Here is a 72,089-nt window from a genome sequence, read left to right on the forward strand (position 1 = left end):
GCATTTATACTTACAGAACATGTTCTGGAAATTTTAACATCAATTGAGGAGGCTTTGCGTGAAAGGGGTATTCCATTATGTAGCTTTTTCAGAAATAACTACATTCTAGGGCATTCTAGATGCTACGACAACCACCTCTCTTTGATGTTTCTTTATGGAATCAGTCAGATACATTCACTATGGGCTGCCAAAGGATCCAGAATGCTGTAGAAGGCTGGCACCGTAGACTAAGGAGTTTATTGGGGAAGAAGGATTTATACATCACAGATGTCTTACATGCTATATGTCTGGAGCAGACCCATTTAGAAGTCTTGAAACAGAAGTTGTTATGCTGTGTTCCGTCCTCACCCAAGAAGCATAGACTTACAGACAAGAAGCATATGATTCAACGTCTACTTGCTAAACGGGATGAGTTTACACCTCTGGATTTTGTTCAATTAATGGCACGTCACTGCTCTTTTTAACCATATTTGATGGAGGATTACTACTGTGAAACATCACTGCCTAGCTGTTGTACATACTTTGATACATTATGAGTGTGGGACATGCCTTATAGCATTGATTATTGGGAGGTGGATTTCATTTCACTACTGCACTGTTGATTTACAAGTCTGTCTTTAACCTTTCATCGAGTTCTACATGTTAATTTGTGCAATTTTCATCAATTGAGTATGGAAGCATGTATTTATATTGCTGTATTTCACGTTTGGATTGGGTTTGCTGCAAATCACCGAAAAATGTTGAAATTCTATATTTTCAACATTTACGTACATATTTCAGCATTTACAGCACTCAGTTTTTAACATTTACGTACATATTTCAGCATTTACAGCACTCAGTTTTTACTTATTTTGGTTAATTAGTTTGGTATTTAGTACACTTTTTATTTTAAATTTCGACTTTTTAATAGTATACCATATATATATATATATATATATATATATATATATATATATATATATATATATATATATACAGCCACACACACACAGTGTGTGTGTGTGTGTGTATATATATATATATATATATATATATATATATATATATATATATATATTTATATGGGTCTATGTTGCTTGCTCAAAATCCCAAAAATCTCGAACAGGCCACATCGACACCCATAAGAGCGAAATTGCACTACTGCGAAAGTGCATTATCGCGAAAGCCAGTTTTCTGAACCAGCAAAAAACAAACTACTCATAAAAATCAGTACTTTGCTGGGGGGCAAGCCCCCCTTCACCCCCCATGTGGGGGGCTGTCCCCCCTACTTCAATATACCAACTCTGAGATCACACTACAGTGCAGTAACGGGAAATATTCCCATTACTGGTTGTATGCAGATCTCCATGCAGTCCGGATGAGCTTTCACAAACTTGATCATATGGGGGGTTGGCCATATGAAGTTCGAGATTGTGGAAATTCGACCATTTGCAGTAAACCTATATATATATATATATATATATATATATATATATATATATATATATACATATATACACACACACACACGCATACACACAGTATATATATATATATATATATATATATATATATATATATATATATATACACGTGTATATCTTTCTTTCTATAGATATATATATATATATATATATATATATATATATATATATATATATATCTAGTGCTCATTTAATTATTTCATTCCACTTCTCATGGGAAGAAGGATGCATAGCATTTCAACTTTTTATCGTCTGTAACCCTGAAGACCGTTCTATAGCCATTTCATGTGGATCCATTAGTAATTTATCATGTTTATATGTGTATATAATGGTTATGTACACTGTGCAGCTCTAAGTGCAGGCAGTGGCAGTTCCCAAACAGTGAATAAGGTCATTCAAAATGGTGGACGAGTGTGATATACGGAATGTTGATTATGAATGAAAAAAGTAGCTTAAAACTACTTTCAGAATCCAGTAATAGAACAACAAAATGGAACAAAACTTTCTGCTTATACAGTGTACTTTTATTTCTTCTGTCAGTAGTAAACAATAAAACAGAGTATAGAGAAAAGGCAAAAAACCAGCTGTTTCACATTACGTGGTTGAAAACCACATTTTTAAAACTGATTTACATTCACAAAATACATCACGTAGAGAAAGTGCATTCAGCTGCAATAATACAATTAAAATGTAATGACCCAGAGATCTGAGCTTAAGGAAATAACTTCAGTCTGTAAATTCAGTATGTGGTCTGCAAATTTATTTTACTTATTTCTGTAGCAAAAGTGAGTTAATGCTTAATACTAAGACAAGCAAATTTGCTGGTATGGTGAATATGTCAGTGTTAATAGCCTTTATGCATATAATACTTTATGCATATAATACTTTAGTGAATGCATTCATCAGTATAAAAGTTGAAGGAACTGGATCTTTTTTGGGGGGAAAACCCATAGAAATGCGTGCAGCACATGCAGTCTCTGCACAGAGCCACCCTAGCTGAAAACCAAATGGCAGGAGCTGTTACTGAGGCAGCAAGGCTACAAACTGGGCCACCATGCTAAGTGAATACAGTTTTGCAAATTGCTGTATTCTGAAGAGCAGTGGGGAGTTAGAATGTCTAATGGCTCTGGAGATGCTGAGGAGCTCTCTAATTCTCTTAGTTACATCAGCCTTTACAACAGGGGTTCTTGTCACTTCTTCACCCCTCTTTATATGATTATTAATAAAGCATCTCATCTCAGGCTAATATTGTGATTTGTGTTGATTTAATTTTCCAACAAATACATTTACCTGAGAAGAAAGCAGACCTATAAGCAATGTTATGTCATTCTTTAAGATGACTACTTCAGGTAGTATAGTTTGACATTTGAAAAAATATGCTCTCCAAATTCCACAATAATGACTATAACCTGTCTCACAGTTTAGTAACGGAAAATTCAAAGGCTTCATATTAATGTATTAACAGGCAGGTGGAGGAAGAGGGTATATGGTTAAGCATTGAAAGGAATAACCATTGAATGACATCATCGAATGCAAAGCATCAAAACTCCATCCATCGAAAGGTCATTTCATCGAACATGTAAGACGGGGAGATTAACAAGTCGGCCAAGGCCAACACTTCCCTGTTTCACTTTTCCCCACTGTTGTGCAATCTCAGAGTTGGTATATATTGTTAGGGGTGTTTGGGGGGGCACGGGGGGTGAAGACCCCCACATGGGTAGGTTTGAAATACTGCCGTTTGTGAGATGAGGACATTTTGGCCAAGTAGTTACTTTCCCCATCTCACAGGTTAGATGAAGTGCATTTTTGATGGATGGAGTTTCGATGATATGCTTTTTGATGGTTATTCCTTTTGATGATTTACCATAGACCTGGAAGAAGGTTGATGGTCTGTGATGGCTGCTTCAGCAGCTCCCTGTCAAGTTACTCCAATCTTTCTTCCACCCTGCCAACAGCAGGTCATGCGTAATGTTCACTGAAAGAAATAATTGTGTTGATAATGTTTACACACGTCCCTACCTTTGTATCTTTTCTTCATAGCCCTACTTCAGTACATAGGAAAGAATCACTGCATATCACGTTTTCCTGCTCTTGTCTTTCCTCTAAAATATACACCTCAGTACTGAACATAATAGCAGGCAGTCATGCTCCAGACTTTATATGGTTAACTTTTAAGTCAAAATAGCAGCATCGTTAATACAAACTATCAAATCCCTGTGTGTCTGGGAAATGACTTTCTATCATGGATTAGCAGCATACATAAACAGATGGCCATTTGCAGAGCACTATGATTTTGTTTAAATAGCTGTGTGATCAGTTCTAAGATTACTTTGGCTCTCTTTTACTGCTATGAAGCAACACTGCAATAAGATCCACTTCAAATAGCAAAAGCACCAAAGTATGTATTCTTAGCATCGACATTGACCAAGGGTTGTGCAGTCACTGACAGTCTGTCACCCTTGTGCAGTATGACAGTTGCTCCATGGAAGAAAGGCTGTAGCCATCCCATTTCATGAGGACGCCCACCACATGCATACTTTGTGGACGTGAAGAGTGGAACAACATCTGGATACAGATCAGAGGTACGGCTGCCTGTACATGTGATGATTATTCGATCATTGCCACACCCAGATGCTTGGAAGGCCACTTTGTTATACACAAAGTAAACACCATCAGATGGGATTACAAGTTCATTGTTTTCCAACTTCATTCCATCCTTCAGAAAAGCAAGGCTGCTGTCAGACACAAAGTTCAATTTATCTTCATTTATAACAGCTGAAAAATAGAAAATAAACTTGTCAAATGTAATATTTGATTGCAGAATAGCATCACTTTAAATAACACTTTCTTTTTTTTGGGGGGGGGGCAGGTTTTACACACACAGATAATGACCATGTAGCTATATTCATTTTCTGTTTGGAATTAGTGGTCAATTTGTTACCTAACACAGTGGCACTGAATCAAATAAATTAGATCACATTGCTGTTTGTTGTGCAAGTTCATCTTGTTCTGCATATCTGAATAATTTATTATGGGTAAACAACTGGGATATGATGAGACAAAAATAAAGTGAAAATAATATGTCTCCCAAGCATCCATTGTATTTTTATATACTGGCAATGGAGTCACTTTTGGTGCATGCAAACCTGCTACCTGAAACAGAAGGATCTTCCCTCTCTCACATACAGTAAAGCTGACCAACTAGTGGTAACACACACAATGCCAGACCTACTCATTACACAATATGGTAATAAATCCCCATTGACTGTCATGACAACTGACTGTAAATTCTTTATGAACATAAGTAAAATCAAAAGACGCACACTGCTTCCAACCACAAGAAAAATGTGCTAAAACATGATAAATGTTTAAGTGATTTGCTGATGAAAATAATTGCGCCTGTGCACCACGGTACATGGCACATAATCACGCCTGTGCACCATGGTACATGGTGCATAGTCGCGCCTGTGCACATGGTACATGGCGCATAGTCACACCTGTGCACCATGGTACATGGCGCATAGTCGTGCCTGTGCACCACGGTACATGGCGCATAGTCGTGCCTATACACCATGGTACATGGCGCATAGTCGCGCCTGTGCACCACGGTACATGGCGCATAGTCATGCCTGTGCACCACGGTATATGGCGCATAGTCTCGCCTGCGCACCACAGTACATGGCGCATAGTCGTACCTGTGCACCACAGTACATGGCACATAGTCATGCCTATGCACCACTGTACATGGCGCATAGTCACGACCGTGCACCACGGTACATGGCGCATAGTCGCGACTGTGCACCACGGCACATGGCGCATAGTCGCGACTGTGCACCACGGCACATGGTGCATAGTCGTGACTGTGCACCACTGTACATGGCACATAGTCACACCTGTGCACCATGGTACATGGCGCATAATTGTGCCTGTGCACCACAGTACATGGGGCATGATCATGCCTGTGCACCATGGTACATGGGGCATGATCGTGCCTGTGCACCATGGTACATGGCACATAATCGTGCCTGTGAAGCATGGTATATGGTGCATAATCGTGTCTGTGCACCATGGTACATGATCCATAAACCTAGGTCCTTAGCTAGCCCATACCTTACAACATGCACATGTCCACATACTAACTGCTTGCTCTACCACAAAGTCACTTAAAGTTGTCAACCAACCTGGAAGTCACCCAATCACTCACACACACGCACACACACACACACACACACACACACACACACACACACACACACACACACACACACACACACACACACATACCAATTTTTATGGAAATGTGTGGCTTTTTTTCCACACAGGCTCAACAAAAACCTTATTAAACCCTCTATCAATAATGTTAAACACAATATTACCATTTGGGCATGCATGTGACCTATGAGAGTCTCTAATAGCATTGATTTAAACCCATCAGCTTGAAGACTATTTTATATATAGATATAGATATATATATATAAAATCATAGGGAGAGTCGGTCTTGCATACCCAGAATGACACAGTTGACATTAACAGCAACAGAAACATGCACAACAATTCAAAAATAATATGACATTATGGAAGTAAAATCAGAAATCCACAATGGTATAGAAATAGCAAAACTGTCAAGTATAAAATGTAAGAGATGAAAGATTAAGAAACTTAATTACTTTGGCCACATCGTGCAAAGACAGGATTCACTACAGAAGATACTGAATCTGAGAAAGACCAAAGTCAAAAAATGTGAGGTAGTAGAGACAAAGATAGACAGTATTGCTGGAGTAATGAATATGAAAATTAAAAGAACTTAAGTAATTGTTGATAAACAAGCCTGGGGTACAAACAGTCAGTGAAGTCACAAATAGACTCAGCTAAAAATGAATTCAACATCAAACTGTAGAAATATTAGACAAATTTGTGCCATGAAATTGAATTTGAAACTATCTTTTGTTGCAATGGTTTTCTTTTAGTGGGCATTTTCATTCACCTACCAGTCAAATGTGCTGCTGGTTTGAAAGCTCCAAACTTTGCATCCCGTGGTTTGTGATGTTCACCTAGAATGACACAAAAATGTAAGTTGTATTGTGTTTTGTTACTTGCAGCAATGTATTTGCTAACATGTGACATAAAAACAATAATACATATGATATTCAAGGAATATAATCTAAGAAATATTCTGGATCACAGATTTTTTTTTTTTTGCTATACGTCAGTTGAGTAAGATGATAGACACTCATGTTCTTTTTTTTTCCTCTTCTTTTAACAGTGCTTCTGAAAATCCATTTACTTATTCATTAATTTGCTCTCACTGATTACCCACTTAATCCAGTGTAGGCCTGAGATAAAGCCACCGCCTATCACAGCAGTCAGTTTGTGCAAGTCATAAAAATCTCATTCCAAGTAGGGTGCAAAGCTAACAGAGTTGAAACACTCACACAGAACACACCTCTGGGCAATTTGGAGGTGTGTCAAATCATCTATAACATACCTTTGGGATATGTGAGAAAATGTAGCAGAAGCATGGGGACTACATATAGAAGGGTCTCAAGCCAAGACCTAAGAGCTGGAAGGCAGCAATCCTAATGACTGTGCCACAATAAAATTCTGCTTCTAGAGATGAAATGATACATATCTATATTTGGGATATAGATAAAAAATTACCATATTGAAACCTAGTTTCAGTAATCCATGCAAATTAAGAACCAGCTTGTGAATTCCTTTGTTTAAATTCTTCCCTTCCCTTCCCTCCTATCCTCAGCTTCAACCAATCTAGACAACCTAGCCACACCCGTCTTCCATTGCCTATATCCTTACTGCAACTCTATCCAGTACATTCACCCTAAGTACTTTCCCCTATTCTTTTCCCTTTACAATTCCTTCCTTCTAAAACTTTACCCTCTAGCATTTCTACTTCTCTCTTATCCCTGCCCAATCTCTTTTACAGTTGCACTAGCAACCTTATTGAAGCTGTACAGGTAATACTAGTAATATGCCTACAACACATAAAGCTCTCCACACCAAGTTAATTCTCATAGCCATACTTATACCAGTCCTTTCCACTGCTTATCTCCTCACTTCCTTTGAAAAGCTGAAATACTTCCACTTCACATACTCTCCAAAACAAACCGCCATTCAAATTTCTACCCTTACCCATTTTCAAATAAATATCACATCCATTCCCTGCTACCTGTTAGCCAAAGACCATCGACTCACACATATTAAATTCCATAAGTCCACTGTAAGGAAATTAAAATATCTAACTAGCTACATTTATGACCCAGTTTCTAGGCAAAACACTCCCACCTTAAAGGATGGTGACATCCACCCCAACTCCAGCCCAACCAATGTTTCTACAATAACAACTCAGAACACCACTCCCTCTACTCTACCTACCTTGTCCAGTCTCTCCAACTCCTTAGTAATAGGACATCTTAATATCCGCAGTATCAACAACAAAGTTTCCCAGCTCCATGCCCTTCTTGACATTCATTCCTTTGATATCTTCTGTCTTACAGAAACTTGGTTAAAACTAGGAACTAAAGACATTGAGATTATCCCCCCAAGTTATAATATATTCAGGGATTCCGGCGTGTAGCTCGCAAGACATTTCCCTGCGAGCTACATCACCAAAACCAAACGGCTGCAGCAGCACTTTGCCGTAGTGCAATTTGGCTGAAAAGCATAGCCGCTGCAGATGTAATCTATGAACGGGCAGATACAGCCGTACGGGATATGTAACGCATGCCTTCGTCTCATTCAAGGAATGCATTTATTTAATTATTTATTCATTTTGTTGTTGGCAACATAATAATTAAATAAATAAATCCAAAAAATCATCCAAAAACTTAAGCCATGTACCCCCTCTGCAGACCAGCTACCATCAGAATACTTGCAGAAAGCAGTTAAATCAGTTGCCTACCCTATATCCATCCTTATAAATAGAACCATAAATGAGGGAATTATTACAGACATCTGGAAAATCTCCCACATAATCCCTTTACACAAAGGTGGTAACTAATGATTATTCTAACAGACCCATAGCTCTCTTATCACCCTTAGCCAAAGTTATGGAAAAATGCATTCACCATCAGCTAATACACCACTTAACCCAACACAACATCTTAGCTAACTGCCAACACAGCTTTAGACCATTTCATAGTACCACCACAGCTCTCCTTTCTTTCACCGACTCCATCAACTGTAACCGTAATAACAATAGCCTCTCTCTTCAGCACTCTTTATTGATCTAGCAAAAGCTTTTGACATGGTAAACCACCCCCTACTCATACAGACTCTTGAAATCCCTCTCTCTAGACACCAAGGCTATCCTCTGGTTCAAGTCCTACCTTAACAATAGGCAGCCGTCAGTTCTCTGGGAAAATAAGCTATCTTCCCACCTGCCCGTCTCCCTTGGAGTCCCTCAGGACTCCATTCTAGGACCTCTTTTCTCTTTGTTCATCAATGACCTCCATGTAGCAATCCCTCAAGCCACCTGTATACAATATGCAGATAACTCTACGCTCATCTGTTCTTCCAACTCTATATCTGAACTACATTCTCTAACCCAGAAAGTATTCAGCACAGTAGAGGCTTGGTTCTTGAAATGCTGCCTACTTTTTTTTTTTTTTTTTTTTGTAAATATTTTTATTCATTTCCAAAAACAAGAAAACATGAATGCAGGTTATTTATGACAGTGAAGTATTTACAAATTATTTAAAAAGGTAGGCTAAAACCTCTAAACAGATATCAAACATTAAAACCAAAATAAAGTATTTACAAGGGTGTCTATTGTTGGCATATAATTGACTTTCTATACAATTGTTTCCTGATTATAATCTGCTACAGTCATTACTCTCCAGTATTTCAGTTACTTTTTGCCATGCTATATATAATGATGTAGTTCTTTCAGTTCTTCCTTTAATAGTGTTCATTTCCAATTGCGATACTGCTGACACCATATTCATGAATTGCTTAAAAGCTGGAGAAGCTTTGGATTTCCAGTTTGATGTAATATTCTTCCTTGCAATGGCTAGGAGAGTCAACAAGATTACATATTTTGTTCTTGGTACACAGTCAGGTACAGGTGCATTAAACAAAATAATAGATATGGAAATCTGGAATTTGTCATTGAATACCATTTGCAGAAAATAATTTATTTTATCCCAATATGGTTTAATCAAATGGCATTCATAGAGCATATGTTGCCAGTCTGCTTTTATTGATAAATCACATCTCCAGCAGCCATTATTTTTCTTAAACATAAGTTCCATTTTATGAGGGGTAATGTAAGATCTGTGTATGAATTGCCTTGTAAATAGTCTCCAATGTAATGAAAGTGATGTCTGCTTTGGAGAGAGAAGAACTAATTTTTTGTCTCTGTCATTTGGCACATGTCCATTAACTGATCTATAATAATTCCATATTTTGTCATTATTATAAGTTTTTATTTTTTTGTTTGTTTTATAAATAGATAAGTATCCCTTTCCGGAAATGGGTTGATTCATTAGTAATATTATATGTTCTATAAGATTAGAAACATTCTGTCTTATTGATGGCTGCATTGTTTCTTGTTTGCTTAATATATACTGTCTTAATTCTTGTGCATGTAGCCATGAAATATTTTCCATATTTAGTTTCTGTTTAATTTGGTCTATTGTCAGAAGTTTTCCAGAGTTTACCAATTGATGCCAATATATTAATCCCTTTTCTTTAAGCATGTTGATTACTTCTATATCAAATGTTATTATATTACCTTGTGTGTACGCTACTGGGTATAATAAAAATGACTATGCTTTAATATCAGGATTGCTATTAATAAGATTTTGGAAAATTTTTAATGTATAAGTAATGTATTTGGAACTTATATTTTTATACTTGTGTATCATCATATATTCCTTCATCAGCCATAGAAAATTGTTTGGTATGAAATTGGTATACTTATTTTCTACTACAAATCCTGATTTTAACCAGATTCTCTCATGAACTAGCTTCCATTTTTGATGTATACTTTGTATTTAGCCATAATGATATTGTTTTAAGAACAGATGAATGCAAATATACTTCTATGTCTGGTAAACCTATGCCACCCATATCCCAATCATCTAGATGATATTTCATAGCTATCCTTGTTTTTTTGGATACCATAAAAATCTTACCATTAAATCAATTAATTGTTTTAGGTGCGATTTAACTGGTGGCAAAGAACAAGCTTGTATAACATAAAGAATTTTTGGAAATACGATCATTTTAATTATACAGAGCCTTTATTCCATTGAAAAGAAGAACTTATTCCATCTTTGTATTAGATTTTTAATATTATTTAAGGTCTCTTTATAATTTGTTTCAATTGTAGTATCTAGGTTGTTAGTTATTATAATTCCCTAAGTATTTAATTGTATTATCGGTGGGGATATATTTATGGTATTTTTTATTTAGATCTTTTTTATTAGTATTTATAAGCAATACATTTGTTTTGTTCCCATTAAATTTAAGACTCAAAGTTTTGAAAGTTTTGAATTGAGTCCCATAATGCTTTTAAAGAGCTATTATTATTCTTTAAGGTAATTAAAATATTATCAGCAGAAAGTTGAATTTTAAGCTCTAGGCTGTTGTCCAATTGTATTCCTTCAATATTTTTATCCATACGTATATTATTTGCTAAGGGTTCATTGACTAGCGCAAACAATAACAGAGAAAGAGGGCAGCCTTGTTTTGTGCCCTTTGTTATTTTAATAGATTTAGACAGACAAGATCCCAGTTTTATATAAGCCAATGATTTTTCATATAAATGATTTTATTAACAAGGTGAAGTTGTTTGAGAAGCCATATTCTTCTAAAACTAACCATAAATAATCCTAGTTCACTGAATCAAATGTGCTATTTATGTCTAAACTAATAAAATTAATTTTGTTTTTTGTGACATTTATATAATCAATTAAGGAAATAATTCTTTTGATGTTGTCATAAGTGTTCCTATCTTTTATAAAACCTGTTTGATCCTCTTCTATCAAAAATGGTAGTAATTGCTTTATTCGAGCAGCATGTATTGCCATAAAATTTTTATAATCTATATTAAGAAGTGAAATGGGTCTGTATGATGAACATTCAGTGGGATCTTTACTTTGTTTCAGAATTGGTGATATTAATATGTACTTCCAAGAAGGAGGGATGTCTTTACCATTTTTAACTAATGTAAAGACATTCAATAACAGCAGCAAAGCCTCATTGGATAGTAATTTAAACATTTCTGGGGTGATATTATCTATACCTGGAGCTTTGTTTAATTTTAGCTTATTTACTTCAGCTTTAAGTTCTGTCATTGTTATTTGCTTATCTATTAGTTGTACCTGCTCTTCTAATAACCTAAGTTTAACATTGTTTTTAAGAAAAGCTTTCAATACTGAATGTGTTTCTATTCTCTCATTTTGATTATTAAGTTTATGAAAGAATAGCCTAAAAGCTTCTAGTATTCCTTCTAAATCAGACACTTTCTTTTTGGTTTCTATATTATCTATTTCCTTGATTTGATTTGTTTTAATCATTTTTTAGTCCTATTTGCTATTCTTCGTTAGTTTTTAGGGTTCATTAAATAGTAACATAGTTTAATTTTTTCTAAGTTGATCATTGTTTTGTGGTGTAGCATCTCTGAGTATTTTTTATTAGTATCTTCCAGTTCTTTTATTAAGTTGGTGTTTCCATTTTGAATATCAAGCTTTAAATTATCCACTTTTGACTGTAATTCCATTAATTCCTTATTCCACTGTTTTTGTTTATTTTTATACTATCCCACTGCTCTTCCATATAGGTATGCTTTCACTGCATCCCATATATATATTTCAGATACATCTTTCATAAGATTTATACCTAAGAATGCTTGTGTCTCTTTAATATAAAATTCCTTAAAATCTTTGAGATTTGTTATGTAAGATGGTATTCTTGTTACTGATATCCTTCTCTTGAAACACAAGTCTATCTCAAACGTTATGGTGTTATGGTCCGAAAATGGACATGAAATTGTCTTGACATTATTTAATTTAGTGGTTAAATCTTTTGTTATGTACACTCTATCTATTCTAGAGTATGTATTATGTATATGGGAAAAATGTGTGAATATGGGATAGCATACTCATTTATGTCAACTATATTAAAAGTTTCAACAAACTCAGATAACAACATTGTTAAAGGTGATCTCTTACGTGTAGTTTTAGTATTTGTGTCAGTTTCTTTTATAATGTAATTGAAATCTCCAGCTACGATTAAATTGCCTTTGGCATATTGTACAATGTCTTCTAAGTGTTGTTTGGCCACTCTAACTCCTAGTCCTGATATCCAATAAATATTCACTAATGTATATACCATTTCATTGATAGATATTGTCACTAGACAAAACATTCCTGAGTTGTCATGAAACGTGTTTATGATTTTAGGCATTAAAGTAGTGTTTTTCCACAAAATTCCTACTCCCCTTCACTTTTGACTATAGGTGGAACTTACTAGTACTGTATAATTTTTATTGTTTATTTTATTTATGTTGTTCTGTGTAAGGTGTGTTTCCTGTAAAAATACTAGTTGTGCTTCACATAGCTTTAAATATCTGTAAAGACTTCCCCTTTTGCAGCTATTATTTAAACCATTTACATTAATACATATACATTTTGCAATTGGATTTATATTAGCTATGCTTTTATCCATATTCATATACTCGTAACAATGTGTAGATGTGTGTACATGAAGAGAATGACTTGTTCTTTCTTCTTCCAACAGTATTACAATAGATTATAGACACCCAATAAAAGTACATTACAAGATTATAACTGAAAACATAAGATAAACAACCACCAAACCCCTCCATGAGAAAAAACATCTCATCCTTGAATGATCTAACCATTCAAGTGATCCCTATAGATCTGCATTTCAGCATCCTCCCCCAGCCCAGCCACATGGTAGTTTTACAATGAAAAGTATCTTATATATCTTTTAAGTATGCATGTATTTGTATTTACAAATTACTTAAATACAGTCTGTCTATTTTTAATATTTTAGAAAACACTAAGGCAACACAACTATACATAGATTTAATACTTAACTATTTGGCTTTGTTTAAATTGTAAAGGAAAATCTCTTATTTTAATATATCTTTTGTATAGCAATAATGGTTATGCATCTTAAAAGTAATATGTTTGCTGTTTATCTCCCTTAGTGTGAGTGGCATTCATAGGTATCAAACATTTGTAATGGTCTATATATAAAAAAAAAATGTTAAGCATTATATGCATTAGTTAACTATACAACAACTTAATTAAATCATGAAGTGTCCGTAACAGTGAATATATTACACTTTTATTGTCGTTTATCAGTAATCTTATAGTTTTCATTTAATTCAAAAAATCATATTTTAGTGGCATGAATGTTACTAGTTTGTTTTTGGCATTGGTATTATATAGCTTAAGACTATTTCCAGGCAGTTCCTATATATTATTAGTGCCACTGGCATATTTCACCGCTAGTGTACCACGTGTCATATGTCAAACAGCAACTCATAATCCTTATGATATTACAGGATTTATCTACAGTGTTATAACTGTAAGGTTGGAAAATATAACAAACAAAGTAAACTTTAAACATGCTATAACACAGTTGTTTGGTACTTATTACTGTCAACCCTTCTACATACATGGGAAAGGATAACCTTATATGACCACCGACCCAACCCATCTACACACACGGGAAAGGATAACCTTATATGACCACCGACCATTTTCCTTCTTTTTTCTCTTCATCCTTCTTTTCTCCGCTTTTTAATAAATATTTATTTCTATTGTGGCTTCTTTGAATTTAGTGAGGGTACTCAAATATCATATTATAGATAATATAAAACAATCAAACTGAGAACATGCCCGATACAGAGACGTATTCTCAACTCAAGTGGTCCACGCCATATATTTATAACATTGCAGTCAGAAATATACTAATGAATAAGCAATAACCAGTAGCTTTGCAGCATGTGTGTGTCTCTAACAAGTACATGCCTATAGGATATTAAAAAGAATAGATAGCAAGCTCTTGTTTCATAATCAACAAATGCATATGGCTTGGTATTTACTTTCATAGACAGAAAATAGACCTGTTATTTATATGCATATCATGTACCAACAGCAATATATTAGTAAATGCCTATGCTATTCAATTCATATTTTAATACTTGTCATATTTTAAAAAACATGAGATATATAGATACTATAAAAGTGATTAATATGAGATATAGCTGACAATGGCTTCAGCGTTTGTGATGATATATAATATATATTCAGTATTATAAGTAAAAGTACATTGCATGTCTGTTTGTAATCTAAGGTTCAAGGTTGATCAATTTAGACATACAAGACAATCTCTTCAGCCTTGGTCATATAATGGGAGTTACTGTCTTCTCTACACAACCATTAATTTTCACTGAGGATGTTCAATATTAGTATAACTTGCCTTTAATAAAAGCATACTTTTAATTCAGCAGTTCTTTTTTATGTATATTTAACAATATCATAAGCAAGTCTATGAGATTTTTTCTTGCTCATTACTGCTTAATGATTGTGCTACTCAACCAATTTAATATTTGCAGAGTATCTTAATAATTAAACAGCAAGTCCTTTTTACCTTTAAAATGCCTAATAACAAATAGCTACATTCATGAACCATAATTGACTTACTGTCCTTAAGGTTGAGTACACTAGCTGCAATGTGTTTACAAATATGTTATATAGTTCCAGTCAAGGACTTAAATATATTAAATTTTCATAAATTTAAGTTAAATTATAGTAATTTGCTTGAGTGATGTTATCGGAAAAGATTGTAGTAAAGTCTATATGTGTTAACTATTCATACAGTTTCTTCCAAGTGATATACTTCTTTTTAAGCCGTGTGTGCTGTTTATGTGTACAATTCAAAATGAATAACAAATGTTACAATATGATAAAACATCATGCATGTGTTGATACCTTCTAAATTTGTTAGGTACTTCAGTGTACTTTTAATATTTGTTAAACTGTAAAAGCACTTTGCCACCTCATAAATAGTGTGCTTGTTACTTTAAGTAGCTTAAGAGCTTAAACCACACCCATACTGCTTTGTTTCAGTGCTGACATCACTCAGACTGTTTACTTTCATTTTGTTCTGTTCGTACATTTGTAGAGGATTTAACACACACTAACGGATTCTAACTGAAGAACCTCCACTCTAGGGATGGTAAAATAAGAGTTCCCATGACCATGGCGGGAAGCCAAAAACAAAGTAAGTGAAGCTTTTAGAGCTTTTTAAACTGAACACAAGCTGATTAAACTGCTATTAGTTTTCTTAACATTAAGGGCAGATATACAAGCCAAACAGTTGTTTGTTAGTCAAAAAGGCACTTTTAACATCAAAGAATAGATAACTACTTTTCAAGACACTTTTTGACAGTTATTACTATCAGCTTTTATATATTATTATGTGAATTAAATGCAACAGTTTAGATATTTCATGCAGCTTAGTGTAAATAATATAAAAAGAATCATGTTCATTTAAGCACACCACATTAATATGTCAGTGTAAATGCATCATATTCTATACTAGCAGTAAAAGGCAGGTAATTTATAAATGTTATCTAAATATCATTTAGAGTTAGAGAAATCATGACTAAGTATTTACACTGTAATAAAGAAAGATATGTTACCTTGCTTTCTTTAGGGGTGTTTCCTTTAGTTATAAAATGTCCTGCTTATCCTGTATTTATATTGCTTCAAAGACTGACACATATGTAAAGCATGAATGCTTTTAAAGAAGAACTTTTTACCTTACAGAGCAAATAGAAAACAATACTGTTTGTGCTTTTCATGTGTCTCTTAGTTTCTTCTTCTTCTTGTCAGCAGTGCTCCATTCATTTTTTTCTGCATGTCTCTTTACCCCAAAGGAGCTCCAATCCATTTCTTCCACTTTATGCAAGGTTTTATTAGCTGAAAGATAAGAGACTGCTGCTTGTAGAGAGTCAAACGTTTTAGGACCTTCAGTAAAAAAATATTTTTTATTCTTGCAGGGAACAGCATGTGCACTTTAAGTTACCTTTTTTTCAATTCCTTTATCGGAGGGAGACATTCTTTTCTTGCAGTTATAACTACAGCAGAATAATCATCATCAAATCTGATTATGTTGTCTTTGTATTTAACTGGAAAAGTTGACCATGCTGTCTTTAAAATAAGTTCCTTGTCCTGTGATGAAAAAAACTTCACTATTATTGATCTCGGGTGATTTTTTGATTTGGTGGTTGATGAAGCAGCTCTTAAGGATCTATGGGCTCTTTCAATTCCATAAGAAAGAGCTTCAGGCAATTTTAAAACTTCTGGTAACCAGGTAGTAAGGAAAGTCACCATGTTATCTCCCTCTGTTTTCTCTGGTATCCCATAGATGCGAATGTTATTTCTTCTGGACCTGTTCTCTAGATCCTCTAATTTATTTTGTAATGAAGCATTTTGTTTTGATAAAAAATGTAGCTGAAGATCTTGTTCTGAGAGTCTGCCCTCAGTATCATTTAGGGATCTCTCTATGTCAGCTATTTGAGACTTCTGTTGCATCATTATTTCTTGTAGTTGCTGTATTTATTTTGTAGATCTCTCTTCAAAAGTGTCCAGTTTGGTATTCATTTTGTCAAATTTCACTTGATAAGTCTTGTACAGCATTTAATAAAGACTGTATATCCTTTCTCATCGTCTGGTCCTGTGTGGTATTCTTAGAAAAGCTCATTTTCAGTAGATTCAGATACCTTCCTTCTTATTTTTTGACAGGAATAATAATGATTAAAGCCAAATTTTTTGCAATGTAGACTTCTAGTGATATTAGTAGAAGTAATTCAGCAAAATAGGTTTGTCTACAATATCTAGTTTTTAAAATTTCCTGTCAGAAATCTCTTTTGAGTGCAGAGCTAAGAAAAGATGCTGCCAAGCAGTCTACATCCTAGCCACGCCCATTCGCTGCCTCCTTTTGAACACCAAAAAGACTAAGCTCTTACTCTTTAGACCAAACAGCAAGTCCCCTCCCTATAGATTTCTCACTCGTATCCAATAACGACACCTTATATCCTCAGACTCTACCACCAAACTGCTAGGAATCACTATTGACAATAACCTCTCCTTCGATAGCCATATTAATAACTCCATTAAAACAGTAAATAGAAAAATGGGCTCCTTATACAGAATAAAACCCTTCTTAACTCCAACATCCAGAACTACAATTGCCCACTCCCATTTAATCTCAGCTCTTCTTTATGCTTCCCCCATATATACAAACCTAAAAAAAGTAATCTCATCAAACTAGCTAACTCCTATAATAAATTGCCACTGGGAACCCATTTAGAACTCACCATTGTCAGAACCTACAGCAACTAGACTGGCTCGAACTAAAAAACATTTTGATAGTCTCCTAACTTACCATTGTTCATAAGATATTTTACCAACCAAACAACACCCCAATACTTTCCAACCTTATTACCCCCTATAGGAATCTCAATTCCTTATGCTCCTCTAGCAAACTTCTTGCTAGCATAAGCAAGTCTAATAACTTGGCTGGTGACTCCTTGTTCTCCAATAATGCTGGAAAACACTGGAACCTTCTGCCACCTGATCTAACTTTACAACCCTCCCTGCCGCTATTTAAGCAAAGGCTCAAGAAACATCTCAAAACATACTGGTTATGCCCCTATTGCAACCCTGACTAATTCTCTGCTTTCTCTACCGCTACTTCTATACTGCCTCCTCTCTCCAATTAATACTTCTATACCCCACTGGAAGTAGTAACTATTACTAGTAAATTAATTAATTTATGTCCTGAATGTAAATTTGAATGTTCTGTATATTACCTCAGATTTCATACTGTAAAGTGACTTACCCTATCCTGTTAGATTAGAAGTAACAAATGTTATTGTCCTCTCATTAATACTCTGTATTTAATATTTTAACATCCTTTCTTTGTATAATACTGCATGACATATTTGTGTGTTACTATATTTCTGTGTTACTATTGGAGCTTTTCTCTCCGGGCCTCTACTGAAAATGGAAATATATCCAGCTGGACTAGCCCGGTTAACAAATGTAAAATAAAAATTAAATAAAATTTTACATTCAAGGTACCATTAATTGCCTATATGCTGTGGTCACTTTCAGGCTCATACATCTCTGCTTCTTTACTCAAGTATTTTGGACAAAGATTAAAATATGGGGGTGGGGTAACATTTATCAAAAAATCAATGATTTTTACATATTACTCTAATTTATTTAAAAAGTTAATAGACCAGCACATCAGGGACACCAACATGCATTTTCTATAGGGAAGACTGTCATACCACCACACTCCTCTAGACTAATTTGCAAATCCTGCAACACTGGGGAGGGTGCCAATCATGAGAGATCTCTATACTGTGACTTAAAAGCACTGAAAAATTAAAAGAACAAAGTTTTGTAGCATGAAAGACATGAGTGAGGGGAACACTAGACACCAGGAATACTATATACAGCACGCCCAAAACTGCATTTAAAAAAATTCAGATCTTGTACATTTAGAAGTCTCTCATTTATACTCACACATACCCACATGCTCCGACAGTCACCTGCACACACTTCTTATTGGGAGAATTAACGAGGGAGAGTGCTTGTGCCAGTGTGATGTATGGGCCACCAGTTCAACACAACATAGTAGCCTGTGCACCACCAAAAGGCACCAAGGATGTGTCTATCAAATTATACAAGTCTTAACAAAGTGAAAATAAAAGGGGAAAGGTTAAACTCTGCAGCCTTGACAAAGAAAGCAGCAGTCTTAACAGATCAGTTAGTGTAGCAGGTTTTTTTTCTCTTTTTAGTTTGTGATGTAATATGAGCAATACGAAGTGTGAAACCCTAATGTCTGGCATTAATGAATGACTGTAATCATCATATGAGTGGCAGGAAAAAATAAGAAACACCAGGGACATCCTATCAACTCATGGACAAGCAAGGTATATGATGGTGTGTGTGTGTGTGTGTGTGTGTGTGTGTGTGTGTGTGTGTGTGTGTGTGTGTGTGTGTGTGTGTGTGTGTGTGTGTGTGTGCAGACAGCTGAGTGGTTCATTAGCCTCAACAAAAGTCAGACATGTAAGAACCAACACGTGTATTACAAGTGTTTCCATATAAGTGTTTACTTCTTGGTTGATGAAGAAAAGTAACATCAGTACACTAATGCCACAAACTATTATGCAGAAAATGGCAAGGCAGAGGAGTGAGCAAACTTAGAAGGCATCAAGTATAACATGATACTGCCTTGGAAGCAAAGCAAGTATTTTGATGACCTTCACTGTCAGAAATTCCTAAGATACTTAACTAAAGTTGTGCTACTGTACAAGGAGCAGTTGAGGTTAACACAAACACACCTGCTAGCCATTTCTTCACATAAGAATGTAAAATTCAAATGCCTTATTCTGATCCCTTACATCTTGGCAATTCTTTGCTGCCTGAGAGAGTCAGCTTTGATTTTTTTTTTATTTTCATTTTATTTATTTGTTAAGTTTGACAACCAGAGTAGTGGAATGATCTGGAAAAAAGTCACTTTTGGGGCACAACTAGCCAGGGTACAAGACAAAATATAGCATCTTAATGCTAATCAATGATAAAATAAAAATGGAATTATTCACAAGATGGAGCACATTAGTTTGCATGGATTACTGAAACTAGGTTTCAATTTGGTAACAAAAACATAAATGAGTATGTCTAATAAAAGTCCAGAGCAGTATGTGTCCAGTATATTAAGTAGTCTTGGTGCTAATGTTTATCATATTACAGCCAGACAAGTGAGGGTTGGCAACAAACCAATTTGTCCAACGACATCTTTAGAGGCGGGTTAGACAGATATATTAATGGGAGTTAAGATGGTGGGGGGATGAAAGGGTTAAATGAGAATGAGGGATGACTGGAAGAAAGTGAGGTAAGGGTAGGGAGGGGCTTAAGGGATTTAATCCAAGTCTATCTGGGTAAGGAATCACATTTTGGTGTGAACTTGCTATGGCAGATTCTACATCCCAGATGACCTGTAGGTACTGGTGTGGTCAAGTAGGCCTTGGAATAGTTGTATATGGAAGAGGTGGGTGATGCTTGCTAACAGGGGTTTAGGGTATTCTTGGCTGTGTCTGTGTGGCTGATTTATTTATTTTATTTTTCCCACTTGCAGGAAGGGGGTTGGGTGGGTCATTAGGGAGGCTTGCAGCACAGGGTTTATGGATGGTGGGTGAGCTTGGCTTTGGGACTGTCGTCAGATGCTCTGCCTTAGATCGGGGGTAGGGTGGCATTTGGTGCGAAACACCAAGCTTATTGTTCGGTGTGATTTGTTGGGGGATGCATTCTATTGCTTGGAGGTTTTCTGTTCTGGGGCTTTAATGGGACTCATCTTTATAGCCTTGTACAGTGATTTTGTTGTGCAGATGTCTGGACCTATACTCTTCCATGCTGCACTGCTACGTTATAGGGTTGGAAGTGATGTTGAAGGGGGGGGGTCTCATGCAGTTGGTCTGTGGCAGTTGTGTGGTTTTGCTCCACTCCTGCTTGTGTTTTCATTTTAGTTTGGTGATGGTGGTGATTGGGTGAGTTTTGCTACTTGCTTTGGTTTCTTGAGGAGTGTGTGTGCCTGTTTCATGGGTTGAGAGTTCCCCAAGAAGAATGGTTGTCAGTCGCTCATGCATGTGTGGTGTTTACGGCCGTTGGGGAGGGTTAAATCAGGGTCTGGCTTAGTTTACTAATTTTGCTCTGCCCCCCTTAGAAACAGGCAGCCACAGTAGCACAGCAGGTAGCAGATTTGCCTTCTGTGCAGTTGGTCTTTGGCTGTATTCCCACACATCAGACAAACTGACTGCCGATAATAAAGTGTAGCATGAGAGGTGAGCTACACTCTTCACTGTGCCATTAAGGAGGCTCAAGCAATATATAGTTGGAGTGAACACGGTAAGACAAGGGGTGGCAGATATTAGTTGCTGTTCTTCTTCTTCAAAAAATATTATGTCTGCAGATGAATGGCTCAGTCAGTGTGGCAGACATTCGGGCAGAGAGTTGGGGGAGGTGGACTAATTTTCTGTTGCTTATTCCCAGCTAATGATGCATTAGAAATAAAGCATTGGGGATTGTAATTTTCAGGCATTGAGTGTTGTGCTCTGACGGTGCGAGTTCATTGGTTCAGTGGTGTGTGTGTGTGTGTGTGTGTGTGTGTGTGTGTGTGTGTGTGTGTGTGTGTGTGTGTGTGTGTGTGTGTGTGTGTGTGTTTTCTGAGGAGTGAGTTGGTGGGAGTGTGCAAAAAGCATGAGTGGCGTACCTCCTAACTGCAGAGATCTTGGAGTGGTCTCGGTTTTGCTTCAGGTTTTGGTCACTTTCTCATTAAATTATTGGTCTTCTGGCACATTGTTGGTGAATCATTGAGGGCAGATGGCAGAACTCACTGCTATACATTTGAGTTTCAGGCTTCTTGCTGCTTTAAGAGGCGAGAGGCATGAGGAGTAGTTGTGTCTTACGTGTGTGGTGAAGTCAGGAGCCATCCAGGAATAGTAGCTGTTTCTTCGGCATGTGCAGTGAGGCTGTAAAGGTCGTGGAGGTGTTGGCACACTTTGGGAGTGATACAGGGTCACCTCCCCATTTCATGCCTGGATGCTAGGTAAAGACATACCTCTCTACTGCCCAGATTTTCACAAAATGTCCAGATTTTGCCTCAGGGTTTTGGTCTGTTCCTCATAAAATTTATTGTTTTCTGGCTAATCACTGGGAGGGTGTGAGGAATGCCATCATTAGATACAGCATACATTGCAGTTTCAGGACTTTATTCCTTTAGAAAATGCAGTTTGATAAGAACCTGGTTACTCTTGCCATTTTTAAGTTTATAGGAGCATTATTTAAACCTACCCTTTTTTAGGTCTGGCTTTGTTGGCCCACAAAAGCAGTTAGTCTAATATGAACCTACTTGTGGTACAGTAACTCCTGCTGAAGAATTCTCAAGTCATTATCACAGTTTGTTTCATTTCTACTGAATTTCATGAAATTCATATTTTACAAATGGATCTGAATAAAACTGCTGAATGGGGAGCAATTAAGTATATAAACAGAACAGGACAAAAATAAAATGTGGCAGTGACTGTTGATGAGGCAGGTACCCATGTCTCACAATCATACTGATTTCACAGAATGTCCAGATTTAGTAAGAAATGTGGTAAAAATAGTAAAAAAAAAAAAAAGTCAATTCCATCAGTACACTTTGTGGTTGAGGGACGTATTTTATTGAGGGGAGGTTTGAGAGTATGTGTGTTTTTGCAGGTTATCAGTTTGACTGCCTGGGAGAGTGAGCTCAGTGGGAGGAGTTATTTGTGGTGAAGCTGACCTAGATTTTGTGGAGGTAGAAGAGTGCCAGCCATTATTTCATGCCATTTTGGTGCTTAATGGCAGTTATAGCCCTGCTTCTCAGTGCAGACGTGAAGTATGCAAATGATTACTCACTGCTCATACGTATATCTCTATACTGCAGCTGGTGAGCACACATAAGGCCGTGCAATTTAAGATGAGGTAATATTTAGTCCTACAAGAATGAGAGTTTTTTGAGCCAAAGTAGTAATAGGGCCTTGGATGTGGCAAGGAAAGGTGGATTTATTGATGGCATTCAGAGAGGGGCAGGTTGTCTTCAAATGTGTTTGTATTTCAGGCGATTTACATTTTTCTTTTCTTTGCAGATGGTGATGCTATGATGGGTATTTTCAGCTCTTGGAGTGCTATGCAATGCGGTCACAGATAGTGTCAGCGCAGAAGTCGTACCAGCTGGTGGTTTGAAGGATGTGGTCTCATCAGGTGATGGATGTTGCTACAAAGGGGGTTTTGATTGCTGGAGCTGCATGGAGGGAGGTCACAGGTAGTGATACAATTTTATTTACTCATTTCGGCGTTTGAGAGTTTGTGCAGTATGTGAGTACTGTGGGGAGTAGTAAGGATGACTTATGTCAGGGGCTCGGTGAAGTAGGTATATAGGTTTAATTATGGTGAGTTTGGGCCATTCACAGATGGGATAGTGTCATAACGACTGAGGTTGTGTTGGAGTTTGGGATCCTGATGACCATTTGATTAGTTAGGCAAGTCCCGTGGGCAATGAAGGAGGGGTCTTTTGACCTTTTGCTTTTACTGTGGAGAAGGTTATGAGTGAGGGAGAACAAGGATATGTGAATTCATTGAGGGGGATGGGGTTGGTTTGATGGTATCAGGAATTTCAAACAGTAAGTAAGGTTTGAGGCTTCAGTGGTTTAGTGCCTACATGTGAGGGACCTCTGGGTGTTAAGTTTCCTTAGGTGTCAGGTTTCATGTAGTGCATGGAAGTTTGGTTGCAGTAGGATAAGATCTTTGCCTTGTCAATATCGCTTAGTTACAGGGGGCACAGTGTTGTGTATGTTTGTGGGTGGTGTGTGGGCTTTGCACATTGAAGTGTGTGGGTAGGTATTCAGCTGTACTGGTGACAGACAGGGAGGGCATGTTGGGTAATTGAGTTTGCAGCAGCCTTAATTTGTTATGTGGGTAATAGATGGGCTTTTCTTCAAGATTTTCTATTGAATCGAGTGCAGAGGTCAATTTGTAGGACTATTTGTCTCAAACAAAGGAAGGTAGTGATTGTGAAGCTGGTGGGGTTGGAATGGGAGATCGATAGGTTATTCATTTTGTCTGATATTCTTTTCCTGAGCTGATAGGAGATGGTATGTTATATGTACAACTTGAGAGTAGGTAGGGGTGTCGGAGCATTGCAGGTATGAGAGTGTCGGGAATAGGAACTAGGTGCTCCAGTAGCTAGGCTGAACTTGTACAGATTAAGCAGGGCATGGTTTTGGTCTCTTAGCAGATGTTTAGGGTTTGTTTTGCTATTGGATGCAAAGGTGACACACTGTAAGGAAAGCTTTAAAGGGAAAATCCAAGGGTAAGTGGTGGATTCAGGATACTGAGCTTTTGGTAGATGCATTGGAATGTCGTGTGGATTTGCATTGGTTTAACAATGTGGCAGGAGGATTGGGTAGAGCCATACTTTTGGGGGTGAATTGGTTTGTGGCTTGTCCGTCAGCAGGGTAGGACAACTGGAGGAGAGATGTGGGGCTTTGAAGTTTTAATCTAGCAGGCATCATAGTTTTAGCCGGAAACGCTGGGGGGTGGGTGGACAGGGTCCATTTTCACTTGCTTAATATGGCAGTGGTATGAGTTGCTGGTGCTGCTAGCCAAGGCATGTCAGGTTAGGGTAGAAGGATTAGATGCATGTTGCAGGGGTCTAGGGCAGCATTATAAAGTAAAGCATATGGTAGGGCTGTTGCTAACTGGGTCAAATTGTGGTGCAGCTGCCAGGGGGAGGGAGACTGATGGGATGGATAGTTGACTGATTTGGTTCAGGCTTGTGGACAAGGTGGGGCATTTCATTTGGTGAAGGAGGAGTTAGCTGAGATTACTGTAGTTGTATGAATGTTAGGGTTACGTTACTTGACTAAATCTTACACCCTGGTCATATGCTTGAAGGGTTAGGGTAGGGTTTGATAGTGTGAAGATTAGCAGACACTGCCTATTGTCAAAGTAAGTTGGTTGCAAGGGTTGGCGTTTGATACATGGAGGATCATTGTACTACAGGTTGTGCAACTGTTGTTTCATGGATTTATTTAAGTCATTAACTGGGTGTTTTTTGGAATCCCAAATGTTTTCTTGCCTTATAAGGCTAGTGAGTAGGACTGCAGGATTACTATGCAGTTGATCCATTAGAAAATAAAATCTCATTTTGGTCATTAGTATATCCATTGGGCAGAAAAGGGGTTGCAGTTATGTATGACAGATAGCATGTCATTGACATTATTTTGTTTCAGGCAACATTGGGCTTCTTACAGCTCTGGTGGTTCATTTGGTAGGTATCGATCATTCAGAGAGTGGTTTGTTGGGCAGCAATTGCTATGATGTCATTAAATGTTTTCTTGTTTATATCAGGTAGTTGGTGATGGTGGAATTAGTATTACATTGATTTGAAAGAAAATTTTATTTTGGACATTAATAGGTACATTGGGCAGTAAAATGGGGCTGCATTTAGGCATGTTGGTGTGCAATTGTTTCTTGGGTGGTTTTGCATGGTGTGAATTTAGTGTTTTGGAGGTGCATTTGGCAGGTAATGACCTCGTAATCATTGTGAAGCTGCTATTGATAGTTAGGCAAGTGGGAGTTTAGCCAATATACAGAGATTATATGCTAGGTTATAGTTGTCACTGTAGCATTTGAGAGGGATAGGGGGGTTCACTTCTGACATTTAGGCAATTGGCTACTTTGACTATTTATGCGATAGGGCTTTGGGAGGTGATGTCACGGATCCATTTTGGTTAGAGAGGATGCTGTACACTGAATGACATTTGGCTTAATGCCTTTTAATGAGCGGTTAGGTTGGAAGTTTGGTAGGAAAGAGGGGGAACAGCCTGGTCAGGCTAGTGGCTGGAGAGGAGGGACAGGCATACCCTCTTTTGTTCCGCCTCCGGCATTGGATGTTCATTTCAATGAGCTGGAGGCTACTTGATAAATAAATGAGTGGAGGTGAGGAAGCTGCTTATTTGGTTGGATGTGTAATTCAATAAATGGTAAATGAAGTGAGTGGTGGGATGCTGCTTCATAAGTAAAGTGAGGGAGTGGAGGTATGGACGCTGCTTACTGGGTCAGGATGAGTGCGGTCACACTATCCTGATTAACATTACATGGATGTTTATGCCATGATTAAAATCAGCTATACTATGTTCAGCTGTAATTAACAAACATTGGTTAATAAAGTTATGTTTATAGAAGTTTAATAAAGGTCATCAAATGTCATTCAGTGTGATGTGTTTATAGAAGGTGACAGTGATAAGTACATTTGTTTAATAAGGGGAGTGATGACACTTATAAGCAAAGCAGTAACTGCCAGTGTAAATACCACTACCTGCTACATATTTAAAATGAAGGTTGATTTATGTGCCTAGATGTGTGGTAAAAATAAAAATGTAAATTTGTTTGGAGCTGGCAATTAGAAAAGCAGAAACACGTTGATCAAATGTTATCGTCAAGCTGTGCTAAATATGTTGACAGTCTGTCCACTTGGAGGATGTCATCAGAAATGTAATCGAACATGGAAGGAAAACATGAAGAGAATGCTCTGTTTTAGGCTCTGATATGAATGGTGACCTTTGCATGTTATTTGCTCTATGGTGATAGGACCTGGCAGAATAGGCATCCTTCCAATATGTAGCATTTGCACAAATGTTATTGTCAAGCTGTGCTAAATATGTTGACAGTCTGTCCACTTGGAGGATGTCATCAGAAATGTAATCGAACATGGAAGGAAAACATGAAGAGAATGCTCTGTTTTAGGCTCTGATATGAATGGTGACCTTTGCATGTTATTTGCTCTATGGTGATAGGACCTGGCAGAATAGGCATCCTTCCAATATGTAGCATTTGCACTAAGGAAAAGGGAGGCAACATTTGAAGAACAGCAACTTAAAAAGTAATGTGCCTATCAGTAAGTCAGTTTGGATTGTATGAAGTGATGGCTCTATGTCTAAGCTGGTGCTGTGGACCAGCATGTTTTAATGCTAGGATTCTGTAGGCAGTTAATGCCAGAGGCAGAAACAAGCAATGACTGTTGGTTAAGATCAGGCCTAAGACAACACACAGATTTTTCAGTACAGAGGAAGCAAATGCAAAAATCTACCTGTGGAGCACAGACAAAGGCAGAATTAATGTTTAGCTGAGTGTACAGCGAGAGAAAGCATCCTACTGTAATTGTTTACAGAGAGATGCTTGTACTCTCAAACCAAAGCTCCAACCCCCTTGATACTGCACAAGTAAATGGGCTGTAGGGTTTTAATCCCCGGTGAACAAATGTGTCAGAGTGCATGTAAGTGCTGAGGCTTAATGTTCAAATACATCTACCACCATCTTCAACAGATTACCCCTTCACATTTTATACTTCAGTTTAATGGCTTTTCTAATGAATTTGATGCATTTATTGAGCTGCAATGTTTGCAAAATTGAGGTGTAAATATATTTTCCTAGGTGCAATTTGTCACAAGCCATCCTTTGAGTTCTCTACACAGGTCATCATTCATGGAACCATAAGGGTGTTGATGCCCCTTTCTAAAGGTTTCTTCAGCCAGACCTCCTGCTGTTCCCAGGACACCTTCATCCTTTTGTTTCCAATGCAATATGGCTTATGCCTCATACTGAAACTCTCAGGTAGCCATCTCTTTTGACTTGTGCCCAGAATTACATGGTATTTTATTATTTATTTTTTTCTTTTTTTACAGAGACAGGCTGTATCATTTAGAGTAAGGGGACTAACAGTTTCTTTTTCTTTACAGCCCTATAACCCTCCTTCAATGGCTGATGTGAGCACCATCATCCCTGTGAAGGCATCTAGCACACACGTCACAGCTGAGAACTACTAAATGTTGGGCTCTGTTGTCACACGACACTGCTTACGAAAGCACTAATCAGTTGACCTGAATCACTTCCCCTAACTCCAGGACAGGCATGCCAGTCATACCTCTCAACTGTCCAAATTTTCGCCTTATATTTTTGGTCTGTTTCTCATAAAATTGTGGTTTACTGGAAATCAATGGCAAATCATTGAAAACTGAAGTCAGAAAATAATTCATTTGTTTGAGTTTCAAACTTCATAATCCTTCAGAAAAACTTACGCTAATGGAAAACCTATTATTCTATTAATTTTCTAAGACTGTAAGAGCAATATTTTAAAAAGTGCCTCTATATTTGGTCCTTTGTCACCCCATTATTTGTGGCTTTGACCAGATTTCATGCTAAGAGGCTCAGAGATATAATGTCTCTAAATCCCTAACACCCTACCCTGTTCATCCCACAACCAAGGGCATACTTGATCTGGATTGTAGTCACTAATTGATCCCTGTATGCCATATTTAGGTTGTTTTAGGCCAATAAACGACATATAAGGCCAGCTATTAAAAACAGATATAGCGTTGCAATCATAACACTGTTCTGTTAGAGAGATCTCAGCTCTGTAGTACATGCTTGTAAAGCTTTCCATAAGGATCCTGGTGTCCTTTCACATGAATGGAGTAAAATCCCCTTGCCCCAGTAAGATCCTGTGGGCCATCGGACCAATATATCTGGAGTAAGTTACAATATATATCTGTGCAAAGGAGTGCGGGGTTGAAACCATACACAAGTTATCCTTTCCATATTATAGAGCAAGGGGAGAGTTAAATGCCCATAACTGCAATCCTCCAAGCTGCAAGTGTGAATGGGGGAATATATATAAACTCCCAGACTGTAATATCTTGAGAAATTTGTCCCTGCTGTGAGGCACAGAAACTTTGGGGTTAGTCTATATAAGTAGCAGGGGTGCGGTGTCTCCTCCTGTTAGTCTATATAAGTAGCAGGGGTGCGGTGTCTCCTCCTGTTAGTCTATATAAGTAGCAGGGGTTTGAGGTCATCTCCTCCGAAATATTTGAACATTATAACACTCAGTTTTGGAATTCACAATTGCTCTACTTGAACTGCATATATATTTTTTGAAGTGTCAGGTGCCACTTCACATTATAATACATACACATCTGGTAATAATTCCTTCCCACAAGCACTTGGGAAAAAGCAATTTACAGTGTAATGTGCAGCACTTTCCTTAACTACAGGCAACACTGAAAAATACTTCTAAACTTCTAAAGTAAATAATCAACTGACCTTACTTCGTTCACATTTATGCAATTACTTACCTGACACCTCAGAAATTGCTGCATCCTTTCCTTTCTGCTCTCCCTGAAAGAGATAAAGACTGATGTGTTACTCTAGGAAGCTTCTGTGAGTCGTAGACAGAGTAACAAGATGATGACATCATGAAAACTGTTATCACATATCAGAGAGCCACATAAGCAACAGAATTCTCATATGCACATATTTAAGGTTAGGAAATACTGTATATTTGGGTATCCCTCAAAATAGGCCATGGAATGCTGCCACTGCTGCACTTCTTAAATCCCAGTTCCCAAGAGCTACACTATGGATTCAAATATATTCACAGATTAAAGCAATAGCTCCTTAATTTAAAATGCATTAAAACAGCATGTTTATGTAGGTAGTATAACTGTACAATGATTACATAAAAACAGTATTTCAGTAATGCATCAGCTGCAGAGGGTGCCTCTTATATGTCCCAGACACAAGAATTCTGGCTAACACATCTTAGTCTCAGTAAATTTAGGTCTAAATTAAAGTACTATCAGCAGCCCTGCACCAGCAGTTGATAAAATACAAGCAAATTATTCCTTCACAGATCTTATTCAGACATGACTCAAGACTCATGCACTAGTTAAAATGCATCATACAGAGACAGTTTAGAGTAGCTTCATCAAGGGGGTGGGGAGGAGGTGAAATAAAAATGTGCTACCTAGACCAAAAAAAAAAAAAAGGCATGGGAATTCATGTTAACTTCATTCAGTCAGAGAGACCTGGACTGAACTCCAATGTTGTTAGGTAGACACACTAAGCCCCACTATGCATTTTGAATGAATCCATAACACTCATAGAGCAGTTAAACTCATTTGTTTGCTTGCTTAGTTTAGCTATGACTGTTGGGAACATTAAGCTTGGCATAATCCATTTACAGGGGAGGCAAAAAGCTTCAAGGTACTTAGGAATAAAATACACCAATAAGCATATAAATAGTCCCGGCTTGGGCATGTACATAAAAATTGAAAACAGTGACCTTGTTCTGCAGAAATAAAAAAAAAATTCTGAAATCATAGCTCAGACTGGTAAGTTAAATAAGAAAAGAATGGAATGAACGGGAAAATGAAAAGAGAACAAGAAAAATGTATAGGGCTGGAGACTATAAACTATACAAAATGGAATACAGAATTGTCATTGTATTCTATTTTATTCATCTTATATTAAATCTTTGTGTTCTACAAGGAAATAACCAATTCATTTCTTCTTGAAAGTTAAGTTCTGAAACTCACCACTTGAAAGCTAACACCAAACTGAGGAGTCTAACAAAAATAAATATAAGCACCCAAAAAAAAGTAACAGATTATGTAAAGAGATCCAAGATTAGGAAATTTGCCTTGCATATAAAAGAAATCATTCATTAACTTCCTTAAAAATAATCTTTATTCACAGACTGGAAATAAAATATATTGACAAGTTGGTACTCTAATATAGTTTCTTGGAGGCTAGTAGGTTGGGAGCTGGGCAACTGACGGCATCTCACTATGGGTCTATCGTTAGTAAAGATGAGCTTACAGTGGGACAAACAGCTGTAATAAAATCAGTAACAGCTCGAAATGGCGGGAAAAGAATAGATGGAAAAATAGTGAGTAGATTTGTTAGGAAGTAAATTATGCTTGCAGTATCTGTTGAATTATGGTAAAATAACTGTAAATGACTCTACAAAATACAGTTATGCATTGGTGGTGATACTGGTTAAATCAAGTTATTCCACTTTATATTTAGATTTTGAGTCAAGGTGATATTTGACTGGAAGTATAAAACTACACATTGAGGGGTGACTTTTGTAGATAATTGGTAAATAATCTCATGGCTTTGCTGTGTGAAAGCTGTAGCAAGTGTCACTCAGAATTGAAGTTTTGCCCACCTCTAGCATAACTTGATACTTAAATCAAAAATTCCTTCTTGACTGCCTTTCTTATATATATATTTTTTACCAAGGTTAACTGTGATAGTTGTAAAATATTTTAGGAGGATGTTAACTGCTATAGATGCATAGACTGGTGCAGAATATCTTAAGTACATCAAAAGCTTACAATACCAAACAAAAGACTGAGTACAGAAAGTTGAAAAACAGAACTTCGAGGCTATGTGCTGCCAGCTTTTTTAGCATCACTAAATATTCGGTAGAGCAAAGCCATTGTACAGGAATACTGTTTGTTTCCTTTTCCAGACTGTAGTGTGATCTTAGAATTGGTATACATAATTAGCAAGGGGTGTGTGGGGTTCCCTCTGCAAAGATGCTAATTTGTGCGCTTTAATTTTTCTGTTTCAGCCTTCTGTAGTTAAAATTTTGCATTTTTGTATTATATGCTTTTGATGTACTGATTCTATTCCACTGGTGCATATGAATGAGTAACATTTGTCAGACTGGCTCCTTGTTTCTTTCCAGTTATAGTTTAATAAAGCAAAGGTCAATATATGTCCAAACAGTAATCTGAAAGTGAACACTGTTGTAAAGGATATGCATGCAATATCTGATAGGAACTGAATTAATGGTCAGTATTTGTCTTTGCAAATGAGTGTAAATCCATCTGCATAATGATACCCTTTGTTGCTGAACAACTGGGCAGCATGTTATTTACAAAGATAGGGGACAATAACTATCCTAGCATGAACCCAGGAAGTATACCATAGTGTTTAGAGTATATATCACATCATAGTTCCATTTCACTGACTACCTGCAGCTTACTGAGCAGCCCTGGAGTCACAGAATAGTTTCTACAATAATCGTTGTGTTGTTTAAGGTCCTCAGTGCTATCAAAATGTTTTAAAACGTTTAAAAACATAGGTGATACTACCTCACCACTACCGTTAAGCCCACAACAGCATCAAAGGTTTTTAAAAAAAGTTTAAAAGCTTAGGTTATGCCCCTTCATATCTATTGAGTGAAGAATGAATATGGTCAGGTACAACCAGAAGGGCTGTATATAAATCACAGCTTCATAGGTTTGATGAAAAAGGCCAAGGTCTATTGGCCACTGAGGAACTTGATGCCCTGCATTCCAGTGTGTCACCAGTGACAGCCCATCTAACCATCCAGTTCCTTATTGAAGGCAAGACTCACAGGAATGCATTAATTCAAAGGAAGAGTTTGTTCCATAGGTGTGGAAGTCTTTGACCAATGATGTTTTTAACATTTCATATTTGCTTGACATTAATTTAAACTGAAGCTGAATATCTTTTGTTTAGGACACCAGGGATATTTTAAGCAAAGGGTTTCAGCTATTAAACTGTCATTCAATATTCTTTACATCAGGCAAAGGTCTCCATAAAGTAAATAATAAGATATCCAGGAGGAAGATATGAAGGACATAGGAATTTTTAATTATCTATTAAGGATGTGTGAGGAGATATAGGTTAATAGGTTCATAGATAAGTGCTAGGCAATCAGTCTGCAGACAATTAGAAACGTAATGTCCCCTGTAGCATCAAAGAGGACAAGCAGCATAAACTGAAGTAGAATTTGAAGCTGCACATCAAATTTAGATATATCTTGAAAAAAAATGTATAGCTATTTTGTTACTCAAATTAAGCTTCCTGGTATTTTATGAGATGTTATGGAACTGGTGTTTCAGACTTCTGAGGCATGCATAAAGCAAGAAATCTGGACAGAGCCATAAATAATAGCGGGACAAAGGCCTCAAAAGAGGGACAATTTTTAAATGTTGCTCTTACAAACATAGAAGGCTGATAAAACAGGTTTTGCATTAGCATGAATTTTCTGAAGGGTATGAAGTCTGAAACTCAAATGTTTATTTTCTGACTTGAATCCTCAATTATTTGCCAATGATTTACCACAAAACAGCAATTTTATGAGAAACAAACCAAAAATGCGAGGCAAAAATCTGGATATTCTGAGGAAATCTGGACAGTTGGGAGGTATGTTGAGGGCAGAGCTGACTATGTCAGATGTAATTTCAGGTGCAATCAGGCTGCAAGGATGAAGAGCAGATGATGCAGCCTGACTGTCGGTTGTCAGTCTGTTGTAACAGAGTAAACAGGTATTTGTGAAAGTATGGCATTTTTCAATAGGATGGCTAGAGGTGAAAAAAGGACAATTATTCAGAAATTTGAAAGGGAGGTCTCACTACAACCTCTCTGAAGACGAAGAAACTACATGCTTCCAGATTCAGATAAAGTAGGCTAATGTGTGCATGCATTTGTAATTTTTATACAGTAGGCTGTCTACAGCTGTTATGCCATATGGTTAGCACTTTGACCTTCGATACTTTAAGTGAATGATCTTTTTCCTTCTTTATTAAAACTCAGAGAGCAACTATATTTTAGAATTATTGCTAAAATATTCTGCTATATAGTCAACAGAGTACGGAAATGCTTTGGCCAGAAATAAGTTAGGCTATTTTTTCTTTCATAGTTTAAGCTACAGTGCCAAAGACGACCAGAGGAAATGGTGTTTATTTGAGGTGCTTGCTGTTTGTGGTTGAAGTAGAGCAAAGGACTTTATATAGTTGTTGACTTTATTCTTGCAGCTTTTTAGCTTATTAGGCTGATTTAATTTTTATTAGCATGACAGGTCTGTAACATGCTATTTAGATAATGCATAGCCTGTGGTATGGTGCCAGTGATCCAACAGTGATTTTTGTCTCCCACTGATATATCATTATATTGCATTCCTGTATGTTTCATCCAATAATTCTTTATTAAAATAAAAATAAGTTTTTCTTCAGGAGTAGTGAGAGCTTTTTTCAAGATCATCAACTAAATTTACTTTATAATCATAATATAACTAGTGTTTTATTCTTTACGTGTGGCAGACTCTAGTTCCATAGGAAATTGTCTATCTATCTATATATATATATATATATATATATATATATATATATATATATATATATATGATAATTCACTATATCCTGCCCATCATTTTGATCTGCTTAGATGATGAGACTAAATGCCAGTTTGTGGCAGTTTTTTATGGGTTTTTGGATTCTACAAACAAATTTTGGGATACTAGTAAAAATTATCCTAGTAGATATTTACACTGTCAAAAAATGTTTTTTCAATCACGAGATGCTCCTATAGTCTTTAAAGCGAATCTTCAACTCTATTTGGAGCTTATCTAGGTGGGATATATAGGCTAACTAGATAAGTAAAAAAATCACTTACAGATTAGATGCTAGAAAAGTCATAACTCACCAACATAATGTTGCCACATTTTGAAATACCATTTAGCCTGCGAGTTACACTTTGCACAGCAAATGCAGAGAAAACAATGCTGCCAGTCAAGTTTAAAAACGGATAATGCTATACCAGTTAGACTATGTATCCATCTGTGGCATATTCTTTTGATGAAGTGTGAGGCAGGTAAGTCACAAACTCTGAAAGTAACCAGTTTTGTTTCAAAAGACAAGCACATCTTTGAAAACATGCCTACATTATTCACACTGGCAGAAAACATTAAACTGGCATGGCAAATTCAGAGCTCAGAGCCTTTTTTTGATGTCCCAGCATCTTTCTAGCTTAACTTCATTTTATATACACCCATCTCATTCTATTTATTCCTGCAGTGTTTTACTAAAACTATGCTGGGGTGGCCACTGTAAAGTACTTGCTGTTTTGGGAAGGCATGTTTACTTGGTTAAACTTTTTATTCTTTTAACTGAGTTCATGGAAAGTTCACATCATGATTATAAATCCTTCAACTGAATATGACAAGTGTATGTGACACACCTCCACTGCATTTAGATTTTGTTTAAAAAAGTTTTGTTTTATCTTAAGTCTCCTGACATCTTTCTTCTGTTGCCCTTATTTCACTTTTTTCCTCATATAAATCCTTTTAAGAAAGGCTAGAGTTTACTGGAAATTAGTGCAGGTTATCATCATTTGTGATGGTGTTTTAAAGTGATGCCTTAATATCCATAAGCCTTACCAATATGTAGTGTCAGCATGGTGTGGACAGTTATATTGCCACTCTCACATGTGCACTTTGTGGCCATAAGACATAGCATATGCTGCCTACCTTGTACAGTGTCTCTTGGCATCTATTAGGAACAGCGGTTAGTGATTTGAAGCCAAGAACTTCCAGGCAAGTAGAGAGACTCAGCCTCTGGCCATTCCTTCTTGGTTCACCGGTTCCATTCCTGTTGCATAGGCCAGTAACTGAACTTGTACCAGTAACAGTGCAGGGGATCTAATGGGCTCAGGCCATAAGGCCATGTATTAACAGAACCATGTTGCACAAATATATGTCCAGAAGCAAGCAATACCTAAGACATGGTTTGTAATGGATGGTGTTTGGCTTACTTTTAACAGAATATATGTGCTGGATACAAATACAAGAGGTGTAAAGTGATGACATGTCTGTCCTCCTTTGGAAAGCTGCCTGACTCCCTGATTTTTATGATGTTTAACTCATACAAATAATGGCCCCTTGTTAAAACACTCGAGGGACAGGAGTGGAATTATACAGCCCAAGACCAGTACACCAATGTTTTAAGATTAGACTGAGTGAATTGGATACACTTGGGATTATCTGGTACAGCTTTACAATACCGGCCATAGATGAGTGATCAACACATGATGTGATGCAAAGAGCCAGAAAAAAAACACTGCAGTAACCACACCCACTGTATGTGAAATGGTTACTGCCTTTTTGACTGGCACACAGGTTGCGTATGTCTTGCGCCTGTCCATTTAAAAAGCCTTTCTGGTAGTTTGCTCATTTATTTCTTTAGAATTTATTGACAGCTTTCTTTCTATTTTCTATTTTATTGAATTGTATTACATCGATCTACAGGCTATTCTGTCATCGTTTGACAGCTCATAACTTTGTTTTGTCGTTCCAGGGATTATCCATAATTAATCACACTGCTTAATGGCAATCTTTACTCTATAAACTGATAATACTGTAAAGCCCTTTGCAGAAATTTTATATCAACAGATAACTTATTTGATAAAGCAGTACGTTTCCAAATTGCTTTATCTTCTGTATGTGTTCCTCATTATGCCCCTTATGAATAGTCCTTGATAAAAGCTCTTCAGACAGGCATTAAGTTCTAAAACTATGAACTGCTTATTGCTAGCCAACAACCATGCAACATTAGTACATTAGTGAATGAACTGTATCTGTAAACAAGGATTTTCATTAAATAATGTTTTCACACACTTATATATATATATATATATATATATATATATAGTGAACACGTGTGTACAGTGCTTGAATTTAGTTAACTTGCACTTCTAAATGAAAGTTATATAAACTGACATTTTGTATACAGAGGTTAAGTTCATTGCTTCATAGGTTATTATTATGTGATGGAACAGTTACAACTTTTTAAAACTATTTACTATAGTCTGATTGGTACATCTAAAGTTATGCCCCTGAACATAAGCTCATTTTCCTATAGTACAGAAAATATATTAACTTAAGTCTTGAGTGCACAGCTGAATGCTGCATAATATACCTTTATAAACACCTTATATGAGTAACAGAGTGCTGCATACACTACAGACTATATATATATATATATATATATATAGATATATGTATATAGTCATCAGTACAAAAGATTATTATTAGCCTATATTAACTGGCCCAATAAATATGCTACAATATTATAATCATCAGCAGGTACTTTCTGGTCTCAAAATGTGTACACTGACTGTAAAAGAAAATTTGTCATTTTCCTTACCTGTTGCCCTGGTGTTTGATGGCCAAGTGTTAACGCCCCCGACATCCCAAAAGAAGCAAAGAGCAGAAAAAAGGAGATAAGGAGCCAGGCAAATGTCCTGGCATCCTTCTGCAAATAGCATGCCATGGTGTTTGTCACAGGTAATCCTTTACAATGTGATGGTGCTGCTGATTTGTTATGTGTAAGCCTTTCAGTCTGCCTGGCTCCCTATTATCTCCGTCTGTCTGAGTATCAGTTTTAGGTGTCTTATATATCTTCTCACTTGTCTCTGCCCATTTTTCAGCTGCTCTATACTTCAGCCTAACCACTGATGAGGGCTGACACATCAGTCCCTGTGAATGCCAGCAGCTACTGAGAAGGCAAGTAATATCACACGGTGTCTTCATTTTCTTCTCAGGGCAAAAGTTCACTCTGTCCTTGTTCTAAATCTGATCGGGGAGCAGGTATGGTGGCATATGCAGCTGAAAGCTGGCCTACTTCATAACAGTGTTCAAATGTCACTGAGAAAGTGACAGGGACAAATGTTTTTTGTATTGCTTCTTGTGCACTGAACTGGTTTAGAAAATAAAACAGCTTATTTAAAGTCCTGTTTCTATTTCTTTCTGATTTTTATTTTAGAGTTTATTTTCAGACCTAATCATTTCTTAGTCATAATGTTAGCGAATATCACATTGGCCAACTATGTATGTGTAGCTGCAAGATCTGAATGTCTGTGAATTAAAGAGCCCGCATTGTTTGATTGCGAGAGAGTACAAATTTTCTGTGCAGTGAGTCACGTATGACACTCTTCTGAACAACACATTCCTGTATGTCTAGCATTGGGGGCATGACATTCACTAATTCTTGCATGAGCAGTCGTACAATAAAATGTTGCAACTTAATCATGTCTTGCTGAGGCCATCTGATGCCATAGTCATTCAAGAACATCTTGTATGCTCAGGTGTGGGCTGGACTTGTTATCAGAGGTGTTCAGCGTTGACTTCTGCTACATAATTCTATATAGAACAAACCAAATCAAAGCTCTCTGCAGTAGTTAACCAGCTATTACCATTCACTGAACACTCATGTTTATCTCAAACTGCTTTTTTTCATCTTCTCGTTTCTATGACTGAGAACTTATCATAGCAAACACATAACACTCATGCAAGTTCATGCATACACATGCTCAATTCTGTTGCTTCCTGTTTATAAGTTCCTACACTGCATTAACGTCAGAAAAATAATGCTAATTCAGACCCAGTACAACAGTTGTGTCCCACAAGCTAATTCAGACGTAGTGCAACATTTGTATTTTTAATTTCTCCAAATCTTTTGGGTTTCTAATACCATGACAGGAATGGACCCTATACCCAAGTCAAAGCATGATTAAAATTTTTGAAATTAGTATAGTTTCAGTCTTTGAGTTCAGCTCTTCACAGCACCCACAATGTGACCAGTAATGACTTCTGCAGTTTTAACAGAATTACATGTGTTGGTGACTTTTCTAAATATGATTGTAAATTCTTTTTTTATAAGACCCGTTGCTCTACTACTACTATTGGAACTGTGGGAATCCTTCCACATTGCCCTCATTTCTGTATGCAAATCCTGGTATTTTATGACTTTGTGTGTCTGTACGCAAGACAATGTTGTCACTGGGTTTAGCAATTTTAATAATCAATGCTACTTCTATCTTCTTTTCATAGAACACTATATCTGGTTTCCTTGCATCTATTTTTGAACTGTTGGCAATAGGTGATCTCACATGATATAAACTTCAGCATTTTCGCTAATGCTTTGTGGCTCATGTTTCCAGTGGCTTTCAGGTACTTCAATATTATATGGTTTGCACAATCCCTGATGCAACAGTCCTGCCAGATTATTATGCTTTTCACTATATAGTCCTTCTGCCATTAGTATATCACAACCAGCAACTAGATGTGCAACTGTTTCCAATTCTGTTTTACAAAACCTACATTTGTCTGTTGCTCCTACATGTTCAATGGACTTTGTAAACCAATGTGTATGTAGTCCACTTTCTTGGGCCACCAATATTAACCCTTCATCTTTTGGTTTAAATTCACTTCTCCTTAACCATTCCTGCATTAAATCCTGATCAACATTAGATTATGGAAATTAATGGTAACAAGTACAGAATAAATCACAGGTTGAACTGTAACTCAAAAGCAGTGGTCTATGTGGCTAGGTGTAACAAGTGCCCCACTTATTACATAGGAAAAACCACTAGAGCTTTAATAGATAGGGTATATGAGCATAAGGTAGTCCAACTTAACTAATGCCATTGCAAAGCATGTACAAATGTATAACAACCATAGTTTAGAATTCTGTGGTATTCACAAGTAAAGGAAGAGCTTAGAGGAGGTCCATGGATGTTACATTTGGAAAAGGCTGAGATGATGTGGCAGTCATCCCTATATTCTTATGTCTGGCCTAGGCTTACTGATTATTGTGCAATTAGTATCATTTTAAAACTAAAAGCCTTAGTCAGGTAAGAAAACCAACTCAGTTTTGTGTCTGTTGTAGTGTTTTAGTATTTTTATTGATTTCTCACAATGATTCTGCAGGTCAGTTTTCTAATTTTTTGATGCAGAAGTTTCAGCAATAATATGTTTTTAACATTTTTAATGAAAGCAAAACAACAGTTTCAGTAGTACTGTTTTGATGTATGCTATGTAACTTTAAACTTTAAATGTTGTTAAAAACACAAAAGCAGCTACCCAGGAACCAACGCTCCCTTGACAAAAGTAATGAATGATAAATGTACAAGCAAGACACAGGAGCACACCAGAGCCGAGCAGGATTTTCCACATAAACAGAATAAGTTCAGAATGAATCCACAGAGATAGATCCAAGATAAACTCAAAAATGTTTTAATGGCAGAAAAATAAAAAACTGGCAAGCACTTTCACCCTCCTGGGCTTCTTCAGTCCAATATAAATTCAATTAAAAAAATGCCACATATATATATATATATATATATATATATATATATATATATATATATATACACTCAATAAATGACATTTCCTGCATAAAATATTAACTAATAAAGTCATCCTTATTATGAAGTTATTTAATATAAAACATAAAACAACCATATATAGCTGCTATATCAAATTTCTAGCAAACTCATATTAAATACAGTACAGTATACAATAAATATATGTATAAAATGTATTTAAAAATGATGTGTATTTAAAAAACTATTTAACCTTTAATGAAATTTCTAGTTACTATATGAAATTTCTAGCAAACTCATATTAAATACAATACAGTATACAATAAATATATGTATAAAATGTATTTAAAAAATGATGTGTATTTAAAAAACTATATTTGAAAAACTATTTAACCTTTAATGAAATTTCTAGTTGCTATATGCAATTTCTAGCAAAATCATATTAAATACAATACAGTATACAATAAATATATGTATAAAATGTATTTAAAAAACTATTTAACCTTTAATATCCTTCCCTTCAACATAGGTCTCATAGGGACTTTATCATTAAGTCCCGGTTTCCTATCAGCCCTTAACCTTATAAGCCATTTTACTTCACACTGCTCAGCGTAATTTCTCACATCCCCACCCCTCTGGCTAGGTGTATTAACTTACATAACCAGGAATTTAAAATTATGTTGGTCTGATATTTCAATAATATCTTTTGACAGGGCATTTTTACTGGATTTAATACGAATATTAGAAGAATTCTAGATACTGAAGAACTGTCTGTCCTTAATAAAGGACTGCATTTTATTCCTGCTACATGTAATAATTTAGCAGATGTGCTGACAGACTTGAAACGTTTTATTAGGAATGTTATGTTAAAGGTAGAGTTTGGTAACAGTAACAATGGTAATATGTACAAATTTAAGAAACCTAGTCTTTATACACCGAATAACCATCCACTAATTGAAGCCTTTTATAAGATGGTTGAAGATGATGTATATCAGATTTTTTATACTGATAAATCTAGAAAAATTAATGAAAAATATTTGAATAATTTAAGTTTTAAACAAAGAAATGCTTTAAAAAGGCTACAAGATGATAACACTATAGTTATCAGACCAGCAGACAAGGGTGGCCCTATTGTGGTTATGGATGTTGAATGATATAATAACTATGAAACAAATGTTGAATGATGATAAATATTATACCATTGTTGAAGGTGGAGTTATAGATATGATACAATATGATATATGTAGTATGCTAGAAGACTTAGTTAAGAGGGAAATTATTGATAAAGAGCTATCAGATTTTCTTATGGTAGAATATCCTATGATACCTTTGATACAAAGGTACATAAGGATCAAATGAAACCACCCATGAGACCTATTGTCTCTGGTCGAGGATGGAGTACTGAGCCATTGTTGATTTATATTGAGAAAATGTTACGTCCAGTACTCGAGTTAAATTCTAAGGTACTGAAAGATACCAAGCAATTTTTAATTGATTTATTTGCATTTTGTACAAACACACAAATTGCTTGTTTTACACATTTTGTTACATTATATGTACAATCTCTTTTTACTATTATTCCGAATGAGGTAGGCATAGCTGCTGTGAAGAAATATTTATCCGTACATAGTGAATATAACTCTGTCAAGATTGATTAAATTTGTTTGTTTTTGAAGGTAGTTCTTGAAAACAATGTGTTTGTCTTTGGTCAGACATTGTATTTACAGTGTGATGGCATGCCTATGGGCACTTCTTGTGCCAATAGTTATGCCAACATGTTTTTAGCACAATGGGAAGAGGAAGAATTGTTTGTAGAAGATGTTTTTAAAGAGTGTATACCCTTTTATCAACGCTTTGTGGATGATGTTTTCTTTTTATGGCTTGGTGATGTTGACAGTTTGAAACGTTTTATAGAGCAGATGAATATAATGACTGGATTTCTAAAGTTCTCATTGAATTATTATGCAGAAAAGAGAGAGTATTTGGATGTCTTTGTAGAAAAACAAATTGATGGTACAATTAATACAGGTGTTTACAGAAAAGAATGTCATAAAAACACTTTGTTGCATAGAAGAAGCATGCATCCACAGTATATCTTTAAGAATATTATTAAGGGACAAGGTATGCGGGGTATCACATTTAAATGCTTCGGAAGAAGGTTTTCGGAAAGAATTAAATATTTTAGAGAAAAGGTTTGTTGACAGAAGTTATAAGAAAAATGAAGTGCAGCAAAATCTTAATGAAATTTATGAGTTGAGATCTAATAGAGCTACTCCATATTTTTCACATAATGAAGTATATATATGAATATAAAATCTAGATTTGATATGCAATCAGAGACACAAATTCCTATGTATTTTACTACAGATAATAAAATTGTATCTGAAGTTATTAATAAGCATTGACAAATTTTAACTTCTGATCCAGAAATACATGAAACAGTAGGAGACAGACGAAATTTAGATATAAGAATAAACCAAACCTTAAAATGTCATTATGTCATCCCACAACTACTAATATTCATATAGAAAGAAGGATGAAGGGAACTTTTCCTTGTGAAACATGTAATTTCTGTATTTTTATTAATTCTAGTGGTAGTTTCAATCATCCAGATACAGGGAAACATTTTGATTTTTCACCACATGCTGACTGTAATACTTCTCATGTGATATATTTAGCAGTTTGTGAGGTATGCAAGTCATTCTATGGGGGAAATACTAATAGATTTTTGAAAAATAGAATTAGGGAACATCTATATGCAATTAGAATTAAGTCAACCACTAATGCATTTATCTAAACATGTGATGAACCATGGAAATGAACATTGGTTTAGATTTTTAGTAATAGATCTTATTTCCCCTAATATAAGAGAAGGAGATATTCGTAATGCTACAGAGAAAAAAGAGACATGCTGGATTATGAGACTTAGATCTAATAGAGGCAGTGGCCTTAATGAGAGGGCTTCATTGAGGCCCATTCTTAAATCTAGAAGAATAATTAAAAAGTGAATTAATTTAGTTAAGCTTTTTGTGTATCATTTTATAACATAGCTTTTATTAGTTGTCTGTGTGTTATTTTGTTATATTTATAGAAGTTCATATATAATATATGATGAAATAATATTTTAAAATGTATATATTTATTTAAATGTAGTTGTCTAGGTAGTTTATGAAAGTTTTTTAAGAACTGTTTTCTCATCTGTCAGTTTGTATATGATAGGTTGGTATATTTTTAAGATTTAATTGAATGTATTCTATGATTGGATAACTTGATATATTTAAGCACTGATTTTGTTTTGCACTTTTTTGGTCTGAAGAAGCGCTAACCTATATGTGCACAAATAAAGACTTATTTTTTTACTATGAATGCTGGAATCCTATCCTTATCGTGGTTGTTTCGGGTACCTTATATCATTGTGTTGCCTCATTATCTACTATTTTGGTAGTGAACATTTACTCAGTGGGTAGCATTATTGTTTGTTTTCTCAATATCGACACTAGCTTATGCTGCATGACTCTTTTAAATGAGTTCTTTACACCTGAACAGGTTGCTTTACACAACCATATTACAGAACAACAGTAGTTAATTTTTTTGCAAATACCCTGTACCTGTTGTTGATAAATTATTGGAAAGACTGTTGGACAATGTGTTTCTGTTTGAGAAGAGGCTCCTCGAACAGAAACTGAATAAGATACAGGGGGAAATGGCAGAGTTCAAAAATGGCCATGTTTTCACTGACAACAACAGATGCTATGGACATGGGAAACTGGCCAGTAATGCTATGAATGTTAATGATACTAGAAATAGTGTTTGTGTTGCTAATACTGAATGTAACTCCAGTTTAAATTTGAATGGAGTGGAACTGTTACCTGCTGTTAAGAATGTTGCTACTAAAACTACTACCATTGTACACAATGAGAATGTTGTTGTAACTAATATTCCTGATGTGCATGCACCTTTAGAACAGATAGAAAGTGTTAATGGGCACATTAACAGTGTTACAGTCAATAATGTTAGCAACACTTTAGAAGTTAGTGACCCTTTTACTAACCATGTCAATAGGTCAGATGTTGACCCTTCAGAAAGGAGAAAGACACCTAGTAATTCAAACAACAAGGGGAATGTTGAGTGTGACGGTCCAACCCCTTTCCCTATCAGCGACTTTTGTAGGGGTGGCAGGAACAGGCCCATGAGCAGAGGGAGGCAGAAGTGCAAGGTTTCAGGAGAAGAATATACAGGCCCCACACTCAAGAAAATGTGGGAGAGGGTAACAACTCATTAGTATGGAATATTTCCAGCAGGATATTATCCCGTGATGAACTGGAGGTATTGAATAAGGGTCTTACATTTATACCATCTATGAAGATGACCTTAAAGGAAAACTCCGGTCTCAACTACAATTTAACTCAACCCACAGTTTTTTTCTTTCCCTGTAAACTCATCCCAGCACTCATCAGTTAGCAGAACACAAACACATGTTTATCAGTTCTACATGTCTGCCTTTCTGTAGCATAGGGCAGGAAAGCCCACCCCCCATCCTTTGGTATTGCATTCCTTCAGGTCTAGTTGGTCTCATCCTTCTTGACGTACCTTCGACACAAGCAAATCAGTAGTCTTCTCTCATCCTGATCCTCCCACACTGTGACATCACCATTATTTTGCCTGGCCCGCTTATCAACTACTCTAAACCTACAGTGAAACTTGTTGTGGAACTGATTAACCTCCCCAGTTTCAATCCGGAGCAAAAACATCATTGAAGCAAGACAGCAGGCAAAGTCCGTTGAGCACACACAGAATATACTATATTTGTTTTGGTAAGTAAATACCTAGACTGCATAAAACTCTTACTTTATTCTGTGCAAAAGTATTAACAATTATTTTTCTTTTTGTTCTCTGCTGCTGCGTTATGATGTTACTGCAAATTTATTTTTAGTTACTTACAAATTTTGTCATAGAGTTCGTTTACCCTCTTGCTGTGTGTGCATGTATGTGTTTGAGAAGTATTTCTGTCTGCATGTGTGCGAGTGAATGTGTGCCTGAAAGCAGTATGTATATGTCTGTGTGCATGCAGAGCAGGTTGTGTCCATGAAACCAGTGTGTGTATTTTTCTGAATGCAGAACTCGGGATGAATGTGTGTGCCTGAAAAAGAGCTGTGCATGCTTGCGTGTTATTGAGTTACTGATTCATGAGATAATGAAATGTGTTTGTGTGTGTGTGAAAGCAGAATGTCTGCGTGTCTGTGAGTGTGAAAGATGTGTGTGTGTCATGTATCTGGCAATCTAGTTAGGGTGCAGTAGCCCATATATATACAAAAAGACACAACGTTCCAATTTTACAACTAGGCACATAGAAAATGTTTGCATGCTGTTAGAACTAGTGTTGGGAAACAACATATTTTTATTTGATAATAATATATACCTACAACAAACAGGCGTAGCAATGGGTACGCCTGTGGCGAATACGTACGCCAACCTTGTTCTCTATCAATGGGAAAAGGAGAATATAGGTGATGGGGAAAAATTTATGAATGATAATGTGGTATTCTATCAGAGGTTTGTGGACGACTGTTTTCTCCTTTGGAAAGGAAGTCTACCTGAACTTATGAACTATGTTTCGTTCTTAAATAATACTACTAATTATTTAAAGTTTAAAATAGATGTATCAGATACATATATAAATTTTTTAGATGTAACAATTACGAAATATAATAATGAGATTAATACAACTATATTTAAGAAGCAAGTAGCAGCAGGTAGATACCTACATGCAAGCAGCATGCATGCACCTCATGTGTTTAGAGGCATTGTCAAAGCCCAAATGGCTAGAGTTAGTAGATTAAATTCAAAACAGGAAACTTTTATGAAGCAGTTAGATGAAACTTATGAAGAATTTAAGAATAGTGGCTATCCCATAAACTTATTAGTAAATACTAAAGAGTATATAATAACCCATAGGGAAGGAATATATGAACCTATTTTTAATAGGGTGTCTAAAGTAAGGGACGCTTCAGAAGTGACTTTGAAAAACGTAAGTAAATTGAGATTTATTACCTCATTTAATTCAATGTCAGATAACATCAATAAAGTAATATCTAAATACTGGAAAGTATTATTAGCACAAGATGACATAAAATTGATAGCTGGCGATAGACCTTATTTTAGTTATAGAAACATGCGAACATTAAAAAGTATACTTGGTTATAAAGATTTTAATAACGCAAAACCTAGCATGAATATAACCATAAAGCAAGGCACCTATGCCTGTTACAATTGTAGCAGTTGTAATGATATAGTTAAAAATAGTGATCCTTCTCAGTTAGATATGTTTACACACCCCGTATCAGAAAAAGAATATAGATTTTATGGTTATGCTACTTGTGGAACCAGTAACGTGGTTTACTTAGCAACGTGTGAAATCTGCTCATCTTTTTATGTGGGAAAAACCACGAGAAAACTTAAGGAACAAATAACGGAGCATAAGTCTAATATTAGACATTCTAATGAGAATAATGCATTATTTAAGCATATTGCATCTCGGGATAGTAGACATTGCTTTAAGTTTCGAGTTATAGATCATGTTATAGCATCATCTAGGGGAGGGGATTTATCCAATTTACTGGACCTCAGGGAGTATGAGTGGATAGTTAGGCTCTCAGCAGACATACCCCCTGGTTTGAATGCATCAGTATCTTTAAAACCCATTTTAAACAGAATACAGCAAGCTAGATTAAAATAATTTTAATCAATAATTATTATTACTTGTTAGTATGTAAGAGGCTTTGAAATTTTGTATAATAATTGTAGTTTGAAGTTAGATAATGTGATTATTGTCGGAATATTAGTTAAATGCTTGTTTATGTATTCAGCAATCATGTGATGATGGCTGCAGGTCACATGATTCTTTTCTTTTTGTATATATATGGGCGTTTTTAATATACCTGTTGTCATACATTGAAAAAGGGTTTCTTAACCTGAAAGCTTTGTTGTTTCTATAAAGGTTCTTTTTTAACTCAACTATTGTCGTTTTTGGAATCTAGTTAGGGTGCCAGCAAAAGTAACACACTTTTTTATTTTTTTTTCTCCCTGGAAATTGACGGAGCAGGGGGATTTAGACTAACTGTAATAAGCTGATCGCTTACATTGTATCGATCAGCTTATTACTGTGGAGTCAGTTTTTTCGTTTCTTTCTTTTTTTTTTTGCTTTTGGTTCTTGAGGAAGGGAATTGGTGCTGCCGTTAAATGGCAGAGCAGAGGACTGCACATCTAACTGTAGTAAGCCGATCGCTTACATTGTATCGATCGGCTTATTACTGTGGAGTCCGTTTTTTTCTTTTTGCTTTGGGTTCTTGAGGAAGGGAATTGGTGCTGCCATTAAACGGCAGAGCAGAGGGCTGTACATCTAACTGTAATAAGCCGATCGCTTACATTGTAGCGATCAGCTTATTACTGTGGATTCCGGCAGCCAAAAGGTATTAGGTAGGATTTTGCTAGGACAGATTACATCTCCTTATCTAGTGATGAATCAGCTTACTGCTGTGTTCCTTAACAATTATTTCCCCAAATGGAATCTGATAAGCCTTCTTAAATTAAATGTTTCCCTTCTGCCTTCCCATCCAAGACTAGAGTTTGAATTAAATGTTGCCAGTCGTCACATCTCACAGGTTGTTGCCTGTAATGCACAGCTCTGCAGTGCAGTCTTGATACATTACTACCTCTATTTCAGTGGTAAGCTGCCCTGTGGTGCTACTGATTTTATTATTTATCTCCTTCTGTTTCATTCAAGTGTATCTAAGTGATTAAATGAAGGTGCCACACCACTAATCTCTTGTAGAAAGTTCACACAGTATGTGTATACTTCATGGAGGTGGGAAGTGGACACTGGCCTGAATATCACTCCCAATCTACTATGCTGCAGAGAACTCTGACTAACAGCAAGAACTGCAGATTAATTCTAATAACCCATTAAGTACCAATAATAATATCTGCATCAGTGTCAAAGCAGCACAGACAGCATGCTGAGAGTCAGGTTATCGTGCAGCTGAACTGTTTTTAAGTGAAAATACACAGTCAGCATCCTGATATAAGAAAGATGCATCAATGACATCTGCCTTGAAAACTGAACAGGTTATTCACAGGTGTGGCTGGCAAAATGTGATGCCAGCATTTGAAATCAAGATGGTCATCCTTGTGAATAACCAACAGTCACTATGCAGATGAGGATAGATCATTCACATGCCTGCTTCAGCATATGTGGAAGTATCAGATTTTCAGGCCTCTTTCTCTTCTTACATGAACACTAACATAATGTACATCCACAAAGACTGAAAAAGTACCCAAGCACCAAAATGGTAGCACTACATAGCAAGTAATTCCTGTAGCAAATTATATGTCACTCTACCAGTCTGTCAAGCCATAGACTAGAAACAGTGCCGTGCAGCTAAAAGCAAACTGTCATTTTTTCTTTAATTAAAATACTGTCACATGCATTCTTCTATAGACCAGAGCAAGGATAACTGTTGAAATGCTGAAAAGTGACATGACATATTTTATTTGTTTTTCATTCATTCACTCATGCTTTCCAGTATCCAGTTTACCCAGAGCAGAGTTGCATTAAAGATAGCACTTGTCCAAACACTTTGGAATAGCTAATCGATATTCAAAGGAGTACCAGATTTTATTTGGTGGAGGCATACACTAAACACAGTGTTAATCTTTTCCAGTGCTCTGCTCTACTTTTCCTAATGACTCGCTCTATAAAGGCACAGATTTCATTTTTTTTTATTTTAGGCCTGCATAAAATGCTGCTATTCTTAACAATGCCAGAATGAATTTAATTCAACAACATGCTGGATTTAAGCCAACTAACAAATCAAAAGGTTCTACTTTCTTTAGTCTATGCATGTGCTAATATCCTTATGGACTCCAGACTGCACACCATGTGCAGCGATGGTGTCAGACTACAACAAGACTGAAGAAGTGGTAGGAGTTTTAGTCATTGGCATACCTAGGAATACTTCAATGGACCACCAAAGAAAGAACTGAATGGAAGGTAAGAGGGTCCAAGTCTGGTGGGCCACTGGAATATAAGGAAAGTGACAGATAAACAGGAGATGAACAAAGTGAAGTATAAAAGTTAATCAAATGTGTTGAAGGTATTAAGTTATCCCACATGGAATTTAAGTCATTTGTATTTTAGTACATTACACTGCGGTGGTGGTGCTGCGGTAGGGTTGTCGCCTCACAGTAAGACGTCCTGTTCGATTCTCAGCTACAGCATCTTCTGTGTGGAGACATGCATGAATGGGCGTACCTTCGTTGAAGTTTGTGTGTCAGGGCTGGCAACTCGGCACGTAAAAATCTTCTGCCAATCATTAGCGGACCGGAGTTCCACTGTGGAGACCCCTAACTGGGAATAGCCGAAAGACTCAACATTCCATTAAGCTATACTTAGGAAGGTGATTTGCTTTGGACCATTGTGTACAAGTTCTTTCCTGTTATATGCTATCCTTCTATTTTTCTTTTTTTTTTTGACACTTGGTTCCTGCTGAGGGGAATTGGTGCTGCTGTTAAACGGCCTAGCAGAGGGCTGTACATCTAACTGTAATAAGCCGATCACTTACATTGTATCGATCGGCTTATTACTGTGGAGTCCATTTTTTCTTTTTTTTTTTGCCTTTGGTTCTTGAGGAAGGGAATTGGTGCTGCCGTTAAACGGCAGAGCAGAGGGCTGCAAGCAATAACATGACAGGCTAGGAAGTATGAAAACAGATATTTTAGCTTCAAATTCACATGCATTAGAATCCTTGTATGATTTTTTAATAAATAATTTTGCATGACACTACAAATTCTTACAAGAGATGTTGCCTGTATTTGTTTTGAATAATTTCATCTTAATATAGTTTTACTTTTTTTGTTTATGTTGTGTTTGTGTAGAACACTGGCTTTTTTATTCATTGTGTTAGAGCTTAATTGGTTTTACACTCACTGTGTACCATTGCTTAAAAGATTTGAAGTTTTGCAATGGAGTCATTGGTCCTGTCAGTAGAATAATTCAGACTCATTTTTCTTCTCCTCTATAGTGCATTGCTTTCTTCCATATGTGATATTGTGTATCCTTCTCCCACTTAAAAACATAAGGGAAATGTTTCACTTTTATGGTTTTGGGGAAAGGATGAGCTACAGGAAAACAGTTTGGTATCTCAGAGTAAAAGTATATATGAGAATGCCGACATGTTAAATTAGGATTATTTTTTATAATTTGCCATGGAATATTTTTTTCAGTGGCCATGAATACATTGTCAAAAAGCCTAACTACAATGGAGTTCCAAGGCTGTACAATATCAATTATATAAACGAGTTTCACCACTTACAGTAATAGTTTATTTTAGCTTAATTCAGTGTTGTAAGGGATTTCTTTGTCTGAGAGTCAGCATACAGTATGGACAGTTCAATTAGAAAGTGGCTAAGCTTCAGTCTGACCACCTCTCAGTTCGTTTTCCTTATTTGTCTGTCCTGTAGCTTGTAAGACTATCAGGACTTCATGCACAGCGATTTTTGTGAAAGATAGACTTGTATACAGATGATAATGATTTTTGCTGTTATTAATAACTTTTTGTAGCAAAGGATAATTTCCACTGGGGCAGTTTCTATTTTAGGAGTGTGCTGTCCTAGTCTTCTCCAACCTTGGCCTTGAAGTTTGAGTTCTTGCTTCTTTGTCATAGGTAGGTACTAGGCTATTGGCCCTAGGGCCTATATAAGCTTAGCCCAAAAGGTACCCTAGCTTTCACCACCCAAGAAAATTATTTTCCTGTGCCCATGTCGAACAGAGCCACAGAGGTGATCCCCGGGGTGAATTTCCTGTTTCCCATCCAGTCATCAAGATTTTTTTTGAAGAGTGCTAATGAGTAGCTTTGTTTGATATAGATAGGTAGTTTATTCCGGAGTATGGGAAGTCTCTGGGACAGGAATCTATCCCTCCAGCATGTTCGGTTTATTGTGGTGACAAGGTTTAGGTTCCTAGAGAGTGTAGCTCGGAGGGATTGGGATTTCTTTAAGTGGAGCATGTCCAACAGTTGTGGGTTTGACATAGCTTTGTATGTTAGGCAGAGATTGCCTCTGAGTAGGCGATATGCGACGGAGTAAAGCTGGAGTTTTTTTAGACGGTCTACGTCGGGCATCTGTTTGAGGCTGGTAATCCTCTTTGTGAGGTATTTCTGCTGCATTTCCAGTTGTTGTAGATGTCTTATGAGACATACACTGTTGGAAACTCTTGGTGTTCTGGATGTATTCCATCCAGTTGGGGTTCATTATTTCACATGGATGGAATGGAAAGGATTACATGATGGGCCTTGGAGGAGGTTCCTTTCTGTCTGGTCTATAGAAGCAGAACTTTCACTCAGGCTATTTTCATATATATGAAAAGGATACTTGTTCTCCTTTATTTTATTTACTTTTGATTAACTGGACAAGCAGACTGGTCTTTTATGGGACCTTTGATCCATAAATGCTATGTACATACAGAATTCTGCTTTTTCTCTTTCTATATCTATCTGTTTAGCTATATATTTGTATATATGCATGCATGTATACATATGTATGTGTGTGTCTGTGTGATACCAGTTAACTTAGCTGAATGCTCATTTCGTTGACTACGTTGGCTGCTGGCTCAAATTGCCAAATATTCTGTTTAACAACCTTATGGTTTTCTGAATGTGCATGTTGCCAAAAAAGTAAGTGTGTATATGGTGTGTGCATGTTTGTGTACATGGTGTGTGCATGTTTGTGTATGTGTGCATTTTTGTAGGTTAGGAATATGGTTATGGTTAGGTAATGGGATACATTTATTGTCTGTTGGGTATGTTTGTGTTTGAGTATTTGCTTTTTAGGGCTAGGACTACATTGGGGATAGTTTTAGTGTATTTGTGTGTGTGTGTGTGTGTGTGTGTGTGTGTGTGTGTGTGTGTGTGTGTGTGTGTGTGTGTGTGTGTGTGTGTGTGTGTGTGTGTGTGTCGAGATGCGTGCAGGTGTGTTTTATGTGCCTGATTGTCTAGATTAGTTGTACTTTTAGGAGAAGTGTTTTTCTAAGGTAATATGCAGGGAAAAGGTTAGCACACATAAGTAAGGTAGTGTAAAGGGGTAACCCCACACAAATAACGCATATAGTGATTGTAGATCAAAACTGAAAATTGAATCCTAGAACAATAAGGCAGGATACGCATCACATTCACTAAAGGAGCCCATGAACTTAGACTGGGCTCTGATGTCAAATGTAATTATAAATCGTATCCACTATGTTACAAAACTTAAAAAAAAGTACACTAGGTTGTTCTCAACTTATCCAAATGACACATCATCTTCTGACCCAATAGACATTGATAGTATTCTTGCCAATAAATCTGGTGTAAACATTACCCGAGACATATAGTCAAAGCCCCGAAATATGTCTTTTTGCCTCCCGGTTATCTCTAAAAAATCCCTTACTTAAAGTGTTAATCAAGGCCAAAATTACTTCCTACATGGGACCTAACCATATAACTGTTGGCTTAATTAGTAGTGTTAAACTTGCCCTTGCACATATACTTTTGTAACTATTTAACTTAAGTTTGGCTACTGATTGGGTACTGAGAAGTTTAAGTAAGTTTTCACACTGAATTTGCAGATAGTCTTGTTTTCTCAGCTCATAAAAGGAGAATGTTTACACTTTTACCTAAAACGTGAGTTATTGTGGGGTCTTATGAATTAATGGCCACTGCTGTCCGATACAAAATCCACTGGTTAAGAGGTTTGAGATCATAAACCGTGTGACAAATTTGTAGAAGCAGATTCTGCCTTCCCTATTTATGTATTAAAATATGTGTTTGCTTTTTAGGAGTGTTTTGTGGCTTTGATGCGTGATATGTGTCTGTAGTCTAACAACTGCTATGACATTCAAATCCTACCAAATATAAAATAATGTGGGAGTTGCATAGTGGTAGTATATGGGGACATATACCCAAAATACAACACACACACACACACACACACACACACACACACACACACACACACACACACACACACACACACACTTCTTATGTAGAATTTGAAGTCCCTTTCCAATACTTTCCACCACCTAATTAAATTAGCTCTTAGACTGCCTGTAGATGTCTGACTGTATCAATGTTAACTTTCAATACATCTGATTTTTGATATAGTGAGCACTACTTACAAAATGGATAATAACTGAACGCATATAAGAGATGTTGGTAAACAGTAGTAGTCACTACTTATACGGGAGAGACAGACACATAGTTAGCTAAGCTCTAACTAATACCACAAGGTGAGGAAGATGGAAGTGGGCAGGGTGGCACACTCAACCAGATGGGAGATACAAAGGCCAAAATAGAGAAAGTAGTGCAGAGGTTCTGTTGAAATAGTAGAGGAAGGATAGAGAAGAGCATATATTTGGTAGGGAGGAAGGCAACCTGCACACACGTAGGAAAAACTGTGTATGATGAAAGTAGAGGGAGAAAGGTTCATATAAAAGGGATAGTGTCAAGAGGCAGAAAGCAAAGATGTGGAGAGTTGGTGTGAGGAAAGAAGGGGCGGGGGGTCATCTTCTCATCTTCAGTTGCAAAAGGAATCAGGAGTATAGTCAAGTGAGGAAGGAAAGACTGCATTTCTAGAACCCAGTCTCAGGGCTTAGATTGAGTAACTGTTGGAATCGGTGGCCAAAGTGATCATCAAGGAGGTGAGATGGACATGTAGTGTATCAAGTCCCCAGTGATTTGTGTTATGAGACAGCTAAAGTGGTAGCAAACAGGATGCAGAAGAAGGCAGCAATAAATACAAGGAGGTTAGTGGGAGCATTCTCAGAACTATTGCCTGCACCATTAGCCAGCACACAGAGGAATGAGAGGATAGGGGAGTATAAGGTGAAAATTATGAGTACAGATTGGGCCTACAAGAGCTAGGAGTTGGGGAGGAGATGGAAGCACAGTATAGCCAATGGTTTAAAATAGATAGTAAGGGATACAGAGGCTACAGCTGGAAGTGAGTTATCAGAAGAGATCAAGAAAGGAGGACACAAGCCATTTATGAAAATAGGACAAAAGGGAGGGACAAACTGACCACTGAGCAGAGATGACAGGGGAGATCACATAAGAATTGGAAAAAGCAGAAACACTGAATAAAAACTTTGCTTCAGTCTTTACAAAGTAAAGAAAGTGGAGGGTGCTATACTGGAAGGAAGTCAGAGTGGAGTGGGAAGAGCATTGGACAGACACCAGTACAGAGGGGGGAGTCTAAACTGGAACTGGCTGCCCTGAGGGGAAATAACAAGAGCCATATGGACAGTCTTCATAGAGGCCTCAGAAATCTGGCCAGTGTGTTTGCAGAAGTGCAAGGTCATGGAAATAAAACAAGTGTAGTATCCTTGTATGGAATAAGGGTGCAGAAAAAAATCTGTGGAACTACAACTGCCCGCTGCTTGAAAGACCTTTTTTTGGATTTTCATTTTTTTTTCTGTCCCTATTTGACCCATTAGAAATCTGGCAACACTGGCTGTACTGCTAACTGTAATAAGACCATTGCTTACAGTGCATCAGTTGGCTTATTACTGTGGGGTCCATATTTTTTTTTGCCATTCACTTCTTGCTGAGGGGTCGTGGTCCTGCTGGTTAATGGCAGAGCATAGGGCTGTACATGGAGTCATCTACCTGCACAGTGTGGGTTCTGTCAGTCAGCCAAGTTGGCCACCCATCACATGACATAGGTGTTCTATGCCTAGTTTACTGAGTTTATCTATGATTCCATAGTGGTGGATGGTATCAAGGGCATTGGCGAGGTCTAGATAGGCTGTGTGAAGTACCTTACCCTAGTCCATGGCTCTGTGGACTGCCTCAAAGAAGCCAATCAGGTTTAGGAGACATGATCTCCCTTTCACAAACCCAAATGGGTGGGGTCCAGAGTTTGAAGCTTTCTTGTGTCTTTGTTTATTAGTTCCATTATGATACGTTCCATGGCCTTGCAGATCAGGCTCGTCAGCCTAATGGGGCAGTAGTTCTCTGTGTCTGTTTAGGCTACCCCCTTCTGGAGTGGAATAACAGTAGCTGTGCATCATTCAGTAGGCACAAAGCTTAAAGTGAGGCAAGTATAAAACACGGTAATTAGGTGGGGTGCCAGTTTATTTTGTAGTTCGTACACAGTGCAGCCTGGGATGTTATCTGGTTCCATGAACGGTGTATTCTTGACTTTGGATAGTGCGTCTGTGATTAAAAAGACTTGACGTTCTTTCCTTATTGACGTGCACCTTTAGGGGGTGAGAGGGGGAGGCTTGGCACTGAACATATATGCTTGGATGTAGCCAATATCAATTGTGCTGTACCTCAAAGCAGATCTGATTGTTGTCATTGAGATTCTTGACATAACTATAGAATGCCTGGTGGTTGTCTTTACAATCGTTGGTGATTTTGTTTATATAATGAACTTTGGAGGATTTTATGAGGGATCTCAGCTTCTTGTTGAGGCTGACAAGGGAGGCTTTCCATTCAGGGGGATTTTACTCTTTTTTTTGCAAATATTTCTTTCTTCTGTTTTAGAGTTTATTTAGTGCCGGGGACCACGAGATTATCATCTTTTTTTTGGAGGACAGCATCTTTGTTATATTTTGGATAGCACAATCTATTCTATGCAAAACCCATAGCAAGAACATTTTGATATGAGACTGCATTGAAAGAGGAGGATCTACAGGCAGACATTCGCAACTGGTTGATAAATGAACCCCGATAGAGGAATAAGAAAAGGCATAGGATAGTAACTCAAACAAATATTGTAAAACCAGCAAAAATCTACCCGTGAACGGGTGCTGGTTATGTTGGTGGCACTAACTAGAACACCTTTTCCATTTGTTAATATATGGTTTTCTAGTAGCAGGCTTTCTGGCCTCCATTAATACCTGCTGCATGTCCTCAGTAATAAAGTAATATAATTCAAAATTCAATCTCTTAGAATATATGAAACTTATTCAGTTACTGTAGATTCAGCTAATTGATAACTGCCAAATTTGATTACTGGACGGATCATAATAATATCATTATTTTATTTTATTTACATTTGTTGACCGTGAGTGTCCGACTGGACGTAGGTCCATTTTCCGCAGAGGCCCGGGGAGAAAAGCTCCACAGTTAAATATACAGACAGTAGTTACATTGCATTTACATAGCAATGAACAATTTGGTCAAAATAGCAATTAACAATTACAAACATAGTTACAGATGAAGTACATAGTACATCAGTAGACAACTAGAATCTTTATAATCAGTGAAGTACGTAACAGACATTAACAGTTGTTACATTAAGCAGTTCCTGATGTAGAATAAGTAGTTAGGCTTATGAGCATCCGAGCTTGCTATGATCAAAGTAGTTAGTGGGGTGGAAAGAAAGGTAGTGGCTGGATGGGGTGGGTGATATTAGAGGGGAAGTTGCAAGGGCAAAGCCAGCATGTTTTTAGGTGCACTTTTAGTAATGTTTTGAAGTGGGTGCATAATGGTACAGAGATAATTGTGGGTTGTAGGGAGTTCCATAATTTGGCTATGGCGCAAGGGAATAGTGCTTTTCCAGCAGAGTTATTGGCTTTAGTGACCTGTAAGTGATTTTTCGTGCTGGATGTTAGTGGTCTGGTGGTGTGATAGGGTAGGAGTAGATTCTAGAGGGATGGGACTTTAAATCGATGGTTTATTAGTTTCTGGGCGAGTGTCAGCTGATACCATTGAAGGAGGTGAGGGAGTTCAAGCCAGCCCAGTTCAGCAAGTGAGAGACAGTGGTGACTACGGTAGGATGTCCCTGTGGCGAATTTGGCGATTTTGTTGTGGTAGGTCTCTATCTTGTTTAGATCGCATTGCCTTAAGTTGGTATATACTGGAGCGGCATAATGTAGGGTGTAGATAAGGTTGGAATTTGCTACTGAAATCTTTGTTGCTTTGGTGAGAAGTTGCTTATTTCTGTATAACGCTCCTAGTTTTTGGTGGACTTTTGTTATGGTCATGGATATGTGAATGTCAAATTGTAGTTTATTGTCTATTTCGACTACTAGCAATTTTGTGTGTTTTGTTGGGTGTATAGTGGTGTTGTCTTTTGCTGTAATGTTAAAGTGAGAGTTGTTTTCAGTATGTTTGGTTGTTTGGAAGAAGAGTAGTTTAGTTTTGTTTGGGTTGAGTATTAATTGGGCATCGGGTAACCAAGTTTCAACAGAGGAAAGGCTTCCTGTATGACTTTTTGCAATTTTGGGTAGGGACAGGGCAGAACAGATGATGGTTGACTCATCTGCGTATTGTATGAGTGTGCCATGTTTCGTGGCAGAGGCTAGATTATTGGTGAAAATAGAGAAGAGTAGCGGTCCAAAGATGGATCCTTGGAGAAGCCCTATAGAGACAGGTAGTTGGGGAGATATGTCATTCTGCCATACAACGCATTGTTGGTAGTCAGACAGGTAACTGTGAAACCAGTTGGTGAGTGATTGAGAGAAGTATAGGTTATTGAGGACAGAGATGAGTTCTTTGTGTGGGACCATGTCAAATGCTTTAGATAGGTCTATGAAATTAGCAGAGCAGACATAGCCATTGTTTTTATACTCAAGGATAGTGTTAGTAAAGGAGAGTAAGGCAGTGGTAGTGCTATGGTTTGGTTAGAAAGCATGCTGAGTATTGGAAAGGAGGTTGTTAGTAAGGAGGTAGTCTGAGACCTGAGAGTTAATGCATCTCTCTAGTCTTTTGGAGAGTGGAGAGAATAGCTATGGGGTGGTAATTGGTTAGTTATGTGGAGGGGCCACCTTTATGTAGGGAAATTATGTGTGATACTTTCCATAGTGTGGGAACGTAACTTTCTGACAGAGATTGGTTAATCAAGATGCATACTAGGTAGACCAGGGCATCAGCTGCGATTTGTACGTATTCACTTGGGAGGTTGTCTGCTGCTAATTGGGTGAGATTAAGTTTAGTTAAGAGTTTCTTTTTATGTTGGAGGTAGGAACAGGAGAAAAAGAGAAGACAGTGGGGAGATTACACATTGAAGGTGTGGATTGGAGGGGGGTTGTGTGGTCTAGCTAGTGATAGTTTGGTTTGTGTGAAGTGCGTGTTGAATGAGGTAGCAATATTTTCGGAGGAAGTTGCTCAGCCTTTACCTCTCATAAGTGAACGACAAATAGGAGAGATCTCAACATGGAGCCCTGAGGTACCTAGCAACATGGAGCCCTGAGGTACCTAGCAACATGGAGCCCTGAGGTACCTAGCAACATGGAGCCCTGAGGTACCTAGCAACATGGAGCCCTGAGGTACCTAGCAACATGGAGCCCTGAGGTACCTAGCAACATGGAGCCCTGAGGTACCTAGCAACATGGAGCCCTGAGGTACCTAGCAACATGGAGCCCTGAGGTACCTAGCAACATGGAGCCCTGAGGTACCTAGCCTGTGAATGGTCATTTAGTGGACATGGTATCAACAGACTGTGATTTCCTGAGTCCTGTCTGTGAGAAAGATTGCAATCCAGTCAGATATGTAGCGGTTTATGGCCAAGTCATTGATTTTGTCAGCTTTACCTGAGTGGGATATTATATCAAATGTCTTAGGCAGGTCCAGGTTGGTGTTACTGTGTGCACCGTTTCATGCATTGCCTTAGTGACTTTCATAAAGTCCAACCGGTTAAGTAGACATAGCCTTCTCTTAACTAAGCCAAACCGAGTTTGGTCCAGTGTCTTTGAACAGAACATTTCCCTGTGAATTCAGTCTGTTGCTTTGCATATTAGACTATTCACATTAATAGGCTTATAGTTTCTGGGATCTTTTCATCGTTCACCTCGTAACACTGCCTGCTGGTGAGACACTTGAGTATGTTTGTGATGTGACACATGTTGGCAGTGTGCATACAGCCGATAGTGGCCCTATTGTTCAGCCGGGCAAATGATACATCAAGGTCTGTACAATTGCACATACCTGTGACTACCACATGTTTGATTTCACCTGGGTGATCAATTTCAGACCTGGCATTTGTCCACATGTTGCCATTAATGACAAAGTATGCAGGTTCCTTATGTTGCATCCTGATTTTTTTTGAATCCCTCAAGACATAGCAACACCGACAATGGAACCAGAGATCTCAACACCTCTGAAATTGTTTTATTTGTTACTGCCATTTACCTTTTATAATGCACGTCATTATTTAAGGAAATTCAAATTGCATTTAGTCTAAAGCCTCAGACACTAACACATGCTGGGCCACAGTCTGCAGACACAGGCATCTTCTTGACTTGCTATCAGTTTCCTGCTGTGAAGTACTATTCAAAGAGCATTAATCTGCTGAGAAAGCGTTTACTACACAATTACATAAGCAGCTTAGGGTAAAATGATAAATAGTCAAGAGGTGTTAGCTGTCCTTCAACCCCTGACTGTGCTGAATGCCTTGAAGTGAAGACAAGACAAATGCTTTTCCTTTCTTTATAGTTAGCTGTCTCCAGTTGAGCATTTCCACATGAAAGACCTCTCTCACCTTCCTAAATGGCTTCTTGGTATTCAGTCCTTTCTGATTCAGGTTCACTTAATAGTTGTCAGTCTCTGCTTTACAAATTTAACATAAATGCTGTATCTCGCATATGAAAAGGCTTTCTCAACATTGACTCATTTAGTAAGGGACCCTGACTTGTGATGAAAATTAAACATTTCAAAATGTACACAAGAGCCAATACTGAAAGTTTTCTATGTAATATACACTGATGGTTAGGTGAATGTGTCATAAAATTAAAGTACATATTTACACCTCAATGCATGTAATTGCTTTTTTTTTTTTCTAGCACAGCAACCCCTTCCCCATACAAACCGGTCTTTTTCACGATACTCTAAATGTTGGTGACACACAGATAGAGCATACAGATTGTGTGGTGGACAGAACCAAGGGAAAAACATTGATTCAATTCAAATTTGAATTGGATGCTTGGATAAAGTACATGCTCAGTTCTGCAACCATCAACTGTATGTATATATATATATATATATATATATATATATATATATATATATTTTTTTTTTTTTTAATTTATATATACATCCATTTAAAGTAGATATAAACAGTGTGTAGACAGGAAAGGGGTATATAGCGAAATAGTATTTATGAAGAGTAATTGAGGTGAAAAAATACCAAGATAAAAAAGGTTTTTTAGGTTCATAGGTGAGTACTAGGCTCATGGCCCTGGAGCCTTTACAAGCCTAGCCCATTGTATTACCCTGGCATTGTGCCACCTACCCTTACTTAACAATGCCTCTGTGCTCTGCTTGACATGTATGTAAAGTCTATTCCATAGCATGAGCAGTCTCGGGGTTATGAACCTGTCTCTGCTGCATGTTCTGTTGATTGTGGTAATGAGGCTGAGGTCTCTGGAGCATGTGGTGTGGAGGGATTGGCATTCCTTTAAATGTATCATTTCTAACAGAGCTGTGTCATACATGGCTTACTAAGTCAAGCAGAGATCGCCTCTAAGTAGGCGATATGAACAGAGAATAGCTGGAGTTTTTTGAGTCTGTCCATATAGGCCAAGTGTTTAAGTTGTAGCATCCTCTTTGTGAGGTACTTTTGCGGCATATCCAGTTGTTGCAGGTGTCTGGTGAGGTACATGCCAAATGGAGCATGGTTCTGACAACAGTCTTTGGTCTCAGTGAGGCCTGTCTGTAAGATGTCAATATCACTTGGCGAGTTAATATCTAACAGCTTTGTCAGCCAGAGTCCCTTGCTCTTGTCTTGGACTTCAGAGAAGTCGGTTCCTGATGGGGAATAGTGTCAAAGGCCTTGGCCAGATGAAGGTAGGCTGTATGAACCACCTTGCCTTCATCCACACCTAGTGACTAACTCAAAGAAGTCAACCAAGTTTAGCAAGCATGCACTCCCCTTCAGACCCGCATGTTTAATGACAGAGTCATATATTTTTCTGTTGAGGGTCCTTAGTGCGTGTGTTAGGTGGTGTATCATAGACCCTGACAGGCAGATGGCTGTTACCTTATCGTTATTCAACCAAGTGAATCGGTCATTAGTGTGCCTCACTATTGAGTCACCTATGACTAGCGTTGTTGGGTGTGTTTTTGTGCCTTTGGGGCTTTGGTTGCATGACACACTGTTTAGAGAGTAATGTGTCTCATGATTACTGTTGTGTTGTGGTTGTTGAGTGTATTTCTACCTTGTAGGGCACTGATTTCTGGGTAGATATTGAGAGCCTGCATGAAGGTGGGTGTTTGGTTTGTGTTTTTATGTGAAGGCAGTGCTGGTGTGTGTTCTAGAGGGCTGTGTTCCCTGTGGTGTGCTGGAAGTGCTGACCTTCTGTTCTTGACCAGCTAGTGTTAGCTAGCCTCGATCGTGTGTGGCTTACAATTTGTATATATATAACTGCATCTCTTGCAAGTCTGAGTGTCGGTTTGGTAAGGGTCAAGGGTTTTTAGGTGCACATCAGGCAGTCACTACATTACCTCGGATTGCACAAGTTGACCTGGTTAATAAGAGAAGGCACTGGGAAGTGACCATGACATACATGTTTATGAATCAAAGATGTGCTACTGGTCTCCAAGACACCTCTTTCTTTGATACCAAAAACAATCTGAAATGAAGCCTTTTGCCACTTTGACTCTGAGGCAGTGGTTCTCCAACTCCTTATGCAAAATAAGACTCAACCTGATGATATTTTCTTTGCTTGCTGTGGTAGAAAGGAAAGAGGTTTTACCTTCAGTGCCCCCTATAACCCTCCTGTACCACTTTTTACATCCCAGTGTCTGAGACAATCTTTTGCCCAAGAGGGACACTGAGAAACAATTATAGCAGAGTCCATTTACTCTGCTGGGCTCTTCCTTTCTTCTGAACAGACCCATTTATTATTTAACTTAGGTCATCTTTTTGCACATTGTTTGCTAGAGTATGCCTACCACGTGTATACATCTTTTCGCAAGCTAAGCAAGAAGTGTTCCTTGCCAGTCCATTTGCAGCTACTGATCATAACTGGGTCTGAAGGAATATCATGTGTGTCAGATGTGCAGTTATGTATTCCTGATGAGCTTTGTGCAAACGAGTTTATGTGTGATGCAAAAGAGCTTGAACAAGTAACCCCATATGCTGCACAGATTATAGTTAGCATGATACTGGAATAACTATTTATAGCTGTGTAAAGTAACAGACCAATTATTACCAGGTGAAAGTGTGACACTTGTCAAGTAGTACTTATGTTGTCTTGTGAACTTTTGAACACATTAATTAATGCAGTTACTAGTAATGCACACCTGACTGAAAGAGTGGTGACAGAATTTTTGTGCAATGATGGAGTTGGTATATATAAATTGTGGGTGTGGTTTTGCCACCTACATAGGAGGGTGTGGATGGCTTTCCATGTAAAAAGTCTCTAAAAGTAATTTTGGTACGATATTTGTGGAATACTCAGTTTGCCAATGCAGATTGTTGGTGCTTTTGCTTATCTCCACCAGTGGTGGAAGCGGGTTTATTACAGGGCGGGTGATGTCTAGCAGGCAGTGGGTAATATAAATAACCTAGAAAATTGTCAGATAGACTTAAGACTATGCTCTCCGTAATAGGTCTCCAAATATCTCCATATTGCTTTGAAGCTCCAACACCACATAAATGTCTTTTAGATTCCAGTGCCACATCAGGTGACTACCAAGATTTATCTTTAACACGTCGTCATATTCTTTATGCCAACTCCTGTATTTAAATTATGTGAAAACAATATTTCTTATTCCTGTATTGCAAACATGTATATGTCCTGATGTACATGGCCCCCCAACACTATGTGTATACACATTAGCAGACACCCATACTGGCGTGTGTTAATGCGTGTGCTGATGAGACATCTGTCAGTTTAACGTGACAGCGGTGTATCTTTTAGAACTATGCAGAAGGCATGCATGATCAGGATCCAATGTAAAAAGCTGACTGCATACATATGGACTCAATTCTCACTAGCTTACTCTTTGAGATGGGACAGTGCTTTGGCTGTAGCAGACACCAGTGATTTACAACTGGCCATGACTGATCTACTATTGATAAACGGTTGCTTGTGGCGTTACCAGAGTATTACTACTGTGAGATGCAGTGTGTAACTGCAGGCTTTGAATGAGGTTGGTGTTTGGGTTTCTGATTTTGCCTGTCAGCGTTGTAACATTAGCTAATCATTTTCATGTGTAGGAATGCATCATGTATTAACCGTAAGTGACCAGAATGCATGTCTGCATTGACAACGCAGTGTGCCACTATAGGTATGGCATAATTTGTCATGGACTTACTTACAGAATGCATTGTAACAGTATTCATTTTAATTTCAGTGTGGGTACTGTGATGGAACCAGACAAATGCACAGTTCATCAAGGCCTGCAGATGGAAGGTTGGTATTATATACAGAGTGTGTGTTGTGGTGGTTTCAGTTTTTTACTGCTGGGAGTCTAATATTCACAGTAGTGGGTTGTTAATCCTTTCATCTGTGTTGGTCTAGGTATCCCTCAGAGACCTCTCCAGGTGTGGATATGTGGCCATTCTTATGTGCACTGGTCATCAAAAAGAGCTATTGAAATAGGAGCACAAAATCTGAGGCAAAGTGAGTCCAAAATGATGGTGTCCTGGGTCGGAAAAAGAGGCTTGCGCTGGGAAGGTCTGCTATGCCTGCTGTGTGAGAAATATGTCTGCAGTGAAGAACCAGATATTGTAATACTGCATCTGGGTGGAAATGACCTAATCACATACCCTCTTGTTGATCTGAAAGGGGAAATCATGCAAATTTTGTATAGACTGCTTACATGGTGGCCTAAAATGCATATCGTATGGTCAGAGATCATCCAAAGGTTGGATTGGAAGGGTGCACGTAGCATTAAGGCCATTGAGAAAATTCAAAGACTGCACAATAGCTTTATGTGGGGACAGATGGAGCTGTGCAAAGGATCTGTGATTCACCATACATCCATAAATGGTCAGTTCCCAGAGTTATACCATTATGACCGCATTCACCTTAGTGACAGTGGACTTGATTTATTTATATGTCAGTTGAGAGACTCTGTACTGTTTGCAAAAACAAAGCTGCACAAGTGTTCTTTATGTTAAATAAATGTTCTGGCAAAGCATTCAGGATCATGTGTGATTGTACTGATTAATGTAAGTGTTTGTCTATAGTGCCACAAATCTTCAGTCCATCGGTCAGTACACATCAATGTGACGTAGCCACAGCCTTCATAACATGTCTAATATAAAAAACACGTAATGTAGTCTTGGGTCTCTCGGTAGTCATGGCTAATGTGGTGGGGCCAAGGAAAGCTGTGGTGCAACTTTTAGGGTTTACTCCATGAAGTACTGTTTTTGAACAGAAAAAAAATTATTTTTGCTGCAATACGAGTATGTCAGTAAGTCACCTTCAGCTGAGTGGTGTTAGAGCTTCAAGATCAAAGTGTTAGTATAACTATCTGAATGGTGCTGTGCGGTCACTACATGTATTCGCAAAATGTGAAGTGAAACTATAGATGCAGTCTACTTGTCTACACCTAGACTTGCAGAGTATGTAAACCTTTTGTCACAAGCTGCATCACATGGCCCATGTCATGGACCCCTGAGCCAGCTACAAATGAGGTAATCTTTAGCAGTGTTTTAAATTGTCAAATGCATGCATCTATGTTCTGCTACTGGACTGATGTCATGTTTTACTGGACAATGATTTGCTTTCTGCATTTCACAGAACTTTTTGACGTTATTGTGATGAATATGCAGGGTCCAGTCCCTTTCAGCTTTGAGCCGGAATATGCCCCAGGAGAACGAAGACCAAATCACCACTGAGGTAGCAGTGAAAGCAGTAATGCTGAAGCACATGAAGCAAATACAGAGGGCATGAGTTGGTGCACTTGTCAAAAGTGTGTTCTAATGAACACCCCTCGGGAATGCTACTGCTATGTATCGTCCCATCGAGCACGTGGTAAAATTGCACAGCTTGAAATCTCCTTCCAGCCCCTGTGTATCACTGATCACATCGACTTTGAAATGGCGTGCCTAACCCCTGTTGTACTAGAATTGGTTCTGCATACAATGCACTACGTTAGAAGGAAATCATGCAACATACGGTGGACCAATAGTTAAGGGATCAGTAAGGTATTTGCAAGAAGGTTGCTGTTACAGCATGGAGATGCTGTCAGCAGAAATTGAAGTGGGTGGTAGATCTTACCTTGAACAGTATAGTTGCCACTAGAGCAGCATCGGGCAGCGCCAGTTTAACAAGGTTAAACTTTTTCTGGCTCCATAAAGTCTGTTCTTCATTTTTTCCCTTATAACTGCTCTGCTAGTAATCTAAACAGTATATCCCTTAACTAAAAAGCGCAGCACTTGTTCCTAAAAGCTTTTACTTGTCTTAAAAGCATCTTCTTTTCAGGTTTAGCACTTCTGTATTATACAAAGTCCCTCACTAGCAAAACCCCCCCAGAAGTACCCACTTCCTTACTAAGTCCTCTCTTATTCAGTTACACCCCTAACTTCCAAATTTCTCTAGCATGTCGAAGGGCCAGATGCTGGCGTCCTCTCCTGTCCAGTTGGTGAATTTGGGAATATTGAGGCAATGTTACAATTGCCTCATGTACACTGACAACCCTCTCCTCCTCCCACATAACACAAATACTTGCGAGAGATGCAGCTATTTAGCCAAACTGGAGGCTGAGCTCTCTCAACTCAGGACTGGCAAGACCAGACAGGAGGAGAAGGCAACTACACACACCACAAAACCAGTCTCACATAAAGCTATCACAACAATGAATCAAACACAAACACACAAAGTCATACTTGGAGGCTCTGAGCAAAAATTTACCTAAACAGCAGAGGCCTCCAAAGCAGACATCCAAGCAACTGCCACCTCATGACACACCACAGGCAACACATAAACCACAAAATCAGTGTGCAAAGCAGTCACAGCCCTTAAGGCCAAATACAACACCAAACATACTTGTCATAGGTGACTCCATAGTCAGACACACTGACGTCCCACTCACCAGGCTGAACAAGGAGAGGGTCACAGTAAGCTGCCTATCGGGCGCTAGAATCCGCCACATAACACAAGTACTCGGGTCACTCCACAGCAAGTACAAATATGACACAGTCATTGTCCATGCTGGTGTGAACGACCTGAGACGTACCTCCCTGGACTACATGAAAAGAGACATAGAGGAGCTCTCTGATTATGTAGCCCAGGCAGGTATGACCCTGACCCTGAGCAGTATCCTTCCTTCACCAAGAATGATGCCACAACATAGAGACAAGATGATCAGCTTTAACAATTGGCTTAATTTCTGGTGTCATTTAAAGGGGATCCAGTGTCTGTCTGCCTGGGATGACATGCTTGACAAGCCACGCTGCTTCGCAAGGGACGGCTTGCACCTGTCACCCCTGGGATTCCGGATATTGGCTAAGGCTCTTGCCACCCCCATAGTGCCTTTTTAGGCAAGGCTCAAATTCTAAACCTACCACCCTAGAAAACAAAAATGGGAATAAACTAAGGGTAATGCTGCTCAATGCCAGAAGTCTAAATCTCAAAATGCATGCTCTCGAGGCCCTTCTCAGTATGGAGAACATCGATGTCTGTGCTGTGACTGAAACCTAGTTCAAGGCTCCTGAGAGCACCCCGGCACTATCAGGTTTTACCTCATATCATGCGTTCTGGCCCCAAAACCCGGACCACACCACAAAAGGAGGGGGTGTATCCATATTCATCAAGGATACCCACAACTCCAGGTTGGTGGCAATGCATGAAGCATCGGAAACCATCCAGGTACAATTAACCATAGGCAAAACTGCTCTACAATTTGTAGCATGCTACAGGCCACCCTCTCAAACTCAGGAACCCCACACAGCCTTCCTGAAGACACTGGAGGGTATAAATGGATCTCCAAACACCATTATATTGGGTGACTTCAACTACCCGAATATAGACTGGGAACATTACTCAAGCCCCAACTTTCTAGCCCAAAAGTTCCTGGAGTTCATAAATTCAAATGCCATGGAACAACTAGTCACCGTTCCCACAAGAGAGGAAAATATACTAGATCTCATCATCACAAACATGGGGACAAAATGCTCCACACCGGAAGTATATCCCTCATTGGTGAGATCAGATCACAAACTTATCTCACTGGAAATCCACATCCCGCCCCACCCCAAACAAAAAGACCACAGTGAAGAACTTCTCTAAAGCAAACTTCACACTACTCAAGACTGGTGTGGTATCCTTCAAGGCCCCCGAGCCAGTGGAAACCACAACCCAAGCTGCGGAAGCCCTTACAAATGCCTTCTACGAACACCTCCAGGACTGCATGGATCAGGCAATCCCTAATAAAACCAAGACTCTTTCCACCAAGGGCAAACGTCCAGTCTGGTGGACCCCAGCCATAAACAAACTTTACAATAAGAGGAGAAAGCTGTTACATGATAGAGCAAAATCCATGAGAGAGAAGACACCCTTGATCATTAATAGTAAAAAAATACGAGCACTCATAAAATCATCCAAGGCCAAATTTGAGAGAAAAATTGCAATAGATTCAAAAGACAATCATAAGGCCTTCTTCAGCTATGTTAGAAACCTGGGTGGAAACTCCCAGATATGCACAGAATTAGTCCAAAATGATACAAAAATCACTGAACCCACAGACATTGCCAACATACTGACAGACAGGTTCAGTGCAAACTTCACCCCCCTCTCCCCCCCAGAAGGAGAGATAACTATCCCAGCGGAGTGTAGCCTCCCAGACATGAAAGCTGCTCTCTCTAAAGCTAAAAACACAGCATCAATGGGACTGGATGGTGTCCCCGGCTGTGTGCTACACGAACTCAATGAGGAACTAAACCCGCATATAAGGCAGCTGTTTAATCTTAGCCTTACCACAGGATACGTGCCCAAGGAGTGGCGTATGGCAACTGTGGTCCCACTCCACAAAGGCGGTACCTCTATGGACCCTGGAAATTACCGCCCCATAAGCTTAACAAGCCTGGTCTGCAAAGCTATGGAGAGGATCATAATGGAACTCATAAACAAAGACATAGGGGACTTGCACACATTGGACCCGACCCAGTTTGGCTTTGTCAAGGGCAGATCATGCCTTTTGAACTTGGTCGACTTCTTCGAAACAGTCACCAAGGCCATTGATGAGGGAAAGGCAGTCCATACAGCCTACCTTGACCTTGCAAAAGCTTTCGACACAATACCCCACTCGGGTATTATAGAGAAACTTACCAGCTTAAATGTAAACCCATATGTCACAAGATGGGTTGCAAACTGGCTAAAGGACAGAACCCACAGGGTTAGAGTTGCTGGCGCCATGTCAGACTCCAAGCCGGTCACAAGTGGTGTCCCATAGGGCTCAGTCCTTGGCCCCCTGTTGTTCTGCATCTACTTCTCAGAAGTACAGGCAAACATAGGAGGACTATGGTTGACAAAGTTTGCAGATGACTGCAAACTGGGCGCCATAGTGGAAAGTACATCGGACACAGATATCCTTCAGAGGGGTCTCACGGAAACTGATAACTGGTGCCAGAGCCATGGCCTGAAGTTAAATGCCAAAAAATGTATAGTCATACCCTTCGGGAAAAACTAGGTAACCCCAAGCTACCATATAGGTGGCAATCCATTAAGCACAGAAGAGGTTATCAGGGACCTGGGGACCCAGGTTGACAGTGGCCTTTCTTTTGACACTCACATTGCTAAAGTGGTTAGAAAGACCTTCTACATTGCCCACCTGATCATGAAGGGATTCACATCCAGATCAAGTGAGGTCATTGTTCCCCTGTACTCTTCACTTATCAGACCAATGATAGAGTACAATGCCCCATTCGGGATGTATCTCACCCGACACCTGCAGCAATTGGAGAGACCTCAAAAGTTCCTCACCAAAAGGATAAAGGGACTCCAAAATCTGTCATATGCTGCCAGACTGAAGAAACTCCAGCTCTATTCAGTTGCATACCGCCTGCTCAGAGGTGACCTGTGCCTGACATACAAGGCCATGTCCAACCCGGAATTAATGGACATGCTCCACCTCAAAAAATCCAAATCTACCAGATCCACTAGAGCAAGCGACTTAAACCTTAGCACGGATATAAATAGGACATGCTGGAGGGATAGATTTGTCACCCAGAGACTCCCTATGCTGTGGAATAAAATCCCAGTCCATGTGAGGCAGAGCACCTCGCTGGCTCTGTTCAAGAGAAATCTTGACCGGTGGATGGGAGATTGTAGGTTTACCCCAGGAATCATCACTGTGTCACTGTTGGACAGAGGCACAACAAACTAATGGGCACAGTATTTTTTAACATAAGGGGTGGCGTAAGCCACAAAACTTTGGGCTAGGCTTATAAATGCCTTAGGGCAGATAGCCTAGTATAAACCTATGAACCTATGAACATTAGTTTTTCAAACACCACCATCTATGTGCAGTTTAAGTGTTGTGACCAGACAAAAGCATGTTTAATTACTTTATGGTTGACTTTTGTAGCCATAGTAGAGCATGTTTACTTGCTTTCTGGCTGCCATAGCAAAATGAGTAGTTTGTGCTGACACATTGGGAGTTGAATGCCGATAGGTGTAAAAATGAAGCCACATTACAACTTTGTGAGCAGTAGATTATCCGTAATCATGATTCCTGTGCTATTAAACAGTTATATGTTGGCCGATGTATGTATGCAGCAGTTTGCCCACACACCTGTAATACTACATACTCCTACCTAGTATGGGGGAAAGTATTGGTTCGTGATACTTGTGAGTAATGCATGATGAGGTGTAAGTTGCTAAACAAGATGTCGTGATTTCACAGGTTGTACCGCATGGTGGCATACCGGGCATATGTGCTATGGATTTTTAAAAACCGGAGACTGGGACGTGGGAACAGAGTTATCATTCCGGCATGTGTAGTCTCACGTATACATCGACAATTTCCTGCAGACGACAACAAATATGTTGGCTTCCTGCCTTTCGAAGGGATATGGGTATACCCTGAGTAACTGAACTACATAGGTGTAAAGGTACTGGAATGACAATTCAGTATCTGAAAAGGACAGCAGATGATCATGATTCTGTGCTGTAAGGATACGTAAAAGTGCAACATGTCATGTGCTTTTGTATGGCAATAAAAGTTTTGATTCTTTTGAAATTGTTTGGTCTTATCCTTGTTTGAGACAGACTGTGTCAATGACAGATGTACTGGAATGGTAAATATGGAATTGTCCTATATCCTTGTAAAAACTGACTATGCATCTACAGCATGTATTCCATGCATACTTGCACAGGCAAAGTGAATCTTTTGTTAAACTATTTTTAATCAGTGCCACTGCATTCTTTTTGGGAGAAGTGTGCACAGATCAAAGTCAAGTTTTTATTTCTATTTACAGATAGCTATATGTTGCACTGTAGCACTGAACTATATTTTGAATAAAAGGTCTCTGATGCAGCAGATATGTACTGTATTACAGGAGATTTGTGTGAAACATTTCAATCGATAACTCCATGTTCTTTTCTTGTGTTCTTTTTTTTTTTTTTCAGGTTCATCACTATTCTCCACAAGGATTGGTAAAATGCCGCAGTGCCTGGCCTATGGCTGCCAGACCCAAAGAGGTCGCATGCCCGAAGGCATGTCATTCCACAGATTTCCATGCAATACATAACAGTGCACATTGTGGATGCATCGATGTGGAACTGATGTTGGTGACATTCGAAAATTTGTTAAGGAAGAGATGGTGAGCAATCCCCCAAAGCATTACTTATGTTCACGTCATTTTGAAGAAGACATGTTTGAGCTGGACTATCGATTTGAACTGATGCCAGAAAATCTGAAGCCATGTAGACCTCGTCGTATTTTGAAGGTCAATACACTTCCAACACTCTGACTTTGGTAACAATCACATACGGAATACTTCAGTGAAACGTATCGATCCGAATATGCGATGAAAGGTATGTATGCTTTTACAACTCCCTATTAAATGATGTTAGGACAGTAGTGCAATACTACCAATATTGGGAAATCAACGTTATAACCCATTAAGCAATATGAGGGTTGTATATAGTTATGTTAAGGGTGATGTCACTTGAGAGGAAATCAAGGTTATAAACCGTTAAGCAATACGAGGGTTGTATATAATCACTGTAATGGAGATGTCCCTTGAGAGTAACATAGTGAAGCTCATGTGCAATAACACAACATTATCTGAGATAGGTCTTAAGTACTGGATTGTATTTGTACTACATCAGTGGTGTGCACAAAGATTACTGTTGTACATGCACTTGCAAATGCATCGCCATCACTGGGTTAATTGAAGGTAACAATTTTGTACAAGATGTTTTTTTCATATATTTTCCAGCTTGTGGAAGAACTTCTGTCAGAACCACAGCCCATACAACAGCATTTGGAGGAGCCATCCAGAAGCAGTACAATGCAGGTAAATCAAATAGGTTGCATCAGTCAAAAGTACACTTGAAAGTAGCCTATGCACTTCATTTTGCAATTTGAGCATGATGGTGTACAATTAAGGCTTTATTTACAATGCATAATTACATTTGTACTGAAATTATATTGTGTAATTTCAAGAGTAGATAACTGGAAAATATGTGATTAACTGCTGTGCATTAGACTAACAGTTGTACACCTCAGCGAGCATCAATTACGCCCCACAAAGGCTTGGAAGTATGAGCAGTATAATGTTATTAAGGTGGGCATTTACAGTGTGGATGTTGTCATGACACAAACCGTGAAAGCACTGTTAAAGCAGAACCAAATCAAAAGTTACGGGCTAAGAGTCCTGTCACTAACATTTGCCTGTAATGTGCTTTTTTTAGTCGAGATAATTGAAACAGGAGGGTCTGTAGGATTGGGCTGGTGTGAAGGGCTCATGCAAATGATGTGTATTTGAAAGATGAAGTGACATCAACCTTTGTGCAAATTACCACTTCTTTGGGAAAATATTCTGTATGGTCCCATGGTGAGAAGAGGGCACTTGACTAGTGAGCTGTGACACATTCAAAAGTCAAGGGTGTGTATACATAACTGGATAGAGATGCATACATCAGTGTCTAACTGTTATTTCTTTTCATTTTGGATTAATAGCAGAACGCATCGGTTATGGAGCAGGACGATTGTCATGAGGGCACCTGGATGGACTATAATGAGCAGAATATCAGTGGATACACAGACTCGGGCAT

General features: G+C 38.0%; 1 protein-coding gene across 1 annotated transcript; it reads right to left on the reverse strand.

Annotated features, from left to right (window-relative positions):
- Positions 1 to 1,965: 1,965 nt before the first annotated feature.
- LOC122811419 (lymphotoxin-alpha-like) lies at positions 1,966 to 37,192 on the reverse strand. Its single transcript, XM_044083250.1, has 4 exons — positions 36,919 to 37,192; positions 29,251 to 29,293; positions 6,452 to 6,514; positions 1,966 to 4,238 (listed from the first exon to the last, which is right to left on the reverse strand). Exons 1-4 carry the CDS (start codon positions 37,042 to 37,044, stop codon positions 3,841 to 3,843), a joined length of 630 nt encoding a protein of 209 aa, XP_043939185.1. The 5' UTR covers positions 37,045 to 37,192; the 3' UTR covers positions 1,966 to 3,840.
- Positions 37,193 to 72,089: the final 34,897 nt, after the last annotated feature.

Source organism: Protopterus annectens, chromosome 9.part0 (assembly GCF_019279795.1).
Source record: "Protopterus annectens isolate FY-2018-M chromosome 9.part0, PAN1.0, whole genome shotgun sequence".
Lineage (NCBI taxonomy): Eukaryota > Metazoa > Chordata > Ceratodontiformes > Protopteridae > Protopterus > Protopterus annectens.

Bases quoted from the DNA above. Each gene is read 5' to 3' on its own strand.
- LOC122811419 (XM_044083250.1), bottom strand. From the start codon at position 37,044: ATGGCATGCTATTTGCAGAAGGATGCCAGGACATTTGCCTGGCTCCTT. The intron at 29,294-36,918 runs GTAAGGAAAATG...TATCTCTTTCAG, and splicing joins ATCAAACACCAGGGCAACAG to GGAGAGCAGAAAGGAAAGGA. The intron at 6,515-29,250 runs GTAAGTAATTGC...GTGTCATTCTAG, and splicing joins AGCAATTTCTGAGGTGTCAG to GTGAACATCACAAACCACGG.